At 47.5% G+C, this 72,089-nt stretch overlaps 2 protein-coding genes across 2 annotated transcripts in view; one reads left to right on the top strand and one right to left on the bottom strand.

Moving 5' to 3' along the window:
• The window catches only part of LOC119959358 (UDP-glucuronosyltransferase 1A1-like), a 19,157-nt gene extending 252 nt beyond the window's left edge, over positions 1-18,905 (top strand). The window contains exons 1-5 of the mRNA XM_038787650.1: positions 1-996; positions 2,982-3,113; positions 6,493-6,580; positions 7,664-7,883; positions 18,278-18,905. The exon at positions 1-996 is cut by the window's left edge and continues 252 nt beyond it. Of these exons, the coding sequence (XP_038643578.1) occupies positions 145-996; positions 2,982-3,113; positions 6,493-6,580; positions 7,664-7,883; positions 18,278-18,554 (1,569 nt within the window). The 5' untranslated portion in view covers positions 1-144 and the 3' untranslated portion in view covers positions 18,555-18,905. The remainder of the gene's footprint in view (positions 997-2,981; positions 3,114-6,492; positions 6,581-7,663; positions 7,884-18,277) is intronic.
• Positions 18,906-32,175: 13,270 nt separating this feature from the next.
• LOC119962414 lies at positions 32,176-64,432 on the bottom strand. The gene is made up of 2 exons (XM_038790372.1): positions 64,004-64,432; positions 32,176-33,599 (listed from the first exon to the last, which is right to left on the bottom strand). Exons 1-2 carry the CDS (start codon positions 64,311-64,313, stop codon positions 32,311-32,313), a joined length of 1,599 nt encoding a protein of 532 aa, XP_038646300.1. The 5' UTR covers positions 64,314-64,432; the 3' UTR covers positions 32,176-32,310.
• Positions 64,433-72,089: the final 7,657 nt, after the last annotated feature.

Genomic DNA, 72,089 nt, shown 5'->3' with positions numbered 1-72,089 from the left:
TGGACTAAAAGCGGTCACAGGGATCACGTCAGGTTCTGAATCCACGAGTTCTGTTATTAATGGTCGCATATTTCCTCAGGCGATATTTCAATGCTGAGGGCTGGAGGCAGCTCCTGAAGCCCGGCTTTGGAAGTGCCTCACACGATGGCTCTGACCCCACAGTTGGGCTGCCTGCTGGCGTGTCTCCTGTCTTTTTGGCGCCCTGCTGAGAGTGGCAAGCTGCTGGTCGTTCCCGTTGATGGCAGTCACTGGCTGAGCATGAGGGTCATACTGAAAGAGCTCCACCAGCGAGGACACGACATTGTGGTGGTGTACCCTGAAAATAGTTTGCTGATTAAGGTGCCCCTGCACTACAGCAGCAAGATCTATCCCAACGCCTTCAGCCAAGCTGAGGTGGACCAGCTGTATGAAAGCCTCATCAAGATGGCTTTTTATGACGGGACGCTTTATCAGAGGATCACTCAGACGCTGCAACATGTGAATAAAGTCAGGCAGTTCTTCCTCAGCCTCTGTGAGCACCTCCTGTTTAACGCACAGCTCATGAAGGAGCTGGCTGAAGAAAAGTTCGATGTTTTACTGACCGACCCCTTCAGCCCCTGCGGTGCCATTGTTGCCGAGAATCTATCACTGCCCTCTGTCAACCTGCTGCGAGGACTTCCTTGTGGTTTGGATAACTTGGCCACACAGTGCCCCAGGCCGCTTTCGTACGTGCCGAGAGCAATGTCGGGGAACACCGGTCAAATGAACTTTCTGCAAAGGGCTAAGAACGTGCTGGCCGGTTTAATGGAGCCGCTGTTATGTCACTTCATTTATTCGCCCTTTGAGGAGCTGGCCACCAGGTTCCTCCACAGAGAAGTGACGCTGGTCGACTTGCTGAGCCGGGCTTCCATCTGGTTGATGCGGTACGATTTCGTGTTGGAGTATCCGAGACCTCTGATGCCAAATATGGTGTTAGTTGGAGGCCTCAACTGCAGGAACAGGAAACCTTTACCACAGGTAAGAAAGCACATTGACAGGAATGGAAGGAGAAAATACTTCTCTACTTTATCAAGGCCAGGGAAATTGAACGATAAATACACACTCCACTAGAGTTAGAAATACATGTAATCTGATAGAATTACTAATAATGTGAGGCATTTGAATAAACCATACATGTAATCTCATATAATTACTAATAATTTGAGGCATTTGAATAAACCATACATGTAATCTGATATTACTAATTACTTGAGGCATTGAATAAGCCATCTATTTAATTCAGTGCTACTTTCATTTGCAAACCTGTTCTTCAATAATTAATCAATCTATCTGTTAAAAGACAATGATCAGTTGTACAGGGCACTGGTGAGACCACATCTGCAGCATTGTGTACAATATTGGTCTCCTAGAACATACAGTGCAGAAGGAGACCATTCGGCCCATCAAGTCTACACCGACTCACTTCCACCCTATCCCTGTAACCCAATAACCCCTCCTAACTTTTTTAGACACTTAGGGCAATTTAGTGTGGCCAATCCACCTAGCCTGCACATCTTTGGACTGTGGGAGGAAACCGGAGCACCCGGAGGAAACCCACGCAGACACAGGGAGACCGTGCAGACTCCCACAGACAATGACCCAGCAGGGAATTGAACCTGGGACCCTGGTGCTGTGAAGCCACAGAGCTAACCATTGTGCTACCATGTTGCAGTACAGTACCCAATTCATTTTTTCCAATTAAGGGGCAATTTACCGTGGCAAACCACCTACCCTGCACACCTTTGGGTTGTGGAGGCGAAACCCATGCAAACACAGGGAGAATGTGCAAACTCCATATGGACAGTGACCCAGAGCTGGGATCGAACCTGGGACCTCGGCACCATGAGGCAGCCGTGCTATCCACCGTGCCGCCCCACTGCCCTCCTTATTTAAGAAAGGGTGTGAATGCATTGGGAAGCAGTTCAGAGAAGGTTCACTAAACTAATAACAGGAATGAATGGGTTGTCTCATGAGGAATGATTAGACAAGATAGGCTTGTATCCACTGGAGTTTAGAGTAAAAGATGACTAGATTGAGCATATAAAGTCCTGAGGGTATTGGCCGGGTGGATGTGGAGAGGATGTTTCCGCTTGTTAGAGTACCTAGAACATTGGTCACTGTTTAAAAAAAATAAGGGTCGTCCATTTACAATGGAGATGAGGGTCTCTCAGAGGGCCGTGAGTCTTAGGAACTCTCTTCCTTAAAAGGCGGTGGAAGTAGAATCTTGAATATTTTTAAGGTAGAGCTGGATAGATTATTGATTAACAAGGGGGTGAAAGGTTATGGGGGGGGGTGGTTGACAGGAATGTGGAGTTGAGGTTCTAATCAAATAAGCCATGATCTTATTGAATGACGGAGCAAGCTCGAGGGGCTGAATGGCACACTCCTAAATGTAACTCTAGGTGCTGATATGTATATCATAGCAAAGTAACTTTTGAGTGACCTGGGTCTCCTTTATTTTTTTATTGATTCTTGTTTGAGCGTCACTGGCTAGGCCATCATCCCCAATTGCCCTCAAGAGAGGGCGGTGGTGAGCCCAAGCAGTCCATTATTGTAGTTAATGAGGAACCCTGAGAAGATAAATCAAACGTGGTTTATTTCCTATTCCAAGGAAATACAACAACTAAGCAACTCTCCCAAGTCCCAGCCGGGAACATCCTGAGATGCCGGCTCCCTCCTACTCCGAGAAAATACAATAACTAACCAACGCTCCGAAGTCCCAGCCAGGACCATCCTGAGATGCCGGCTCCCTCTTGGGCTGGCTTTTATATGGGGAATTAACAAGCCTCACTCCTAGGCCTCCAGCCCTCAGCGGGGGAGCTCGTATTCCACGAGCGCCACGGAGAGATCAACCGGGTTGTTCCCCTGGGGGTTAGAACATCCATGCATGTGGTGACCCAATTTCAGTCACCCATATTTAAATATTAATTGTGGCTTCTTGCTTGTTTTCCTTTTCTCCTCAGGATTTAGAAGAATTTATGAACAATTCTGGAGAACATGGAGCCGTGATCTTCTCCTTGGGATCAATGATATCGAGCATGCCAATCGCAATAGCCAATCAGATTGCAGAAGCACTGGGTCAACTTCCTCAGAAGGTGATTCCAGATAGAGGCAGTGACTAACACTGGAATAATAGATCAGTGATGCTAAATGTATGGAGTCCATTCATTGCAGCTTAAGCTTCACCTATTAAAATCCTTCTTTGTGCTGCCTTGCAAATATATGGACCACAAAGATCGAGTAATGGTGGGTGGGTTGGGGGAGGGTTATTTGTCAGGTCTTATTGGGAGGGATCTGGAAGAAGTTGTGGAACCTGGGGAGGGGGGCACTCACCAAGAGAAGCAAAGACCATTCCTCAGCACGTAGTCCTGGGATTTGATCTGTGCCAGTCTGCAAAGACCACAGAATCTTGGGTGGGACATCATAGAAGCAACCCCCAATCGGACCATCGTGCCAGGACACTTTGAAGGAGCTATCCTTTCCCCCAATGACAGCCCCTGTTTCAATATTAAATTATCTCATTTTGCAAAAATATATTTTATCCATAAAATATCTGAAAGAACAAAACACCCATTACAGAAAGTGCAATAATATTCAGCACCTACATAGATCATGTTGCATTCTGATTAGCTTCAATACATGTCGTATTCATTACATACAATGTGAGTTATATAGCCCCAGGGGTTCTGTACAATTCTCAGCCCCTCAGTGCAATATAATGGAAAAGTCTTATACAGCGACCTTCCCTATTGCGCCTTTGCGACGACTCCCACAGGTTTTGGTGCATCCCTCAGCACGTATTCCTGGGATTTGGTCTGTGCTAGTCTGCAACACTTAGTCAAGGATAGCTCTGTACAGGTTTTGGGCAGATCAAAGAGCATTTTGCACCAAGTTGTTGATACTCCAGCAGCAGTTAATGTTTGTTTCAGTGTGGCATTCCTGGGAACAGCCTGTAGAGCTTAGAGTCCTGTGTCACTGAACTCCTCGGAATGAACCTCCACAAAAACCACTGCATCTCTCTCCACTCCTACTTTGCAATGGTGCATTCCAAAAGGAACTGTCTCTTCCCCACTACAACCACTTCGAGGGCAACGTGCAGATGGGGTGAGACTTCAGACGGGGAGGACAGATCTGACGGGGAGGGCTTTTCTTGCCAATGGTGAGACATTTTGCCAAATCACCTTGACGGTCTGCTCAATTTCCCCTAAACAACAAGCCCTGTTTTAAATATGTAATGATCTTCTATCAAAGTCTCACTATATGCATGCGTCCTTCAAGATTAGTTATAGTCAATCTACTGTGTGCTGCTAAGAGTTTAGACAGCCCTCTTCAAACACCTCACATACTCAGCCAACCCATACCAAAGAAATGGTAACAATGTAATATTAGTTTATAAATAATATGATATAATAAATAATATTATGTTGATCGGGGCTATAGTGACTTGCCTCTAACGGGGCTAATTCCTGGTTTGGCTTTGAACTCTGAACCTCTTTCCTTTCAAATGTCCCCTGCTCAATGTTATATTATTTTTACATGCTTCGGCTCGGAGACATGTCTACGCTAGTTTTTGTGAAGCATTAGAGCTGAGTTTAAGCAGAAGCAAAATAACGATGGGTGAGATTCTCCGTCTGTTCACAGCAACGGGATTCTTTGTTCCAGTTGTCGCCGGGCGGACTCACAATGGAGAATCCCATTTTGGGAACAGATAATACTGGAAATACTCAGGCCTGTGGACAGAGGAGCAGTGTTAATGGGTGGAATTTTCCTGTTTTTTCCCCTAACGTGTTGTCACATGCCTGTTGACTGCGCAGCCAGCTTTACCTGGTGAATTTAAAAAACCTTTTGTGGGGGGAGGGGGCGCGGAATTGCTGGAGGTGAGTCTTGCAATGTCACACTGGCAGGGTGGGCTCTGAATGTCCACTGTCGATTGCCAATGGCCTCTAGGGGCTTGGTACCTGAGGCTGGAGGAGTAATGACCAGTTGACACAATGCTTGAGTGAGTTGAATAAGCCCAGGGTGGGACTTTCCAGTCCTTCCCGTAGCAGGTAACCCACTGCAGTGGGTTTCCTGGCATCAGGCCGGAAGAGCCACGAAAAACACTATAGGCATCAGCGGGACTGGAAAACCCTGCCGGTGGTCATTGGCGGTCTGTCTCCACTGTCCGGGGAGCTGGAAAATTCCACCCCGAGTGTGCATTTCTAAGATTGAAAGGGGTTTAAAATGACAGAATTGATCAGGTGAATACAGTGAAACTCTTCAAACTCATTGAGAACGTGCCAGGTAATCCTGAAACTTGGGTATTGCTTTCCACTTATCTTGTTTACTCCCCCCCCCCCCTGCGTTTTTATTATCACATAGGAAAATATGATGTTAAAATCTTGGTAACAATTCTAAACCATTTTACAGTTTAAGTTGCTTTGTCTTGTATTTGAGAGATTACCTATGAAGATTAATTTGACTGAGACTTGTAAGAAGCCTGCCACAAAATGATATAGCTTCAAAGATCACAACTGGAGAATTTGTGTGGATTTACTCAAAATAATGCATTGAATTGGATAGGGATGGATGGAAAGCTAATAAAAGCAGTTACATTTATATAGTGCCTTTCATGACCTCAGGATGTTCCATTACAGCCAATGAAGTATTCTTCAAGTGTAGTCACTGTTATAATGTTGGAAACACAGCAGGCTCCCAAAACAGCCATGTGATAATGACCAGATCATCTGCTTTGGTAATGTTTGTTGCTAGATATCTACTGACCAGGACACCAGGAAGACTTCCCTGTTCTTCAACATAATACCATGGGATCCTTTAAATCCACCTGAGCAGGAAAACTGGGCCTTGGGCTTTAAGGTCTTACCTGAAAGCCAGTGTTTCTAACAGTGGCAGCATATCCTCTGTGTAATGTTATTGTTGGATGGCCTGAGTTATATTACAAGAACACTTTTTTAACTAAATCTATAAATGATTTATTAACATTAACTGTGGGTCAAATATATACAAAACAACAGATGAATAACAGTATGAACATTCACAAGCAACCTCTCTCCCAGCTCCCTAGTCAGTCTGAGGTCACTTAACTCTTAACATTCACTAGTATATTAATGAGACCCTTAGTGGTCAGTCGGTGAATTACAACACAACCATGATATCAGTACACTCAGTACTGTACAGGACTGTCAGCTTTGGTTCTTTTGTGTCCTGGGCCGTGAGCCTAGAATTTTCTGCCTTCGAGGTGAGATCGAGCCCCCACTCGCTGGTGATACCTGTCATTTCCAAAATTATTGGGCGGGATTCTCCGTCCATTCACGGCAGTGGGATTCTCCAGTCCTGCTGCAGTAAATGGAGATTTGGCTGAACGCCAAAATCTCCATCCTCTAGCCACTGTATGCGGAATGGACTTGCAACAGAGAATCTTGGCTGAGGTTGATCTGGTAACTCATTATTGGAATGCTGTCTCTTCTGTGGTAGGTCCTGTGGCGATACACCGGAGAAAGACCTTCAAAACTGGCATCAAATACCAAACTGGTGACCTGGCTGCCACAGAATGACCTACTGGGTAAGAGAACATGTGTTGACATGTTGAACATGCAGGCAGTAACCCTACCAGTGGTGTAGTGTCACCGACCAGGTCTCTGGAGGGGAGGGGTGCAGAGGGTTCCAAATATAGGGCCCGGATGTCGGCCAATCAGATTGGCAAGAAGCTATCTAAGGTGGCACTTCCTCCCAAGTGAGTGGTCTGCAATCACGTAAAGCTCTTTCGAGCATGAAATGGCTGTGGGGCACTCTGAGTCGATGGAAATTTGTTCCCGCTGACTCTTTGAAAAAATTCAGGTCTATATTAAGAGGAAGAACAGCCCAGAATGGCACATCCTATCCCACTTCCCATTCCTCCAGTTCCCACATGTTTAATGAATTATTTGCAGTTACTAACTCTGTCTCATTGTACCCATAGTGATCCAGCCCAGGTGCTGGTGAACAGTGAAGAGACAAGTGACACAATTTCCCTTATTCCACCCCCTCTGTCTCCTCTAATGGGTCAAGCCCTTTAAACCCCTGCTGGAAGCCTATGCTCTTGGGATAGCGCTGTGGAGTTGCCAAAAATGGCAGGCTGCGTATCGGCACTTGCTACACAAGGGCAGCCTGTCCTTCAAACGCTTTGGGAATCTCGCCAGCAACTCTTGTATCGCTCTGAGCCCGCTATCAATCACCCACCCACCCCATGTAGAGTGAGCATAAGAATTGTCCCTCATCATTCCAAGGCCCATCTGAGTCCTGTGTGCCTCTCATGTGGCCCATTCACTAGTCGAGGTTGCGCATCACTGTTCCAAGGTCAATGTATGGGGAAAGGATGAGATTCTCTGCACTAAATAACTCCAGCAGCTGGTTCAATCCTGTTGCTGTTGGCGAATCTGAAATCAAAGCAGAAAATTCTGGAAATGGCCAGCAGTCCTGTTGGCGTTAAGTTGGGGGGGGGGGGGGGGGGGGGGGGGGGCGCATAGAAACTAATGTAAAGACCTTTGTTCAAACCAAAGTCTCTCAAGGGATTTTTTTTTGATAATATTGATATATTACATGTTGCTGAAGATATACCTAATTACAGTGAGTTGAATTTTATTTTTTCTCTTGTCCTATGGACTAGGACATTCCAAGACACGAGCTTTCCTGACACATGCAGGGTCACATGGAATCTACGAGGCTATCTGTAGTGCCGTTCCAATGGTCATGTTGCCATTGTTTTCAGACCAGATTGAGAATGCAGAACGCTTAAAGCACCAAGGAGCTGGCATTGTCCTGAGTTTGAAAGATATCAGCTCTCGGAGGCTATTCGATGCACTGAGCTTGGTTATCAATGATACCAGGTGAGTGAAGTTCACACCGGTTCAGGCCATATGGAGTATTTTTGTCTGTTTAAAACCCAAAAGAGAGCAGTTAATAAAGCATGTGTTATGATAGTTTTATTAATAGGGGCACTAAGTACAAGAATCAGGAGATCATGCTGAACTTTTATAAGACATTAGTTAGGCCTCTTCTGGAGACTGCATCCAGTTCTGGCCATACTTGAGAGGGATAATGTGAAGACATTGGTGAGAGTACGATGAGATTCACGAGAAGGTGATTCCAGGGATGAACAACTGTAGCTACGAGGATAGACCGGAAAGGTGGGTCGGTTTTCCTTGGAGAAAAGATTCAGAGGAGACTTGTAGAGATATTCAGGATTAGAGGTATGGACAGGGTAAATAGTGAGAAATTGTTTCCTGTCAAGAGAGCATGAAGAATTAGAGGGCACAGATTCAAAGTAATGGACAAAAGGAGTAGAAGTGATGTTTGGGGAGGGGGGGGGGGGGGGGGGGGGGGGGGAAGGGGGTGGATTTCATCCAGAGGATGGTCAGCGCCGGCTCTAGGGTTGCTGGCGCCCCGGGCAAGCTGAACTTCGGCGCCCTTGGGGGGGGCGGGGCCGGGGCCGGGGGGGGGGGGCGGGGGCCGGGGCCGAGGGGGGGGGCGGGGCTGGGGCCGAGGGGGGGGGGCGAGCGGGGGGGGCGGGGCGGGGGCAGGGCCGAGGGGGGCGGGGCCGGGGCCGGGGCCGAGGGGGGGGGGGGGGAGGGAGGGGGGCGACGGCCGAGGAGGGGCGGGGGGGCGAGGCCGAGGAGGGGCGGGGGGTGGCGGACCCGAGGGGGGTCATCCAAATAATCTGCTATTGTGGGTGGAGGAAAACAGCAAACTACCCTTCTTTGAACCATCTAGTTCTAACCCTGTTTCACAGGTATGGAAATTCCAGGATTCCAGATGATGGTCCCACTCCCAGACCAGAGAATACATAGACAGGAGTTGACACTGAATGTTTCACTGTCTTTCACGTATAAATTATAACAACCAACTCTTGGACTAAGATCTCACAGGTTGTTCCCCTGGCAATGAAGGAAATTACTGAGAGTAAATAACTGCAAATGGAAATAGTCAACTCCCACCATTCACGGGAATTCCACTCCCACTAGATCTCAAGGTTAAATTGCAAATGGTGAACACAGTTTATAATGGGACGGAATTGAAAAGGCTCAAGGCAAAGTAAGCACAGGGTGGAGAAGCACGCAGTCAAGGGTAAGAGCAAATACCTTCAGATGGGAGGGGGGTGGGAAGAGAGATGTGAAAGAGAGAATAAACAGGACTTCTTTCCTCAGTGAACTGGGTCGTGCACAAATCCAAGAGACAACCAATGTGGTTTGAATTAGCACAAAACCATTGCAGTTAATTGTTCCCTGTTGCATTCTCCATGTCGTCACATTCTCACAATCCTGTTGTTCTACGGTCTATCATTCCTGTTTACGAACCACCATGTGATTCCTCCGCACTCCATCATTCACTGATCTGATCATCGTAGCAGTGAAAAGGAGACAAATATTGACAGGATAAATTAGGTTACTTTCTTTTACTTCATGCCTGCAACTGCCTGACTCCAGGAAATATCCACAGTACACATCAAAATGTTATTATTACTGCATGCTTTCGGCACATTTAATGTGGGTTACACATTATCTGACCTCACTGGCTCCATCCTCCCCGGGTTACACACTGTCTGATCTCACTGGCTCCATCCTCCCCGGGTTACACACTGTCTGATCTCACTGGCTCCATCCTCCCCGGGTTACACACTGTCTGATCTCACTGGCTCCATCCTCCCTGGGTTACACACTGTCTGATCTCACCGGCTCCAACCCCGCGGACCCGAAGGGGGGGCGGACCCGAGGGTGGGGCGGCGGACCCGAGGGCGGGGCGGGGGGCAGACCCGAGGGCGGGGGGGACTGAGGGGGGGGGGTGGACAGAGCCGGGGGGCCGCCCTGGGGGCGGGCGGCCACCGCGCATGCGCTGGTTGGCACCGGCCCAACTGCGCATGCGCGGGACCCGAGTCTCTGACGCCCCCGAGCACACAGCGCCCCGGGCGACAGCCCGAGTTGCCGGTGCCTTGAGCCGGCCCTGAGGATGGTTGGAGTCTAGAATGAACTTCCTGAGATGGTGGTGGAGGCAGGTTCAATCGAGGGATTCAAAAGGGAATTAGATTGCTAGCTGTTATCTATTCGAGTAACACTATTGGCTGGTGAAATATCACATGATCTGCAGTGGAGCATTTTGTGGTCTTTTGGAGAGTTCACTGTAGCAGCAACATCCCTTGATAAACCCTGTATCATGTTTTTACAAAAGTGTGACACCTTTTGTCTCTCTTTCTCTTTATGGCTAACAACAAATAAAAACACTATCCAAAAAGAGAGAATGTGCAAGGTTACAGGGGTACGGCAGGAGAGGGGATTAGGTAGAGAGCTCTTTCAGAGAGCAGATGCAGATTCGATGGGCCAGATGGCCTCCTTCTGCACTATAACGATTCTGAGGACAAAACAAAGCAGAGAGAAGAGCGATGTATCCAGGTGTTTATAAGAAAAAAACACTTTCCAACCCATAGAAAATTTGTGCTCATAGCTTTAGTGATGGCAACATGGCAGCTGGACTATCCTGACAGACGGGCGAGATAAAAGTTGCCATGTTCCAAGACTCCTGACTAACGGGAAACCCACGCTCTGCCCTCCGCGTTAACACGCACCAGGCACATTGGGCAATTGGGTCACATGACCCTCTGGGGACTTGCCCCCTTAAAGGGGCATGCTACTACAGCAGCAAATTTAGAATAATGGGAAGGTTACAGCACAGAAGGAAGCTACTTGACCCATCAGACCTCTGCTCGCCCTCTGAAGGAGCAATTCGCACAGTACTGCTCCTGTTTCTTTTTCCGTAGCCCTGTACGTTGTTCCATTTCAAATAATGAACCGATTCCCTTTCGAAAGCTTCAGTTACTTCTGCCTCCACCACACTCTCATTTTTAAAATTAATATTTTATTGAGGTATTTGAAAATTTTTCTAACAGTAACATATACAATGACATCAACATGGTAAAATAAACATTACCCCACCCCCCAGCCCAATCTTCACGCACCTCAACCATACAACAGCAATCTGCCCCCCACCTCCCCCTTGGAATACTGCATCTGCTGACATTTTAATTTTCCCCAAGAAAGTTGACGAAAGGCTGCCACCTCCGGGAGAACCCTAACATTGACCCTCTTAAGGCAAACTTTATTTTCTCGAGACTGTGAGACCCAGCCACGTCACTAACCCAGGTCTCTACACTCGGGGGCTTCGTGTCCATCCACATTAACAAGATCTGTCTCCGGGCTACCAGGGAGGCCAAGACGTCGGCCTCTTTCGCCCCCTGAACTCCCGGATCTTCCGACACTCCAAAGATCGCTACCTCCGGACTCGGCACCGTGGACATTGCCTTAGCAAAATCCTGCCAAAACTCTCTAAGCTTCGGGCATGCCCAAAACATGTGGACATGATTTGCTGGGCTTCCCGTGCACCTCACACACCTATCCTCTACCCCGAAGAACTTACTCATCCAGACCACTATCATGTGTGCCCGGTGGACTGTCTTAAATTGCATCAGGCTAAGCCTGGCACATGGTGAGGAGGTATTAACCCTGCTTAGGGCCTCCGCCCATTGACCCGCCTCTATCTCTCCTCCTAGCTCGTCCACCCACTTGCCCTTAAGCTCCTCCACTGGGGTTTCCTCCGCCTCCGAAAGCTCCTGGTAAATATCCGATACCTTCCCCTCTCCCACCCAGGTACTGGAAACTGCTCTACCCTGTATCCCCCGTGGCGGCAGCAGCGGAAAGGCCGGCACCTGTTTTCTCAGGAAGTCTCGCACTTGTAAATAGCTAAAACCATTCACTGCTGGCAATTTAAATTTATCCTCCAAAGATTTCAAGCTGGGAAAGCTCCCGTCTATAAATGGATCCACCATCCTTCTAATTCCTGCCCTCTGCCAACTCCGGAACCCGCCATCTAGCCTACCCAGTACAAATCTGTGGTTGTTATAAATCGGGGTCCAAATCGATGCTCCCTCCACTCTCTTATATCTCCTCCATTGCCCCCAGATTCTCAGAGCTGCCAATACCACCGGACTTGTGGAGTATCGGGCTGGCGAGAATGGAAGAGGTGCCGCTAACAATGCTCCCAGACTGGTGTCTTTACATGACGCCGCCTCCATCCGCTCCCATGCCGACCCCTCCCCCACAATCCACTTCCTAATCATGGCTATATTGGATTGGATTGGATTGGATTTGTTTATTGTCACGTGTACCGAGGTACAGTGAAAAGTATTTTTCTGCAAGCAGCTCAACAGATCATTCAGTACATGGAAGAAAAGGGAATTAATCAAAATTCAAGAAAATACATGAGAATACATAATAGGGGAACACAAGATATACAATGTAACTACATAAGCATTGGCATCGGATGAAGCTTACAGGGTGTAGTGTTAATGAAGTCAGTCAATAAGAGGGTCATTTAGGAGTCTGGTGACAGTGGGGAAGAAGCTGTTTTTGAGTCTGTTCGTGCGTGTTCTCAGACTTCTGTATCTCCTGCCCGATGGAAGAAGTTGGAAAAGTGAGTAAGCCGGGTGAGAGGGATCCTTGATTATGCTGCCCCCTTTCCCCAGGCAGTGGGAGATGTAGATGGAGTCCATGGATGGGAGGCAGGTTCGTGTGATGGACTGGGCAGTATTCACGACTCTAAGTTCCTTGCGGTCCTGGGCCGAGCAGTTGCCATACCAGGCTGTGATGCAGCCCGATAGGATGCTTTCTATAGTGCATCTGTAAAAGTTGGTAAGGGTTAATGTGGACATGCTGAATTTCCTTAGTTTCCTGAGGAAGTATAGGCGCTGTTGTGCTTTCTTGGTGATAGTGTCGACGTGAGTGGACCAGGACAGATTTTTGGTGATGTGAGCCCCTAGGAATTTGAAACTGCTAACCATCTCTACCTCGGCCCCGTTGATGCTGACAGGGGTGTGTACAGTACTTTGCTTCCTGAAGTCGATGACCAGCTCTTTAGTTTTGCTGGCATTGAGGGAGAGATTGTTGTCGTTACACCACTCCACTAGGTTCTCTATCTCCCTCCTGTATTCTGACTCGTCGTTATTCGAGATCCGGCCCACTATGGTCGCATCGTCAGCAAACTTGTAGATGGAGTTGGAACCAAGTTTTGCCACGCAGTCGTGTGTGTACAGGGAGTAGAGTAGGGGGCTAAGTACGCAGCCTTGCAGGGCACCGGTATTGAGGACTATTGTGGAGGAGGAGTTGGTGTTCATTCTTACTGATTGTGGTCTGTTGGTCAGAAAGTCAAGGATCCAGTTGCAGAGTGGAGAGCCAAGTCCTAGGTTTTGGAGCTTTGATATGAGGTTGGCTGGGATTATGGTGTTGAAGGCGGAGCTGTAGTCAATAAATAGGAGTCTGATGTAGGAGTCCTTGTTTTCGAGATGCTCTAGGGATGAGTGTAGGGCCAGGGAAATGGCGTCTGATGTGGAGTGGTTGCGACGGTATGCGAATTGAAGTGGGTCAAGGCGTTCCAGGAGTATGGAGGTGATGCGCTTCATGATCAGCCTCTCGAAGCACTTCATTACAACTGACGTCAGGGCCACCGGGCGGTAGTAATTGAGGCATGTTGCCTGGTTCTTCTTTGGTACCGGTATGATGGTGGTCTTCTTGAAGCAGGTGGGGACCTCGGAGTGGAGTAGGGATAGGTTAAAGGTGTCTGTGAATACCTCTGCCAGCTGGTATGCACAGGCTCTGAGTGCACGACCAGGGATCCCGTCCGGGCCCGTCGCCTTCTGCGGGTTCACTTTCAGGAAGGCCGATCTGACATCAGAAACTGTGATGGTGGGTATGGGTGAATTATGGTCTGCTGGGGCACTCGACAGCGGATTGTTGGTTACCTGCTCAAACCGAGCATAGAATGCATTAAATTCATCGGGGAGGGGTGCGCTGCTGCCAGAGATACTGCTCGGCTTTGCTTTGTAGCCCGTTATGTTGTTTAGTCCTTGCCACAACCGCTGAGAGTCTGTCTGTGACTCTAGCTTAGTTTGATATTCTCTCTTGGCATCTCGGATGGCTTTGCGGAGGTCGTACCTGGATTTCTTGTATAGGACAGGGTCGTCTGCCTTGAACGCCTCAGATCTGTCCTTCAGTAGGGAGTCAATCTCGCGGTTGAGCCATGGCGTTGGGGAACGTACGTACTGCTTTCTTTGGCACGCAGTCATCCACACATTTGTTGATGAAGTCTGTGACAGTTGTGGCATACTCATTTAAGTTAGTTGCTGAGTTCTTAAATATGGACCAGTCCACTGTCTCTAAGCAGTCACGTAAGAGCTCTTCTGTCTCCTCGGACCAGCACTGCACAACCTTCTCAGCTGGATTCTCCCGCTTGAGTTTCTGCTTGTACGCCGGGAGAAGGAGCACAGTCTTATGGTCTGATTTCCCAAAATGCGGTCGGGGGATGGAACGGTAGGCGCCCTTGATTTTTGAGTAGCAGTGGTCAAGAGTGTTGTCGCCCCTGGTGGGACAGGAGATGTGCTGGTGGAATTTAGGCAGTACACTCTTGAGGTTGGCTTTGTTGAAGTCTCCGGCCACGATGAACAACGCCTCCGGGTGTTCTGTTTCATAGTTGTTTATGACTGTGTACAGTTCATCCAGCGCCTCCCAGTAGTAGTTGTAGAAGTTCAGCAACGCCAACCCACCCTCCCCCCGACTGCGCTCCAGCAACACTTGCTTCACTCGCGCGGTTTTACCCGCCCACACAAAGCCCGAAATAACCATATTCACCCGCTTGAAAAAGGCCTTTGGGATGAAGGTGGGGAGGCACTGAAAGACAAACCGAAATCTGGGGAGGACCGTCATTTTCACAGTCTGTACCCTCCCCGCCAGTGATAGCGGGATCTTGTCCCATCACTTAAAGTCCTCTTTCATTTGTTCTATGAGCTGGGATGGGTTTAACTTCTGCAGTGCTTCCCATTTCCGGGCCACCTGGATTCCCAGATATCGAAAACTCTTCCCTACCATTCTAAGCGGCAGCTCTCCCAGTCTCTTCTCCTGTTCTTTTGCCTGGATCGCAAACATCTCGCTTTTCCCCATGTTCAATTTATACCCCAAAAAATTGCCTAATTCCCCCAAGATTCACATTACTTCTCCCATCCCCTCCAGCGGGTCCGAAATGTACTAGAGCAGGTCATCTGCGTAAAGCGAGACCCGGTGCTCCACGCCCTCCCCGAACCAGCCCTTCCCAGTTCCTAGAGGCTCTTAACGCCATGGCCAATGGCTCTATGCCAGAGCAAACAGTAATGGGGAGAGGGGGCACCCTTGCCCCGTCCCTCGGTGTAGTTTAAAATACCCCGACCTCAGCCAATTCGTACGCACACTCGCTATTGGTGCCTGATAGAGCAACCGCACCCAGTCAATAAAGCCCTCACCAAACCCAAACCTTCCCAGTGCCTCCCACAGGTAATCCCACTCCACCCGATCAAAAGCCTTCTCCGTATCCATCGCTACCACCACCTCTGCCTCCTCTCCTTCTGAGGGCATCATAATAACATTTAGAAGCCTTCGAACATTGGCCTGGAGTTTCCTGCCCTCAACAAATCCTGTCTGGTCTTCCCCCATCACCCCCGGGACACAGTCCTCTATCCTTGTGGCCAGTATCTTAACCAGCAGTTTGGCATCCACATTCAGTAGAGAAATCGGCCTGTATCACCCGCATTGCTCCGGATCCTTCTCCCGTTTCAGAATCAATGAAATTGAGGCCTGCAACATTGTTGAGGGGGGGGGGGGGGGAGGACTCCCTTCTCTCTTGCTTAGTTAAATGTCCTTACATGCAGTGCCGACTAACCATTACCCTTTTTAGGCCAGCCTCAAGCTCGCGTCCCCGACCTCCTCGAGTCCCCACTCGGACAGTCGCCGTTCCCAACCTCCCATTTGTCCCGTAGTAACAGTTCCTCCCCTGTCAGCAAAGCAGCTCCCCTCCCCCTCCCCCTTCAGCAACAACACTAGAAACCCAATTCCCCGAAGTGAAGCTCCAGCTTAACACCTGCTCACCCCCCACTGCGCTTCAAAGAGTCAGCTGACCCATGCTGACTTCATAGCGCCCGCCCCTGGCACCAAGTAGTCTGTCCCTCTACTGTTCTCTCACCTCTTCCCCCACATGGATAAACATTTTAAAAGCATCACATTCCCCAGTAAACAAACATCAGAAAAAAAACAGTGAAGAAAGTTATTTTAGAAAAATAATCACCCAAAAAGCAGAACCAAATTCAAAGCCCCTCCCCCCCCCAACCAGCTCCCTGCAAGACAAAGCAACCTTTAACTATTCACACAGCCCCTTATTTCACATAGCGCTACTTAAATTTATAGAATCCAGCACAACAATTCGCCGCCATACTTCTCCAAGGCTTCAGTGTCTTTTAATTCGCCTCCAGCTTCATTTCTTTAATAAAGGTCCATACTTCGCCTGCCGTTTCAAAGTAGAAGTCCCGTTCCTCATGTGTGACCCACAGGTGGGCTGGGTACAGCATCCCGAACTTCTCACCCCTTCCTAAAGAGGGTTGTTTTTGCCCGATTGAACCCTGCTCACCTATTGGCCAAATCCGCTCCCAGGTCCTGATAGATGCGCAACTCACAGTTCTCCCACTTGCTGCTTCGTTCTTTCTTGGCCCACCACAAAACGTGTTCCTTGTCCATGAAACGGTGAAAACGTACCACCATGGCCCTCGGCGTCTCGTTCGCTCTGGGCTTCCTCGCGAGGGCTCTGTGCACTCTCTCCAATTCCAGGGGCCAAGGGAACGCCCCAGCCCCCATCAACTTCTCCAACATGTCCGTCACATAATCCCTCGCATCCGATCCCCCACTGCCTTCAGGGAGGCCAACAATTCTGAGATTCTGCCTACTGGACCTATTCTCCAGGTCCTCCAGCTTCTCCTGCATTCTTTTCTGGCGGTCGTTCATCATCCCCACCTTGTTTTCCAGCACGGTTATATACTCCTCGTGCTCGGACAACTTTTGTTCGACCTCGTGGATCGCTCTCCCGTGGGTTTCCTGATTCTGAACCACTTGATCAATCAAAGCCTTTGTCGGGTCCAGCGTATCCTCCTTCAGCTTGGCGAAGCAATCCTCGAAAAACTTCACCAGCTGATCCGTCGACCACTCTGTCGTCTCCCCACGGCCCTTTCCCTCCACCATGCTGTCCCATGTTACCAGCTCGACTTGCATCCCCCTTATAGGACTTTGTTGTCTCACACAGCCACTTCTGGTCCAATTCTCCATACACCGGAGGGGGATTTCTCCTCACTGTCTCACTCTTCACCGATTTATCCCACAAAATCCGGAAAAAACCGGGGCAAAAGGTCCAAAAGTCCGTTACAGGCGGGAGCTATCAAATGTGCGACCTACTCCTCCATGGCAGCCACCAGAAGTCCTCCACCACACTCTCAGCAGTGCATTTCTCAGATCCCTCTGATTAAGGCCAGCATGGAGACAGCTGGATAGGAGGCTGACGCGCATAGGATCCAACCGGTTGGTGTGGTCAGAACCAAGCCACAAAGCTGTTCTTTACTGCAAGAGTATATTTATTTATTTTTTTTTTAAATTTGGAGTGCCCAATTCATTTTTTTCCAATTAAGGGGCAATTTAGCGTGGCCAATCTACCTACCCTGCACAGCTTTGGGTTGTGGGGGAGAAATCCACGCAGACACGGGGAGAATGTGCAAACTCTACACAGACAGTGACCCAGAGGCGGGGTCGAACCTGGGACCTCGGCGCCGTGAGGCAGCAGTGCTAACCACTGTGCCTCTGTGCTGCCCCTCTGCGAGAGTTTATTGACTTTGTTCAGTCTCGCAGCTCCCCTAGTTATATGTGCTCGCTAAAGTGTTTAATTAAACAACACCCCTCACCTGTGTATCTGAACAATGTAATTAGCATCTCATTGACACAATTCTAAGAGGATCATGCCACCCGTCCCACTGTTGGCCGATGTTGGCTCGGAACCCTCATTTAGTTGCCAAATCAGAGTCCCAAAATCTGCGGGGAAAATCCTGCCCGTTGACTCGGTTTTGCTCTCTATAGATATTGCCTGACCTAAGAGGGATCCAGCATATTCTGGTTCTATTTTGTGGCAGAAGAACATTGCTGTAGCGATTCCTATGTACATCTGGGCAGCACTTCCAACTGTGCGTCAGTATAGTGGAGTGAGACATTTGTCTTGTCCTGTATGTACAGCTTTTGAACAAGTAAACGCACAAATAATTTGACTCAACGGCCAACCTGCCGTCCACACCAAGGAAACACGGGTGGGAGAGCGGTCTGAGTGACGATGTGACTCTCTTTTTTAGATACAAGGAAGCCATATCAAAGATTTTCGCCATCCACAAGGACCGCTCAATGGATGCTGTGGAACTCTCTGCCTATTGGGTGGAGTTTGTAATGAGGCATGGTGGGGCTGACCATTTACGATCCGCAGCTCACCACCTCAACTGGATCCAATACCACTGCCTGGATGTCATGGGGGCTCTTGTTGCCGTGGCATTGCTGTTTTTCTGCTTGCTCTTCACGTGCTGCTTGTTCTGTCTGCGCAGAGTGAAGGGACAAGCAAAGAGGAAGCGTGATTGAAGTGCTTTATTTCAAAAGTGAGGCTTCCTCTGAGCACCTCATGGTCCAAGGACAGAGCAGCCCCTTTTGCATACTTGTGTCGGTGGCAATGGATCACCGTGCTGGCTGAACCCACTGGCATTAGTTCAGTCAGGGAGAGATGGGGTTAAGTCATTCTCTCAATTGCCAACAGGACTACTGGGTGATGGAGTCCTTGGAACCCATATCCAGTCTATCTCTTGACCACAGTGTAGCACTGAAAGCCAAGTCCCCAAAACACCTACCAAAAAACACAGTGCCTCACTTGTTAAAATGCTTGGGGGTGAAGGGGAAAACGAATGGATTTTAAATAAAACATAAATTTGAAACAAATGTTCACATGTGTTTTCATTCAGTTATGTTCAGCAAAACACAGGCATTTCAGAGACAAAAGGTTTTCTAATTTCATAGGAATTCTTGGAAGGTAATGGTGGGAATCATCCATTCTGGAGTCTATAATTGATGGTGGTGTGGAAGTGGGAGTGACTTCACTGGGGTGGATGGGTGGAGGTGCTGGATGGCGCACCATGCACGATCCAGCACGCTCCGAGAAACTCGCCCATACGCTGGATGGGACGAGGCATGAAGTCACAGCCCGCAGGGTTTCATCCCACAGCTGAATTTCTGAGCATCGTATTTAAAGGGTACTCGGACTATCCCCCTCCCCGGACCACCCTGCACTATCCCCTCCCCGGACACCCACTTCGTTCAAGAGCACAGAAAGAGTCAAGACTTCAGTAAAAAGTGCAGAGAGAGAGGTGAAACTTCACTAAAGAGCGCAGAGAGAAGTGGGACATCTCCAGAGAGCAGTCTCGGAGGGCGGAGCATCTGAGCGATGAATATCAAGGGTTCCACTGAAGCTGGAAAAAAACTGATGTCACAGGAAAGCTGTGACCTAAGTGGCTGGTGGGGAACCTGTGCTAATTTATTTTTAAAACTGAAAAACTAATTAATGAATTAAGTAGAGATGGCTGACCGGTGATGTGCTGTGGCTGCGTGATGTGGGAGCTGGCAGATCCCATTGCGAACTGCAGTGACCACATCTGCAGCAAGTGTTTGTTGCTTGAGGAATTCCAGCTCAGAATTGATGAGCTGGAGTCTGAGCTTCAGACACTGCGGCATATCCGGGAGGGCGAGAGTTACATGGACGTTTTGTTTCAGGAGGCGGTCACACCCCGTAGATTAAATGCCTCCGATTTGGCCAGTGGTCAGGGACAACAGGGTGTGACTGTGAATTCAGGAATGAAGGAGCCTCAGCTCTTGACCTTGTCCAACAGGTATGAGGTACTTGCTCCCTGTGTGGATAAGGAAAAGGGCAGAGCTCGCCAACCACTGCACCATGATACAGGAGGCCATTCAAGAGGGCGGGGCAAAAAGACAAGTGGTAGTTGTAGGTGATTCTAGAATTAGGGGGATTGATACAATCTTTTGTAAGCAAGATCGAGAGTCCCGCATGGTATGTTGCCTGCTCGGTGCCAGGGTGAGGGATATCTCTGACCGGCTCAAAAGAATATTGGAGGGGGAGGATCCAGTTGTAGTGGTCCACATTGGGCGAAACAACATGCACAAGAATAAGAAAGAGGACCGTGTTTGCGGATTATCAGGAACTAGAGAAAAATTAGAGAACAGGTCCTCAAGAGTTACAATCTCTGGATTATTGCCTGAGCCACTTACAAATTGGTATAGGGATGAGAAAATTAGGGATGTAAACACGTGGCTAAAGGAGTGATGCAGGAAAGAGGGGTTCCTTTTCATGGGCCACTGGCATCAATATTGGGACAGGAGGGCTCTTTACTGTTGGGACAGTCTCTACCTGAACCAACCTGGAACCAGTGTTCCAGCAGAAAAGATTAAATAGGGTGATCACAAGGACTTTAAACTAGCAAATGGGGTGGGAGGATGGGGGAAGGTGAAGGGTAAAGTTAATAATTATACAGATTAATGGTAACCAAAGCAGCAGGTCGGCATGTGAGAAGGTAGAGGTTGATAGGATGAACAGGCAGGACCGGTCTAACGACTACAGGAAGGGAAAGGAAACTTAAAAAATCAAAGTAAAATGACTGGGGGAGTGAAGTTGGGGATGAGGCTGAGTGTTATCTGAGATTAATAAAGAAGGTCAATGTGTGAAAAGCACAGAGCACAAGAAAATCAAGGGAAAGACAAATCTGTCGGATATATTTAAATCCTTATACCTAAATGCAGGCAGTGTTCAGAAGGAGTGATCCTTTTGGAAGGAGTAATCACAGCATGCTAGAATTTAAAATTCAGATTGAGCAAAAGAAGACTGCGTTCCATACTAAAGTTTTAGTGTTGGGCAGAGGTAATGATACAGGCCTGAGGAAAGAGTTGGCCCAATTAGACTGGGGCACAAATAATTGAGGGAAGGACAGTTGAGGAACAAGGCGGATGTTCAGGGAGATATTAAATACCTCTCAATTAAAGTATATTCCTGAGAGGAAGAGGAATTTTAAAACAAAAAAAAATGTTCCATGACTAAATGAGGAAGTCAAGGAAGACATAAAGGCAAAACCTAGGGCATACCATACTGCAAAAGCTAGTGATAAGCTGGAGGACTGGGAGAGCTTTAAAGTTCAACAAAAGGTTACTAAAAAATAAGTCAAAAGAGCTAAGATGAATTATGAAAGGAAACTAGCATAAACACTGATACCAAAAGCTTCTATAATTATTTAAGGAGGAAGAGAATAGCTAAAGTAAATGTTGGTCCTTTTGAGGGCGATACTGGTGAGGCAATAATGGGGAACACAGAGATGGTGGAGGCACTGAACCAATATTTTGCCTGTCTTCAAGGTAGAAGATAATTTTACAAAAACTTACAATACAGGAGAACTTGGTGCAATAAACATCACAAGGGAGATGGTATTGAATAAACTAATGGGATTAGAGGCAGATAAGTCTCTGGGACCTGCACCCTAGGATTTTAAGGGAGGCAACAGCAGAGATAGTGGATGCATTGGTTATGATATTATCATAATCTTTATTATTGTCACAAGTAGGCTTACATTAACACTGCATTAAAGTTACTGTGAAAAGCCCCTAGTTGCTACACTCCGGCACCTGTTTAGAGGGAGAATTCAGAATGTCCAAATTACCTAACAGCACGTCTTTCGGGAGGAAACCGAAGCACCCGGAGGAAACCCACGCAGACATGGGGAAAACGTGCAGACTCCGCACAGTGACCTAAGCCGGGAATCGAACCTGGGACCCTGGCGCTGTGAAGCCATAGTGTTAAGCACTATGCTATTTCAGAATTCCCTGGATTCTGGAAAGGTCCAGTGGATTGGGAACATGCTAATGTGACACCCCTATTCAAAAATGGAGAGAGGCAAAAAGTAGGGAATTATAGACCGGTAAGCTTGACCTCTGTGGTGGGGAAGTTGCAGGAATCAATCATTTAAGGAGGAGGTGACTGAATATTTGGAAAGACAAAGCTCAATCCACCATTGTCAGCATGGTTTTATGAAGGGTAAGTCATGCTTGACAAACTTGCTTGAGTTCCTTTGAGGACGTAACCAGCAAGTGGATAATGGGAAACCTGTGGATTTGGTTTATCTAGACTTCCAGAAGGCATTTGACAAGGTAAAAGACTGATCCAGAAGGTGTGATTGCAGGGGACTGAGGGTAGAGTACTAGATTGGATTGAGGATTGGCTGACTGACACAAAGCAGAGTGTGGGAATAAATGGGGCCTTCTCTGGCAGGTGAACTGTAATTAGTGGGATGCTGCAGGTTTCAGTCCTCGAACCTCCACTGTTCACAATCTATATAAATGATCTGCAAGCAGGGACAGAGAGTAACATAGCAACACTTGTGGATGATACTAAAATAGGTGGGAAAGCAGGCAGGCAGTGAAGAGGAGATAAAGATTTTGCAAACAGATATAGTCTAGGAGATTGGGCCAAAATTTGGCAGATGGAGTTTAATGTAGAGAAGTGTGAGGTTAGCCATTTTGGCCGAATTAACAGAAAAGCAAATTATTATCTAAAATAGAAAATTGATTCAGAAGGATCTGGGTGTCTTTGTTCATGAATTGCAGTCAATATGCAGGTAGAGCATGTAATTAAAAAAGGCAAATGGAATGTTAGCGTTTATTGCAAAAGGACTGGAGTATAAAAGTAGAGAAGTGTTGTTGCAATTGTATAGGGTGTTGGTAGACCACATCTGGAGTATTGTGTCCAGTTTTGGTCTCCTTATTGGAGGAAGGATATGGTGGCATTGGAAGCCGTTCAGAGGAGGTTCACCAGATTGATTCCGGGGATGGTCATAGATTGAATAGTTTGGGCTTATACACGCGAGTTTAAAAGGATGAGAGGGGATCTGATCGAGGTATATAAAAAACTAAAAGGGATTGATAAAGTAAACGTAGACCAAATGTTCCCCTTGTGGAGCAGTCTAGAACGAGAGGTCACAAAAAAAGGTCAATAGGCGGGAGATTTAAAACTATGAGGACAGCTACATCTTGCAGAGGGCTGTGAATTTGTAGAACTCAGTGTTCAATAGCGCAGTGGAAATCTGAGTCATTAAATGGTTTCAAGAGGGAGATTGATATATTTCTGATAGAAAACGGGTTAAAGGGATATGGAGAACAGGTAAGGAAGTGTATTTGAAACCAGGAAGAGATCAGCCATTATCTGATTGAATGGTGGAGTAGAATTGCTTACTTCTGCTCCTAATTCCTATGTTACGATCCCTCCCCAGACATCCTACACCATCCCTCCCCAAGCACCCTGCACCCTCCCTCCCTCTGCGGGAGTCAGAGGAATTGTCCAGAGTATTTTTTACTTTTAATGATCCTGGGCCTTTCCTTGATACTTTAAAAAAAAATGTCTCCCTCTCCCAAGAGATGGTGTAGGCGGTGGAGTATTAAGCCACAATTCTCCTGTCATGAGTGTGGGTCAGGCTTGACGGACATTTCCATCAATATTGGATATGTCTATCCATTCCAGCACTACCTGAAGGTAACATAGCTCAGTACCACCCTCTACTGGTGGGAAGCACACAGACAGTCTAAGAAAGTTGTAAACATCACCTCGCCCTGACCCAGGTACATGGGGCGAAATTCTCCCAAAACGGGAGAAATCGTAAAACTGCCGTAAAACCCGGGTGGGTTTTACGGCAGCGCGCCCCTTCCCGACGGGGGACCGATTCTGGTCCCCCGTCGGGGCTAGCAGCCCGACGTCGGAGGCTCCGACAAGTCGGGCTTAACGAAAATCGTTAAGCCCGCTTGCCGGAGTTAGCGCCGGCTGACGCGTCATATGACGTCAGCCGCGCATGCGCAGGTGGGAAGACTCCACCCGCGCATGCGCGGGTGACGTCATTGCGTTTTTGCGCGAAACCCGCGCATGCGCGGGCCGGGTTGCCCCTCAGCCGCCCCGCGTATTGATACTGCGGGGCGGCGGAAGGACAAATAGTGCGCGGGCATCGGGCCCGCTGCCCGCGATCGGTGCCCACCGATCGCGGACCCATGGCACCCTTGGCACGGCCGTGGTACTGCCGTGCCAATCGGTGCCATGGTTATTTTTTGCGAGTTTGTCACGACGTTTTTACGAACGGCAGGACCAGGTGTGTTTGCCGTTTGTAAAAAGGTCGTAAAGGGCTGGGACTTCGGCCCTTCTAACAGCTGAGAATCGCTGCCGGCCGTAAAAAAACGGCGGCAGCGATTCTTGTCGGGATTTCGGCGGGGGGGGGGAGAGAATAGCGGGAGGGCGTCAAAAAAGTCGGGAAGGCCCTCCCCCTATTCTCCCACCCGTCGTGGGGGGGGGGAGAATTTCGCCCATGGAATTTACAGTGCAGGAGGCCATTTGGCCCATCGAGTCTGCACCGACCCTTGGAAAGACCACCCCACTTAAGCCCACACTTTCACCCTATCCCCGTAACCCAGTAACCCCACCTATCCTTTTTGGACACTAGGGGCAATTTAGCATGGGCAATCCACCTAACCTGCAAATCTTTGAACTGTGGGAGGAAACAGAGCACCTGGAGGAAACCCACGCAGACACGGGGAGAATGTGCAGATTCCGCACAGACAGTGACCCAAGCCGGGAATCGAACCTGAGACCCTGGCACTGTGAAGCCACAGTGCTAACCACTGTACTACCGTGCAGAATCACACAAAGGATACCATTCAGCCTATCAGGCCCGTGCCAGCATTTCTTTGCAAGAGCTATCCAATTAACCTAACACCCCCTGCTCTTTCGCCAGAGCCCAGAAAATGGATTCCCCCATGAAGTATTAATCCAAATCCCTTTCAAAAGTTCAATTGAATCAGGTAGCACATCCCAGATTTGATTTGATTTATTCATTGTCACATGTACTGAGGCACATTGAATAGTATTGTTCTGCTTACAGAGAGATCGTTCGATACATGAAAAAAAACATAGAACATACATAAATACACCATGTAAATATATAAACATTGGCATCGGGTGAAGCATACAGAGTGTAGTACTACTCAGTAGAATACAGAAGGTGTGTCAAGAAATCAGTTCAGTCCATAAGAGGGTCATTCAGGAGTCTGGTAACAGCGAAGAAGAAGCTGTTTTGAACCTGTTAGTGAGTGTTCTCAGACTTTTGTATGTATGTACTGCCCAATGGAAGAGAGAATAACCCGGGTGGGAGGGTCTTTGATTATGTTGCCCACTTTCTCAAGTCTCGGGAGGTGCAGACCGAGTCAATGGATGGGAGGCGATTTTGCGTGATGTACTAGGCTGTGCTCACCAGGCTATGAAGCATCCAGATAGAATGCTCTCTATGGTGTACCTGTAAAGAGTCAATGTGGACATGCCGAATTTCCTTAATTTCCTGAGGAAGTATAGGCGCTGCTGTGCTTTCTTGGTCGTAGCATCAACGTGGGTGGACCAGGACAGATTGTTGGTGGAAGATCATAACAATGCACTGTGTTTATAAAAAACAAATCTTTCCTCATCTCTCCTGGATTTTGTGTGCTCCTGGTTACCGGTCCTCCCTGCTGCTGGAAACACTCATTTATTCTCTCCTAATTTTGATCACCTCTATTAAATCCTCTTTAATCTTCTCTGCTCTAAGGAGAACAATCTAGAATTAATTCAGACGTTAGTAACAAACGTTAATAATATGTTTTTGAACACCAATAGATACATAGAAGATAGGAGCAGGAGGAGGCCTTTTGGCCCTTCGAGCGTGCTCCACCATTCATCACGATCATGGATGATCATCCAGCTCCATAGCCTAATCCTGCTTTCTCCCCATAACCTTTGATCCCATTTGCCCCAATAGATCTAATTTAATTCCAAAATTCATTTTTGCCATTTCTATTAAATCGCTGAATTGCTGTTCAATTTTTAGAAGCCATCAGCATTTCAAGCTTTGGTTGAATCTTAGATATTTGGTGCCATCTTTTGGTCATTTATTGGGAAAACATGTCTGAGCAAAGGGTTCTTTAATAATGTCACATGTAGGCTTACATTAACACTGCAATGAAGTTACTGTGAAAATCCCCTAGCTGCCACACTCCAGCATTTGTTCGGCTGCACTGAGGGAGAATTCAGAATGTCTAATTCACCTAACAAGCACTTGTGGGTGGAAACCGGAGCACCCGGGGGAGAACATGCAGACTCTGCACAAACAGTGACCCAAACCTGGAATCGAACCTGGGTCCCTGGCACTATGAGGCACAGTGCTAACCACTGTGCTACCATGCCACCCATAGATAGTGTTATACCATCAATCAGCCCAACGAGAGAACCTAACCATTGCCCTTTAACATTCAATGGCATTACTATCGCTGAATCCCCCATTATGAACATTGTGGGGGTTATCATTGCAGGAGGGGTTCTATAGGGTGTATCAATTTTGTAAAACGGGAATGGCACAGTGGTTATCACTGCTGCCTGGGACCCAGTTTCCATTCTGGCCTGGGTAACTATGTGTGGAGTTTGAACTTCCTTCCCATGCCTGCATGGGTTTCCTCCGGGTGCTTAATTTGCTCCCACAATCCAAAAATGTGCAGGTTAGGTGGGTTTATGAGGATAGGGCGGGAGAATGGGCCTAGGTCGGGTGCTCTTTCAGAGTGTCGATGCAGACTCGATGGACATGTCATCTCCTTCTGCACTGTTGGAATTCTATGGAAATGGAACTGGACCAGCTGTATCTACAAGAGCAGGTCAGGCTGGGAATCCTGTGGCGAGTAACACACCAGCTGCCTCCCTAAAGCCTGTCCACAATCTACAAAGCTCAAGTCAGGAGTGTGATGGAATACTGTCCACTTGCCTGGATGAATGCAACTCCAATAACACTTGATGTTTGACACCATCAAGGACAAAGCACCCGTTTTGGCACCCCATCCACCAACTTACCTCTGGGTGAACTGGATAAAAGCACAGAAAGGGAAGAATGTTCTTAGTGATTGTGAACGCACACTCGAAATGGCCAGAAGTTACGATGACTGAGCAGACCATTGAAAACTAGAGGAAATATTTGGAAACATGAGAGCAGATTGCCAGTGATAGTTCACTTTGAAGGAAGTTTGAGGACTACTTGAAAGAGAACTTGCTCCCTGTGTACACAACATCAAGCCGTCAGCTCCATATCATCCTGCAACAAATGGATTGGCCAAACGTTTTGTGAAATCTTTAAAGCATTCTATAAAAGCATTGAAGGACCAGGGGACATTGGCAAAAAGAGTAAACAATTTTCTGGGGTGAGATTCTCGATTGGCTGGAGCCAGAATCACAAAACACGATTGGGAGGAGAATAGGTCTTGACGCCAAAATCATGGTGGGCACCAGGTACAAGCCAAATCGCAATTCTCCGGTGCCTCGACAGTGCTGTTAATGCGTGCCACTGCGCAAGTACAGTAAACACTGACTCAGTATTCTCCCGTGGCTGTGCCACCCCCTCCCCAAAGCGCAATTCAGTCCCCACCCCAGGATTTTCTAGGTTCCCACCCCATTGTATGGGTAACTTGCAACCCCCCCCCCCTAAAAAAAGAGATAACCTAAAATAGAGATCCCCCTTCTGGGGGCCTACCTGCCAGGGGTCTCTCTTCTGGGTGGCTCTTGGAGGTTTTCTTAATTTAGGGGGTGTGGCGGGTTTCTTTATTTAGGGGGTCTTGGGCAGCACGGTGGTGCAGTGGTTAGCACTGCTGATTCACAGTGTCGAGGTCCCAGGTTCGACCAGCTCTGGGTCACTGTCCGTGTGGAGTTTGCTTCCCGATTTCTCCCCGAATTTGTATGGGTTTCGCCCCACAAACCAAAAGATGTGCAGGCTAGATGAGGGGCTGGTTTAGCGCAGCGGGCTAAAGAGCTGCCTTTTAAAGCAGACCAAGGCAGGCCAGCAGCACGGTTCAATTCCCGTACCAGCCTCCCCGAACAGGTGCCGGAATGTGGTGACTAGGGGCTTTTCACAGTAACTTCATTGAAGCCTACTCGTGACAATAAGCGATTTTCATTTCATTGCATTAGTCATGCTAAATTGCCCATTAATTGGAAAAAATTAATTGGGTAAGCTAAACTTATAAAAAATTTTTTTAGGGGGTCTCTGGGAGGGTTCTGGTGCGGATAGGGTGCGTAGGTCTTGCATTGTGTGGGTGGGGGGGGGGGGGGGTGGACTCCGATGGACATTAGGGGCAAATCCTTCAAAAGTGTTATCCCCTCGGTCCACCACGAGGTCCATTGTGTCAGGACCACACTTGTTAGGTTCGCACCTAATCTCGCCAACATGATTCCCGGGTTAATAGGATGCAAATGGGTCTTAATGACAAATTTGCTTCCTCCCGCTGGCGCGGGGCTTGAACCTCGATCCCAACGCAGGTGTAGTACTGGAACATTGGAAATGGATCGGTGCCCTCCCTGACTCTGGATTCTCCACCACATCGGGAACTCCGCTACCGGCTGTGGGTGGCACAGAATCTGATAATGAAATGATAATGAAAATGAAGACACAGGACAATTGTTAAATGCACACGTTTCCTCTCGAAGGATCCGGTGTCATGATCCCCTCCAGAAACATGATTTTTGAAACTTTATTTGAAACCAAGTTTTCTGGCACGTTGCAACTTACAATAAGCTCAGACAAACTGTTTTCCTTTTGATTTGGCTCACACATATTGACAACTGCTCTAGTTACCATTTGCAAACAAATAATTTGCCTTTAATTTTTAAAACCATTCCCATTTAATTCCCATGTAGCTCATAGAATGGTTGGAGCACAGACGGAGGTCTTTTAGCCCATCATCCCTGTGCTGGCATTGTGCAAGAGCTAGTTCCCACTCACCACCACCAACACCATCCCCACCCTCTTCCCACAACTTCACAAATAGTTTATTTTCAGGTGCGGTGGGATATTCCGGTCCCCTCAATGGTGACCCTCCCGCAACACAACCCGCCGGCAGAGAGTGCGGGGCAACACAAAGCCCCCGAGGCATCGGAGGGACCGGAAGGTCCTGCCACTAGCCAATGGTGGGCCACCTCGGCCGCAGGAACACATGTTGTGTTTGGTGGAGGGTGTGGTAAACTACTGTTACACCTGTATTAGGTGATGTAAGGTAGGACCTGTACTACAGGTTCGGCGGTAGTCCCTGCCTGCTGGCTCCACCCAGTAGGAGGAGTATAAATGCGTGTCCTCTATTCAGCAGCCATTTCGCCAGCTGCTGTGGGAGGCCACACATCTTACTGCAATAAAGCCACAGTTGTATCCAACCTTAGTCTTCGTACAATTTATCGTGCATCAGAGGGGGAGGCTGCAAAATCCCACCCAATAACTGACTTTCTTCAAAGAAATATAATAGCAATTAGGCAGCACGGTGGCGCAGTGGGTTAGCCCTGCAACCTCATAGCACTGAGGTCCCACATTCGAATCCCGGCCCTGGGTCACCGTGTGGAGTTTGCACATTCTCCCCGTGTTTGCGTGGGTTTCGCCCCCACAACCCAAAGATGTGCAGGATAGGTGGATTGGCCACGCTAAATTGCCCCTTAATTGGAACAAATTAATTGGGTACTCTAAATTTTTTTTTAAATATATATAATAGCAATTAAGTGAATTTAAGCACTTTGGGGTTCTTGATCATAAGATTATTCTAGTCAATAACATATGAATATACGAATTAGGAGTAGGCCATTCAGCCCCTCGAACAGTTTCCACCATTCAATAAGATCATAGTGGATCTCCGGAGGCAAGTTAATAATTGAACACAATCCTCCAAAATGAAACCCTTCCTATAGCTGGCAGAACATGTCCGAAGGATTCTGAAGGCATTCGTTTTGCCTTTGTTTCCCCCCCAAGTTTTGATTTCTTTCATTAAAGCATAGCATTCTGGTCATTTTTAAACACATTCATACTTCACAATTCATAGATTTGTAATCTTAAAGTAAATTAAAACAAGATGACATTTGACTTTTCAACAAACCACCAAGCACAGTTGGGAAATAAAGGCCATTTGATTGACAGCCAAGTCTTGTCCAATGGGGGAAATGAGTCCGTTCCCTTTCCAATTGGTGTTGAAGGCAGGGGCAATGCAGCATTGGACGTGTTGGGCAACCCATGGCTGAAGTATTGGTTGGGGGTGGGGTGGTTGGAGGCAGGAGATTGTGCAATGATGTCTCCAGGAAAATGGCCAACCAGAACAGGCAGCCAAAAATCTTGCTGGCACTCCCATTCGCCAACCAATTACATCCACAATCTGTTCTGTTGACCATCCAATTCAACCTGTTGCAATATTATAGAATCCCTACAGTGCAGGAGGCCATTCATCCTATTGAGTCTGCACACCAACCCTCTGAAAGAGCACCCTACCCAGGTCCACTCCCCTGCCCCATTCCCGTAACACCACCTAATCTTTGGACACTAGGGGGGCAATTTAGCATGGCTAATCCATCTAATCTGCACATTTTTGCACATTCTCTTCCACCTCAGCCCCCCACCCCAGTGTAGCTGCTGCTTGGCTTTTACCCTCATTCAAACTGGTACTTTCTTCTTCCCTCTCCAGGCCCTAGAATGTTCTGTATGAAGGCCACCAGGCAAATAGTATAATGGGAGCCAGAAGAGGATAATGGGCTCTACAACATATTTACCATCATTTGCACCAAAGCGCTGTTGATGGGAAAGAATATTTAGGGATCCTTGTTGTGGAGTACTTTTTTTTAAAAGCCTTGGGGAATTTGTGGAGGAAACTTAAATTTCAAAAGGCTGGCATCCACCAGATATGACAGTAAACCAGCCCATGGGACACTTCAAAAAAAGATTTTCAGTGCCACAGGCCCACAGTAACAAAGTGATTTTTTTAGCTCCTTAACACCCCTCACCTGAGGCTTATGTCTCAGCCATGTTGCAACTGAGGCCAGGGGCAGCCAAAATATTGAAATGCTCCTGAGGCATGGGCCATGGTCCGAGAGCTGCATAGATGGGTTCCAACAATAAGCTATGCCCCTCCCAGGAGCATTGTGTGTGGAATTAACCATACAGTAAAGCTTTTTTAAAGCTATCCGGGCTATTGCTTTATGAATCTGAGTAGGCATTAATTTGGAAGCATTTTGAGTTAGAAGGTTTGGGGAGCACCTTCAACTCTGCTTCCAGCTCATGACTATGACATCTCAATGCGGTCCCTGGGGGAGTGCTGCATTGACAGGGGTGTACTCTACTGTCTGAGATGGAGGTCTTGCCTCCCTGCTCAAGAGAACATTAAAACCCCGTGACACTTTTCAAAGAGTAGGTTCCATTTTCCCAACCAACATCCATCCCTCCGCCCCAAAACAACAGCGCCCAGACATTGGTCACCTATCTCCTTGTTGGCAAATCCAGTTGGGTGAAATTCGACTGCTCAATTTGCCTTCAAAGCATTCTTCAAAAAATTGTGCGACACATCAAGAGGACTCTTAGAGGCGTGCAGTATAATTATATTAATGTCTTCTTCATCTTGTGGAGTGTGTTACACAAGGGGAACAATAGGAATTGAATATTGCACGACAAGGAAGCCATGTTTTCCAGAGACACTGATCACCACACAGTTCTTCTGTGGAACACACAGCTCAGCCTATGCAATGTTCTTCTGACCAATGTCCCTTTCAGTTTATGCAGGTCCCCTGTCTATTCGAGCATTTGCTCCATACCGCTCTTCTATGCAATGACCTTTTCCGGCCTTTACAGCTTCCTCGTGCCATATACAATCGAGTCAATGAAATTTCCCCATGGAATTCACTGCTTCGTTCGTACACCAGCCCCTGGGTAATACTCTACACTGTTCATGCAAATACGGCTGCAGTTGCCAACACGTATGGATTGCCCTGGAGGCTCCCAGATACTGTCACAAGCAACCCGGGCGAAAAATCCTAAAACCGTCCCTCTCTGTGCTTGACCTCATTTCCTTCCGTTTGTAAAGTAGTTTTAAGGTGTGGAGGTGAAAGAAAAGGCTATTTGGTGGGGTGGGATATGGTTGGCAATCTGAGGTCGGGTGATGAAACCTCCAGGAATATATCCCACAAGAGTTGGCGAGTCGAGTGCAGAGCGTATTCCCCACAAAACTGTCAGGGGTGTAGAAGTAAAGCAGTCCTCGGCCCATCACACAAGCTGCAGACATTAACATGAATTGAAATAAAATTAAACACATATAAGACTGATGTTTAGAACATATTGTACTACAATTCAGCATCCAATAATATACAAGTTCTAAAATTCATGTCTTGAACGTTCAAGGGATTTCAGCTCTAGGGCGTGGTCTACAAATCCTGCTCCCACACTGTCTCAGTTACTTAAGATTCAAGATCCAGAAACTGTCGTTTCCTTTTCCTGTTGGTTAGAACCTCGGCTTTTGGCGGGGTTTCTATACTGCGGGAGCCGTGCTTTACTGCTATTCTACTCTTGAGATTCAATGACTCCCAGCAGCTTTCATCATCTGATATGTCCTCGAGTTCTAACAGCATCTGCAAGTTGACTTGCTCGGGTTTCAGGTTGTAAAAGGAGTGATCATTGGGGAATCCACGCGGAACACTGGGAGTTTCAACGCGGGCCAAGGGCATCGGCCTCTTGGCCAACGTCAGTTTAACAGTGGCACAATGTTGCGTCTCCAATGCAGAGAAGCCAGATTTCCCCTCCTTTGGTAGGGCCTCCTCATCCACGTTCCCGTTTGCCCTTTTCTGCCTCTCCTTGTTCCTTCCTTTGTTTTGCTCGTGAAAAGTTGGAGCTTGCTCCTGTTCTGGAAGGTGGCCACTCAACGCCGGATGGTCAAAGAGTTCAAAGTCAAACATCATCACTGCATCTTCAAACGTGAGCATCATCAACTTCTTCTCACAATCCTCATTTATCAACTTCTTCTCACAATCCTCATTTTCGTCCGTTGAGCCAACGCCATCCCCTTTTCCACAGCCCCTCTCAACTTCTTGGTCAGAGCTTTGGGCTTGGTGATGCCCAATGGGATGTCGTCTCCTGTTCTCTTGTGACAGGTCATCATCGCAGACTGTAAGGTTGAGAATTTGGCCTGTGGCAGGTTCAGATTCAAGTGTCTCAGATTCGGGGACAACATCAAGGTCGTACTGTGTTGGCGCATGGTGGTACTGCTGCTGCTTGCTGAGGGAGTGAGCTACTTCGGCCTGCACTCCTTGAAGGACCTGAATTTCCTGAGATTGATAGTGTTGGCTCTGCTTCCAGTCCAGCTGCCGGAATTGCTGCAATGGCAGGCAGTGTGCATTGGCGTTGCCCAGGGATGGCAAGGGTCCCTGGGGTTGACTGGCTTGGCTGCCTGATGACCTGGGAGCGTAAACCGCATTCCGCACCTGGATGGGCAGCGTGGTATAGAATGTCTGACTCCCTTCATAGACGGTAACGGGCGGCTGCTGGAATCGAATGCTGTGCTCGGGAGGTGGAAGCAGGACATAAAGAGAGAAGTGAAAATCGGACGCCTGAGGAACCGCCGTTGTCAGATTCTGAAGCGTGAAAGGCACCGGGTTCGAATATCGGGGTAAATCCATTCGGGTACTAGGCTGCTCTAAGCTGTTCATTTGTCCCAGATCATAGAAATAATCGACTGGATGTATAGGAGGCCCTGCAAAAGGTAAAGAAATAAGAATCTGATTGTTATCGCAGTGTATGTATAAATGATCTTACCCATAGCTGGAATAGAGAGTGTGAAACTCTGCTTTTTACTTCCATTTGACTCCATTATTGAGCCTGCAAGGCTTTGAGGGTTTGGCCACTCTACCAAGTTATGTCAAGCTTTTGAAATTATCGGCCAGTTCCCAACTGAAGGATTGTGTGTGGCTCTGGAAGGCCTTGGGAACGGCACAGAATGGATATCAAAATAGAAGATGGGAGTTTTCTCCTCAAAGGAGAGGAGGTTAACAACAGCAACAACTTGTGTTTATATAGCACCCTTAATATAATAAAATTGCCCAAGTCACTTCACAGGAGCATTATAAAGCAAAAGGTGACACCAAACCTCATAAGGCGATAGATAGTAGGGGAGATGGCCCAAAGCGTGGTCAAAGAGGTAGGTTTTTAAGGACCCAAAGAAGGACAGAGAGGTCGAGAGGCAGAAAGGATCAGGACCTGAGTAGCTGGAAGTACAGCCACCAGTAGGAGCTTTATCAAAGGCACCAAGAGTATGAGGGGTTTTGATAGAGTAGATAAAGTTACAAATATGGATAGGCTTCTGGTTTTGACCGGGGTTAAATTTGCAGGAAGGCACACCCTGCTAGAACCAATGTCAGGGGCTCGAAACACTTCTTGGGCAAGTATTCCTTCCTGGCAGCACTCATAACACAAATGGGCCCATCAGCAATAAGACAGACTATGTTAAGGGGATGGTGAGGTAGTCGAGAATTGGGCCACCTGCTGCGAAAGAAGATTTATAACTAAAAATAATGAGGACAGAAACACCTTTAACATTTAACATTTAGGGCAGGAGGAATTGAGACATTTCAATCCCAGAAATGCCCAGGGTGTGGTCAATCGGTGTTTTAGGTGTGATTCAAAATTCCATTGTGAACGTCTGGTGGCGGCATGTAGGTGGAGCTCGCACATTAGGTGACTCCTACTAGAATTTTTGGACTTTTATGCCCGGTCTCAGTGGTAGTTTTGGATGAGCTGGTGTGGGAAGTCATAAGGAGGTTGGGGAATGTTGAAATCCCAGAAGAAAGATACTGGAAAGAAGGGGGCGAGCAAAATGGGTCGCTGGTGAGTGCTGCTGAGAGTCCTGCAAGAAGAAAGATGATGGGGGCTGGGTCGTCGGGTGGGGCCATCCCCTTCACGGTGGAAACTCTGACCGAGGTGATGTCGGTGCAGTTCGAGAGGCTGTTTGCCAAGTATTTGGAGATGCTTTGGAAGGAGATGATGACCTCACTAAAAGAATGGGTGGAGGAGGCGATTGCCCCAGTAAACGTGGCAGCGATGAAGACACGACGGCGGTGCGGGAGCAAGGAGAGAAGTTGAAGGGGGTGGAGGAGGTTCTGTCGCAGCACAGCGACCAGTTCACCTCAATGGGTGAGGAGCTGTGGAGGGTGGCGGAGGCCATCAAAGGCCTCAGAGCCAAGGTGGAGGACCTGGAGAACAGGTCGAGGCGGCAGAATTTGAGAATCTTGCGTCTGCCCTAGGGGGTGGAGGGCCCGAGGCTGACCGAGTACTTTGCAAAGTTGTTTGCTGAGTTGATGGGGGAGGGGGAATAACCCTCCTGCTACAAGTTGGACAGGGCACATCGGTTGCTCAGGCCGAAGCCTAAACTAAATGAGCCACCTGTTAGACGTTTAGCTGCTGTTGTATAAAGAGTCAAACGTACTGCTCCTTTTACAAACACCTTTATTTCACTTGAACAGACTCTGCACAAAACTCTATCCTCACATCACCTGACACAAAGGCCACCTGACGCCCCATTACATATCAGTGTCAATTATTGGATACTTAACATAGATGAGACAAGTAATTGGAATGTCTCTTAACCCATTACTTAACAGTCTCCCCTTCCTTGGAGAAAAATAATTAGGTGAAAACAAAATTACAAGGAACTCAAAAACACACACGCAATTTCCCCCCTTCTTTTTTTCTTTTTTTTTTGGAAGAAAAATAAAAGTCACAGAAACAGGCGCCCTTCATTAACAATATCCAAAAGTTTCTGTGAACTAGCCTCACTTTTTGTAAAACAGTCTGACAATTGATAGCTACTGTCGACCTATTTAATTTTTGCTATTTCCCCTCTGTCCAACATCTGCTTCAAACTTGCGATGTCTATCCTTAACCTTTTTTCATTTGACACTTTTTGTAGAGTGCACATTTTCCCACAGGATTTATTGTCAATGTGACAGTCAATAGGTATATTACCATTCTTTGTGTTATTTTTCATTTTTGACAATTTGTGAAAACTTGAATAAAAATTATTTAATAAAAAAATAGGTATATTACCCAAATCCTCTAATCCCAAAACTTCTGTCATATGTGAGATATATAAAAGGCCATATCCACCGCCTCTACAAGGCTTAACATCTCAGCAGCCAAAGTGTTTTTGACCACTCTCCTTATTTTCTTTGTTTCCCACATAAGAGGGCAACATTTACCATTGTCCCCAAAAGGAAAATTATAAAACCTCCTGCGCATAAAACCCCATCACATAAATTTGCATAGGATGCATCACTATAAACTATGAGTTTCAAGTGCCTAAGGTCACCTAAAACCGGGAACCTGAAAACACACTCCTGCATTTGTAGTTTGGCCAACGCTTTATTTGCTCTTATTATGTCTTCACTTTGGGATCATTCATTTTTGTACTCAACTCTAAAACATCACGTCCAGTCTGGTCTGTCTACCTAACCAATTCAGTTGCCCAATTAAACTTCGCAGTTGCTCTTTTTCCAGCTTCGAAACCATTGCGTCTTTTTGTGAAACCCGGCCACGACTAATTGCTATTGGGCTGATGCTTTCCAAATAAGATTGCAGACGTAAAGTTGCCCCTAACTTAGTCTGTCTGATTTCCAGTCCAATATATTTAAATGCACCGGAAGCCTGACTTCCAACCCTGAATTCTTTCCTCAAACCAGAGATTACAATAGCTTCAAAATCACTAGTCCCACCCCACAAAAAATCATCGAGATGCATCATAAAGATGCCAGAAATATTACTTTTGTAGTGCCAGTAGAACATTGCCAGATCTCCTTTCAACTGACAACAGCCTAACTTTAACAAAACTGACCTTACCGAAAAATACCAGACTCAGGTGCATCATTTAATCCATATACACATTTGTTCAACTTCCAGAGTACACCTTCTATGTTGGCTGCCTCTTTAGGAGGACGGAGAAAAATGTCTCTCTGGAGCTGATGGCCCTGCAAAAAGGCAGCTTTTATATCTATAGATTTGCATTCCCATGCCTTTGTGGCTAATAAAGCCAAGAAGATCTTTAAAATAACCTTTCCTGCCGTAGGTGAATCTACCCTTAAATCCTGATCTTCTAAGTTTTCTTCAAATCCCCTTGCCACAAGCCTGGCCTTTGCCTTATAAGTTCCATCCGAAAGAACCTTTTCGTGTAAATCCATCTGTGGGATAGAGCTCTTTGTCCCCTATCCGGTATGTCCGTGTATACCCGAAATTCACTCCAACTATGCAGTTCTTGCTGTTTGGCATCTTTGATAACTTTTTCATCTAATTTACTGGAAGCCACCAAAATCTCACGTGCATGTGGGCTTCTACTCCTAATAGTATTCGTAGTCTTACTCATATTCCGAGATCTTGATAAACTATGTCCCCTCTCTCACCTGATATCTTGTTCTGCACTGCTACTGCTTGATCTTTCCCTTCTGCTGTGGGATGTCCTTTCAATAGTTCTCGACATTTTCCTGTGGACCTGTTCATTATCCGATGTACTCTTTGAACTGGCACTGCGTTTCTGTGCCCTCCATTTTTGAACTTCGTGTTCCCAATCCATTGTCTTGACACCCTCCCCTGAATGCTGTACATTCAACCAATGTTTATACTTTCCAGTGGCCTTCCCTGCTCTACTAATAACAGTTGCATCCATCCATTTACTAGACCCTTCAGGCAAGTATGTCACTTTTGTACCAACTTTTGGCAGTTGTCCTTTCAGAAAAATGGCCTGTTCTAATTCATCAGAAGTGTTCTGATCCTCGACAGAAACCCTGTCTATATCAGGTAACTGGTCCTCATAGTTCTGTAACACGTGCGTACCAGATGACTCTGGTTCCTCGTCATGTCTATCTGATCTGTCTAAATTTGAAAATTTGTAATCTGTATCTATTATGCTTGATGAATGTACCCTAACAGTTTGATTGCCAATTTGCAAAATAATTGTTTTGCCATCTATGCCTATGATCTTCCCTGGGCCTTTCCATTCATTAAAATTGTCTCTCTTATAGTATACTATGTCCCGTTGCTGAAAAACGGTATCTGATGGCCGTACATTTTGTCTTAAAGCTCTGTGAATTCTTTCAGAGACTTCTGCTTCCAAAAAAGTTTTTCTACTGCTATGTAATGCATTTAAATGCTCAACAAAGGCAGAGCTAATTGTAGTCCCTTCCCAAGCTGGAGGTTGGTCATCTAAAATGGACGGAATTTTAGGATTTCTACCAAACACTAATTGATAGGGACTATAGCCCCCAACCATCTGCAAAGAATTATTTGCATGTACCTCCCATGCTAAAGCTGAATTTAGCTTGCAGTTTGGTCTATCTGCCAACATGTTTCCGGAGCATGTCATCTATTACCGCATGGTTTCTTTCATACACACCATTACTAAATGGGCTTTCCGCAGCCGTATTCATAACTGTGATATTCACATTTTCACACATATCCCTAAACTCATCATTAGAAAATTCTCCCCCATTGACCGTAAGGAATTTTGCCGGTGGGCCCATTCCTTTCCTATCCATTTTTCCACGATTTGATCCACAATTACTCTTTTCTTTACTTCGTACAATCATTGATTGACTAAATCTGGTTGCTAAATCTACAAAATGCAAAATAAATATATTATTCGCTTTATCCCAGATCTTAAGGTCCAAGGCCATAATATCGTTAAAATCCCTGGCCAAAGGTAGGGTTACTATCGGTCGTGCTGGTGTCCTTCTGTACTTCCGACAAACTTCACAACGATCACTAACCTGTTCTATCAGTTTAGTATAGTCGTCATCCCTTACCCCTGCATCTTTTAATAAATTTTTCAGCCTCCGAGGAGACAGATGCGCAAATTGCTTATGCAGTTTTAATACAACAAGCTTTTTATCAGCTAAAGTCCCATTTTCAACTGCCATTAACACATCCTTAACAACTCTACTTGAAATATTATTTGTCAGTAATGGAATACAATAGTGTCCTGACTGTGTAAATTGTAAGTCCACCGTCCTTCCAAAAACTGTTGCCTTATCCTGTTCCATATCCAGTTTCATGTGTGCTTTCTTCATCGACGGTCTGCTCAGAAGCAAGGGTTATTGATACAACATTCGTGCTAGTGAAATGATTCACTCCGATAATATTGCAAGAGATCACCACTCTTTTCAGCGACTTTAGAGTATTATCATCCCCAAACCTGAAACTTGTGGAACTTTCAAATTCCTTAACCTTGTTACGATTTTCAGCATTCAATGAGTCCAGGTAACATTTTAACCAGTCAATCCCACACAGTAGATGTGCAGCCACTGTCCAATACAGCACAGTTGAAGGATTCTACAAACAACACCCTCATTACCGGCGTCACCCTGCTTGTTAATAGGACAATGCCTTCTTTCTGGTCACTATCTTTTTCCTCTTCTGACTCTTCTGTGTCATGTGTCGCTTCAAACACTATTATAACGTGTTGGACAGTTGAAAGCATAATAGGAGTCACATCGAAAACATCATTTTTATCATATCCCGGGCATTTCTGGGGTTCATCTTCCTATTGTCGGTTCTAACTGGGTTTCTGACTTCATAATTTCCTTGTCTTGGTCTCCTTTTATAGTCTTGGAACCTGTTTGTAGCCGTGTGATTTCGCCATCATGTTAGTAGTGCATATTCTGCTTTATTGCAGACTGACCTATTTGGGTCATCAGAGCCATCGGAATCAAATTTTTCCCCAGAAACCTTTTTTAAAGCTTCTGTCATCTGATCGAATAAGGTATCTTTATCCGCAAACTGAACTCCTGTCAAAACCAGGAGTCTATCCATGTTGCTCACTCTCGCACAGTCAAGTAATTTAGAGGCCAACACAGACTGTGGAAGGTCCAAGTTGTGTTTCTGCAGCCTTTTATAGAGTCTGCCAAATTCCATTATATAGTCTTTCATGGAGAAATCCTCTATTTTCCGGAACCTATCAAAATCCGACCATGCTTCATACGTACTTAACAAGTCACCCTTTTTATAAATCTTATCCATATAACGTAATAGAGTCTGCAGGCCTTCTTCTGAGTCTAACTCTTTCAATTTCAGCTCAGAAAACACTTTGTTCGGATTTTACAGTCATAAGGTAGAGAAAGAGCCAATGCCATACCTCGTTTTCTCTTTCCCAAGGCAGTTACCTTAGTCCACATAACTACTGCACTTCTCCATTGGCCGTATGATCCCCTTTCAGAAAATAAGGGGGGGGGGGGGGTAGTCATATCCGGTCATCTTTATCCTAGGTTCAGCCATATATATTCTTTTTTGTTTTCTTCTCACTCACTCCTTGGTTTGGTCTGGAAAAGTTGAATCTTTCAACCCTTCACATTTGCACAGCAACCGTCCTCTGCTACCATTTGTTGGACGTTTAGCTGCTGTTGTATAAAGAGTCAAACGTACTGCTCCTTTTCCACAAACATCTTTATTTCACTTTAACAGGCTCTGTACAAAACTCTATCTTCACATCAACTGACATAAAGGCCATCTGAAGCCCCTTTACAAATCAGTGTCAATTATTGGATACTTAACATAAATGAAACAACTAATTGGAATGTCTCTTAACCCATTACTTAACACCACCAAGGCGGTCATAGTCTGCTTTCACAGATACCACGTGAAGGAGAAGGTTTTGAACTGGGCAAGGCAGAGACGAGATGTGAAGTGAGAAGGCGTTGAAATACACATATACCAAGATCTGACAGCGGAGTTGACCTTTGGATGGATGAAGGCGGCATTGTATGGCAGCGGAGTGAGATTCGGAGTAGTCTACAATTCGAAAGACTTTGATTTTGAGGCGGTGGAGGCGGCGAAGACGTTAATTAAGGCTGGGACTGAGATGAGAGTTGGGATTTGGACTTGGTTTGTAGAGGTGGGAAATATCTTTCGCACTGAGGGTTTTCTATTTGGATCAGGGTTTTGTTTCTATCTCTTAAATGGGGGGTCAGTTTATTTACATATGGTTTTTTTCGTGCAGTTCTTTTTTTGTTTCTTGATTTGACAAAGGTGGGTTTTGGATGTTTAGGGCCGATTACTGAGGAGGGATTGAGGAGGAGTGGGGGGCACTGGCAGCGGTCACCACACTAGCAAACAAAGGTTGGCTAGCGATTGGGAGTGGGGGGGGGGGGGGAAGAGGGGTTGCGGTAATTGGAATCTGGACTAGTAGGTTTCGATGGACCTGGTAGGTGTGAATGATGGGGAGAGGGGATTGACACTGGGGGAGGTATTTGCAAGAGGAAGTGGATGGGGGGATTTTGGGAGGGGGTCAACGGTCACAAAAGGATGGGGTGGGTCCGACCAGATGGGACGGGGCCTGGAGTAATGGTCATGGTGGATAGGAGGGAAGCGATGAGACACCCCCAGTCAGAATGGCGATGTCGAATATGAGGAGGACTGGTGAAGAGAGCAAGAGTTTTTTGCGCATTTGAAGAGTTTAAAAGCTGATGTGGTGATGCTGTAAGAGGCCCATCTGAGGGTAAAGATTCAGCTAAGGCTTAGGAAGGAGTGGGTGAGTCAGGTGATTCATGGGGGTATGATAGCAGGGCTTGTGGGTGATGTTCTTGGTGAGCAAGCAGGTGAGGTTTCAGATGGAGAAGGTGGTGGCGGATCAGGGGGGCAGGTACGTGATTGTAATGGGTGCGTAGGAGGGGAGGCTAGTGGCGCTCCCAATTGGAATGATGGGGGTTTGTGAATCTGCAGTGACGAAGAAGGCCATTCGGACCATCGAGTCTGCACCAGCCCTGGAAAGATTACCCTACTTAAGCTCACGCATCCACCCTATCCCCGTAACCCAGTAACCCCACATGACCTTTTGGACATGAAGGGTCAATTTATCATGGCCAATCCACCTAACCTGCACATCTTTGAACCGTGGGAGGAAACCCACGGAGACACAAGGAGAAAGTGTAAACTCCACACAGACAGTTACCTGAGGCCCGAATTGAACCCGGGCCCCTGGTGCTGTGAAGCAGCAGTGCTAACTACTGTGCTACCGTACTGCCCTGAAAGCTCCTACATAGCTTTCACACCACAAATCCATTCTTGCTATTCCATACTTACCTTTTCAAACTGGGTTTTCTCACTTGCGAGCATTAACTGGTAAGTTAAAAGACCATTGGCTGATTTCTCCTTTGAGGGGGAGAGCCGACTGGAGGGGATTTAACCTGAGGATCACCACACCTCAGCCATGGGGAAGGGTGAGAAGGCGGGGCCTTGATAAATAACCTCAGCCGGTACAGGAATTGAACCCACGCTGTTGGCCTCGCTCCATATCACAAACCAACTGCCCAGCCAACTGAGGTAAACCAGCCCTGGTTGAGCCATTCTCTGGATACCCATCAGTTTTTAGAGTACCCAATTATTTTTTTTTCCAATTAAGGGGCAATTTAGCGTGACTCAAAGGTACGACTGTGATACCAAAGGACAATTCAATGACAGATGGCACTTGAATGACAAGAAAGTGTTGAAACCTGTAGTCATGCTTGACAAGCCATACCAATTGGGAAGCAATCCAGATAACGACCGGACAACAGACTGCAGCACAGTGTGTGCAACTCAACTATCATTCAAGGTTAGGGCTGTTGCATGGTCCTCCTGGAGGATGTGGGAGGTAAGGGACACCACTAGTGTCCCCATTGACTACACCTGTGGGAAGTGCACTCAACTCCAGCTCCTTGGAAACCACGTTAGGGAACTGGAGCTGGATGAACTTCGAATCATCCGGGAGGCAGAGAGGATGATAGAGGGGAGTTTCCAAGGTTCAGGACAAGAGTAGCTGGGTTACAGTCAGGTGAAGGAAAGGGAACAGGCAGACAGTGCAGTGAGCCCCTGTGGGCATTCCCCTTCAAAACAAGTATACCGTTTTGGATGGGGGGAGGGGGGGGGGGCTCTACCAGGGGAAGGCCATAGCGGCCAGGTTTCTGTCACTGAGCTTGGATCTGTGGCTCAGAAGGGAAGGGGGGAGAATAGAAAAGCGATAGTGATAGGAGACTCAATGGTTAGGGGAACGGATAGGAGATTCTGTGGTCGCGAACGAGACTCCCGGAAGGCATGTTGCCTCCCGGGTGCCAGGGTCAGGGATGTCTTGGATCGAGTCTACAGGATTCTTAAGGGGGAGGGGGAGCAACTATAAGTCGTGGTGCATATTGGCACCAACGATATAGCTAAGAAAAAGGATAAGGATTTAAAAAGTGATTTTAGGGAGTTAGGTTGGAAGCGAAATAGCAGGACGAGCAGAGTAGTAATCTCAGGATTGCTACCGGTGCCACGCGCTAGTGAGGCAAGGAACATAGAGTGAGTGCAGTTGGTGCAGGAGGGAAGGTTTCAGATATGTAGATCATTGGGATACCTTCTGGGGAAGGTGAGACCTGCACGTGAAGTATGGGTTGCACCTAAACTGGAGGGGCACCAATATACTGGGCGGGAGGTTTGCTAGAGCTCTTCGGGAGGGTTTAAACTAGTTTGGCAGAGGGATGGGAACCAGAGCTATGGATCAGAGGATAGTGGGCAACACGGTAGAATAGTGTTGCGGCATGGGTTGGTACCTGCGACTTCGATGTTGTGGTCATTTTGGAGACATGGATAGAGCAGGGAGAGGAATGCTTGTTGCAGGTGTGGGGGTTTAGATATTTCAGTAAGCTCAGGGAAGGTGGTAAGAGAGGGGGAGGGGTGGCATTGTTAGTCAAGGACAGTATTACGGTGGCTGAGAGGACATTTGATGAGGACACAACTACTGAGGTAGTATGGGCTGAGTTTAGAAACAGGAAAGGAGAGGTCACCCTGTTATGGGTTTTCTATAGGCCTCCGAAAAGTTCCAGAGATGTAGAGGAAAGGATTGCAAAGATGATTCTGGATTGGAGCGAAAGTAACAGGGTAGTTGTTATGGGGGACTTTAACTTTCCAAATATTGATTGGAAACACTATAGTTCGAGTACTTTAGATGGGTCCGTTTTTGTCCAATATGTGCAGGAGGGTTTCCTGACGCAGTATGTAGATAGGCCAACGAGAGGCGAGGCCGTATTGGATTTGGTACTGGGTAATGAACCAGGACAGGTGTTAGATTTGGAGGTAGGTGAGCACTTTGGTGATAGTGACCACATTTCGATTACGTTTACTTTAGTGATGGAAAGGGATAGGTATATACCTCAAGGCAAGAGTCGTATCTGGGGGAAAGGCAATTATGATGCGATGAGGCAAGACTTAGGATGCATCGGCTGGAGAGGAAAACTGCAGGGGATGGGCACAATGGAAATGTGGAGCATGTTCAAGGAACAGCTACTGCGTGTCCTTGATAAGTATGTACCTGTCAGGCAGGGAGGAAGTGGTCGAGCGAGGGAACCATGGTTTACTAAAGCAGTTGAAACACTTGTCAAGAGGAAGAAGGAGGCTTATGTAATGATGAGACGTAATGGTTCAGTTAGGGCGCTTGAGAGTTACAAGTTAGCTAGGAAGGATCTAAAGAGAGAGCTAAGAAGAACCAGGAGGGAACATGAGAAGTCTTTGGCAGGTAGGATCAAGGATAACCCTAAAGCTTTCTATAGATATGTCAGGAATAAAAGAATGACTAGGGTAAGAGTAGGGCCAGTCAAGGACAGTATGGGAAGTTGTGCGTGGAGTCCGAGGAGGTAGGAGAGGTGCTAAATGAGTATTTATCGCCCGTATTCACACAGGAAAAAGACAATGTTGTCGAGGAGAATACTGAGATACAGGCTACTAGACTAGAAGGGCTTGAGGTACATAAGGAGGATGTGTTAGCGATTCTGGAAAGTGTTAAAATAGATAAGCCCCCTGGGCTGTATGGGATTTATCCTAGGATTCTTTGGGAAGCTAGGGAGGAGATTGCTGAGCCTTTGGCTCTGATCTTTAAGTCATCTTTGTCTACAGGCATAGTGCCAGAAGACTGGAGGATAACAAATGTTGTCCCCTTGTTCAAGAAGGGGAGTAGAGACAACCCCGGTAACTATAGACCAGTGAGCTTTACTTCTGTTGTGGGCAAAGTTTTGGAAAGGTTTATAAGAGATAGGATGTATAATCATCTGGAAAGGAAGAATTTGATTAGAGATAGTCAACATGGTTTTGTGAAGAGTAGGTTGTGCCTCACAAACCTTATTGAGTTCTTTGAGAAGGTGACCAAACAGGTGGATGAGGGTAAAGCAGTTATGGATTTCAGTAAAGCGTTTGATAAGGTTCCCCACGGTAGGCTATTGCAGAAAATACAGAGGCATGGGATTCAGGGTGATTTAGCAGTTTGGATCAGAAATTGGCTAGCTGGAAGAAGACAAAGGGTGGTGGTTGATGGGAAATGTTCAGACTGATGTCCAGTTACTAGTGGTGTACCACAAGGATCTGTTTTGGGGCCTCTGCTGTTTGTCATTTTTATAAATGACCTGGAGGAGGGCGTAGAAAGATGGGTGAGTAAATTTGCAGATGACTCTAAAGTCGGTGGAGTTGTGGACAGTGCAGAAGGATGTTACAAGTTACAGAGGGACATAGATAAGCTGCAGAGCTGGGCTGACGGGTGGCAAATGGAGTTTAATGCAGAAAAGTGTGAGGTGATTCATTTTGGAAGGAATAACAGGAAGACATGGTACTGGGCTAATGGTAAGATTCTTGGTGGTGTGGATGAGCAGAGAGATCTTGGTGTCCATGCCCATATATCCCTGAAAGTTGCCACCCAGGCTGAGAGGGTTGTTAAGAAGGCGTAAGGTGTATTAGCTTTTATTGGTAGAGGAATTGAGTTTCGGAGCCATGAGGTCATGTTGCAGTTGTACAAAACTCTGGTGCGGCCACATTTGGAGTATTGCGTGCAGTTCTGGTTGCCGCATTATAGGAAGGATGTGGAAGCATTGGAAAGGGTACAGAGGAGATTTACCAGGATGTTGCCTGGTATGGAGGGAAGATCTTACGAGGAAAGGCTGAGGGACTTGAGGCTGTTTTCATTAGAGAGAAGAAGGGTAAGAGGTGACTTAATTGAGGCATACAAGATGATCAGAGGATTAGATAGGGTGGACATTGAGAGCCTTTTTCCTTGGCTGGTGATGTCTAGCACGAGGGGACATAGCTTTAAATTGAGGGGAGATAGAAATAGGACAGATGTCAGAGGTAGGTTCTTTACTCAGAGAGTAGTAAGGGTGTGGAATGCCCTGCCTGCAACAGTAGTGGACTCTCCAACACTAAACGCATTCAAATGGTCATTGGATAGATGGGCGATAAGGGAATAGTGTAGATGGGCGTTAGAGGGGTTTCACAGGTCGGCGCAACATCGAGGGCCGAAGGGCCTGTACTGCGCTGTCATGTTCTATGTTCTATGTTCATAGTGGCTTGCACAGTTGCTTCACAGCTCTAGGGTTGCAGGTTTTATTCCCGGCTTGGGTCACTATGCGGAGTCTGCACATTCTCCCTGTGTCTGCGTGGGTTTCCTCCGGATGCTCCAGTTTCCTACCACAATCCAAAGATGTGTGGGTTAGGACACTAATTTACCCGTAGTGTCCAAAAAAGGTTAATTGGGGGTTACTGGGTTACGGGGATAGGGTGGATACGTGGGCTTGAGTGAGGTGCTCTTTGTAAGGGCCGGTGCAGACTCAATGGGCCGAATGGCCTTCTTCTGCACTGTAAATTCTATGATGATAGTGTAGCTGTTGAATGGGCAGAAATAGCATGCAGCAAATCTGTGAAGAAGGATAGACAGTTAATAGGGCAAGGTTGCACTCAGTGCGATGGGTTAAAGTGTGTCTGTTTCAAAGAAAAGAGTGTCAGGAATAAGGGAGATGAACTTAGAGCACGGATCAGTACTTGGAACTACAATGTTGTGGCCATTACAGAGACATGGGTTTCACAGGTGCCGGAATGGTTGTTAGATGTTCCGGGGTTTAGATGTTTTAAGAAGAATAGGGAGGGAGGTAAAAGAGGAGGGGGAGTGGCACTGTTAATTAGAGAGTGTATCACAGCTGCAGAAAAGGAGGTAGTCGAGGAGGGTTTGTCTACTGAGTCAGTATGGGTAGAAGTCAGAAACAAGAAAGGAGCAGTCACTTTATTGGGAGTTTTCTATAGACCCCCCCCCCCCCCCCCCCCCCCAATAGCAGCAGAGAGATGGAAGAATAGGGGAACAACAGATTGGGCGGCAGATCTTGGCAAGGTGCTGAAGTAACAGAGTTGTCATGGGTGACTTCAACTTCCCTAATATTGACTAGAACCTCCTTAGTGCAAATGGTTTGGGTGGAGCAGATTTTGTCAGGTGTGTCCAGGAAGGATTCCTGACTCAAAGTGTAGATCGGCCAACTAGGGGAGAGGCCATATTGGATTTGGTACTTGGCAACGAATCAGACCAGGTGTCAGATGTCTCGGTGGGAGAGCATTTTGGTGACAGTGACCACAACTCCTTGACCTTTACCATAGTCATGGAGAGGGATAGAAACAGACAGTATGGGAAGATATCTAATTGGGGGGGGGAGAAATTATACTGCTTTAGACTGGAGCCGAGGAGCATAAATTGGGAACAGATGTTCTCAGGGAAATGCACAACAGTAATGTGGGGGTTGATTAAGGAACACTTGCTGTGAGTGCTGGATAGTTTTGTCCCACTGAGACAAGGAAGGAATGGAAAGGTGAAGGAGCCTTGTATGACAAGAGAAGTGGAGCTTCTAGTCAAGGGGAAGAAGGAAGCTTACTTAAGGTTGAGGAAGCAAGGATCTGGCACGAAATCTAGAGCGATATAAGGTAGCCAGGAAGGAACTAAAAAATGGACTTAGGAGAGCTAGAAGAAAGGAATGAAAAAGCCCTGGCGGGAAGGATTAGGGAAAACCCCAAAGCGTTCTATATTTATATGAGAAATATGACGATGATCAGAGTGAAAGTAGGGCCGATCAGGGATAGTAGAGGGAACTTGTGCCTAGAGTCTGAGGAGGTAGGAGAGGCCCTAAATGAATATTTTGCTTCAGTATTCACTAGAGAGGTGGACCTTGTTGCTCGTGAGAACAGCATGAAAGAGGTTAATAGGCTGGAACAGGTTGATATTAAGGAGGATATGCTGGAAATTTTGAAAAGCAGCATGATAGATAAGTCCCCTGGGCAAGACGGGATATACCCTAGGTTACTATGGGAAGTGAGGGAGGAGATTGCTGCGCTGTTGACGATGATCATTGCGTTCTCTTTTTTTTAAAATAATTTTTATTGGAATTTTTTACAGAAAATATAAAAATATAACAAGTATAGCAACAAACAGTAATATGCAACTAACAGCCCCATAACACCCACAATTCCCCCCAAACCGTAACATCACATGTATCACACTCCCCCCACCCCACCCCCCACCCCAACAAGGGAACTTAACCATAAATTAAGATTAAATAAATCAAATTTAAATAAAATAAGCAAACATAATCAACGTCCCCCCCCCCCCCCCCGGGTTGCTGCTGCTACTGTCCCAGTACCCTATCGTTGAGCCAGAAAGTCGAGGGAAGGTTGCCACCGTTTAAAGAACCCTTGCACCGATCCTCTCAGGGCGAATTTGACCTTCTCAAGCTTAATGAAGCCCGCCATGTCGTTGATCCAGGTCTCCACGCTTGGGGGCCTCGTGTCCTTCCACTGTAGCAAAATCCTTCGCCGGGCTACTAGGGACGCAAAGGCCAGCACAACGGCCTCTTTCGCCTCCTGCACTCCCGGCTCTACCCCAACCCCAAAGATCGCGAGTCCCCATCCTGGCTTGACCCTGGATCCCACCACCCTTGACACCGTCCTCGCCACCCCCTTCCAGAACTCCTCCAATGCCGGGCATGCCCAGAACATATGGGCATGGTTCGCTGGACTCCCCGAGTCACCCCCAAACAACCTACTCATCCTCGTCCCAGTCATGTGGGCCCTATGCAGCACCTTGAATTGAATGAGGCTAAGCCGCGCACACGAGGAGGAAGAATTTACCCTCTCCAGGGCATCAGCCCATGTCCCGTCTTCGATCTGTTCCCCCAGTTCCCCGTCCCACTTCGTTTTCAGCTCCTCTACTGACGCCTCTTCCACCTCCTGCATAAACTTGTAGAAATCGGATATCTTCCCCTCCCCGACCCAGACCCCCGAGAGCACGCTGTCACTCACCCCCCTTGCGGGGAGCGCAGGGAATCCCTCCACCTGCCGTCTAGCAAATGCCTTTACCTGCAGATATCTAAACATGTTTCCCGGCGGGAGCCCAAATTTCTCCTCCAACTCCCCCAGGCTCGCAAACCTTCCGTCGATAAACAGGTCCCTCAGCTGTCTAATGCCCGCTCTATACCATCCCCGAAATCCCCCATCCATGTTCCCCGGGACGAACCTATGGTTCCCCCTTAACGGAGCCTCCATCGAGCCCCCCACTTCTCCCCTATGTCACCTCCACTGCCCCCAAATCTTGAGGGTAGCCGCCACCACCGGACTCGTGGTATACCTCGTGGGAGGGAGCGGCCACGGTGCCGTTACCAGGGCCCCCAGGCTTGTATCCCCACAGGACGCTCTCTCCATCCGTTTCAATGCTGCCCCTTCCCCCTCCATCACCCACTTACGCACCATCGACACGTTGGCCGCCCAGTAATACCCCGGGAGGTTGGGCAACGCCAGCCCCCCCCATCTCTACTCCGCTCCAAGAAGACCCTCTTCACCCTCGGGGTGCCATGCGCCCAAACAAATCCCATGATGCTGCTGGTCACCCTTTTAAAAATGCCCTAGGGATAAAGATGGGCAAGCACTGGAAGAGGATAGCGGCACCATGTCCCACCTTTTAAATTCATCCTCCATCTGTTCCACTAGTCCGGTGAAGTTAAGTTTATGAAGAGCCCCCCAACTCCTGGCCACCTGCACCCCCAGGTACCTGAAACTCTTCACTGCCCTCTTGAAGGGGAGCCTCCCAATTCCCTCCTCCTGATCTCCCGGGTGCATTACAAATACCTCGCTCTTTCCTAAGTTTAGCTTATAGCCCGAGAAGCCCCCAGATTCCGCTAACAGCTCCATCACCCCCGGCATTCCCCCCTCTGGGTCCGCCACATATAACAGCAGGTTTTCCTCATACAGCGATACACGATGTTCCTCCCCACCCCGCACCAGACCCCTCCATCTCCCTGACTCCCTCAACGCCATGGCCAGCGGTTCAATCGCCAGTGCAAAGAGCAAAGGGGACAGGGGGCACTCCTGCCTGGTCCCACGATAGAGCCTAAAATACTCCGATCTCCTTCCATTTGTGACTACACTTGCCATCGGCGCCGCGTAAAGCAGCCTCACCCATTTGATGAATCCCTCCCCAAATCCAAACCTCTCCAGCACCTCCCACAGGTACCCCCACTCAACTCTATCAAACGCTTTCTCTGCGTCCAGCGCCACCACTATCTCCGCCTCCCCCTCCACTGCCGGCATCATGATAACATTGAGCAGTCTCCGCACATTCGTGTTGACCTGCCGCCCCTTGACAAATCCTGTCTGATCTTCAAGAATTACCTCTGGCACACAATCCTCTATCCTGGTAGCCAGGATCTTCGCCAGCAACTTAGCATCTACGTTAAGGAGCGAGATCGGCCTATATGATCCGCACTGCAAGGAGTCCTTATCTCGTTTTAGGATCAAAGAGATCAGTGCCCGCGACATCATCGGGGGCAAAGCCCCCCCCCCCCCCCCCCCCACACCTCATTGAAAGTTCGCACCAGCGGGGCACCCACCAGGTCCGCATAATTTTTGTAAAATTCTGCCGGGAACCCGTCCGGCCCCGGGGCCTTACCTGACTGAAATTGCCCGATCCCCCTGACTAGCTCCTCCAACTCTATCGGCGCCCCCAGCCCCTCTACCAGCCTCTCTTGAACCCTTGGGAAACATAGCCTGTTCATGAAGCTCTCCATCCCCTCCCTCCCCCTCGGAGGTTCCGACCGGTACAATCCCTCGTAAAAGCCCCTAAAGACCCCGTTTACTTCTGTCCCCTTCTGCACTACATTTCCACCCCCATCCTTCACTCCCCCAATTTCCCTAGCCGCATCTCGCCTATGGAGCTGATGCGCCAACATCCTGCTCGCCTTCTCTCCATACTCATATACCGCGCCCTGCGCCCTCCTCCACTGTGTCTCCGCCTTTCTGGTGGTCAACGAGTCAAAATTGGCCTGCAACCTGCGCCGTTCTCCCAGCAACCCTTCCTCCGGTGCCTCCGCATATCTCCTGTCCACCTCCAGAAGCTCTCCCACCAGTCTCTCCCTCTCCTACCTCTCCCTCCTTTCCCTGTGGGCCCGGATGGAGATCAGCTCCCCCCGGATCACTGCTTTCAGAGCCTCCCAGACCATCCCCATCTGGACCTCCCCCGTATCATTGGTATCCAGATACCCCTCAATGCTTCTCCGAACCCTCTTACACACCTCCTCCTCCGCCAGTATCCCCACATCCAGGCGCCAAAGCGGGCGTTGGTCCCGCGCCTCTCCCATCTCCAGATCAACCCAGTGCGGGGCATGGTCCGAAATCGCTATGGCCGAGTACTCGCCATCCTGCACCCTCGGAATCAATCCCCTGCTCAGGACAAAAAAGTCTATCTGGGAATAAACCCTATGGACGTGAGAGAAAAAGGAATACTCCCACGCTCTCGGTCTCCCAAACCTCCAGGGACCCACCCCTCCCATCTGGTCCATGTATCTCCTCAGCACTTTGGCCGCCGCCGGTCTCCTACCCGTCCTTGAACTGGACCAGCCCAGTGTGGGATCCAGCACTGTGTTAAAATCTCCCCCCATGATCAGGCCCCCTGCCTCCAGGTCCGGGATGCGGCCCAACAATCGCCTCATGAAGCCAGCATCATCCCAATTTGGGGCATATACGTTCACCAGCACCACCTTCTCTCCCTGCAGCCTACCCCTCACCATGATATATCTGCCCTCCTTGTCCGACACCACCTCAGCCGCCTCAAACGCCACCCTCTTCCCCACTAGAATCACCACCCCACGGTTCTTCGCGTCCAATCCTGAATGATAAACCTGCCCCACCCACCCCTTCCTCAGACGGACCTGGTCCGCCACCTTCAGGTGGGTCTCCTGGAGCATAGCCACGTCCGCCTTCAACCCCCTTAGGTGGGAGAACACCCTGGTTCTCTTAACCGGCCCGTTCAGCCCCCTCACGTTTCAGGTAATCAGCCGGATCAGAGGGCAACCCGCCCCCCTCCCCCGCCGACTAGCCATAGCTTGGCAGATGTTCGCCCCAGGCCAGCACACCCCGCTCGACCCGTTCCCCATGGCGATAGCGCCTCTCCTCTTCCCCCCGGCCCCCATCGGCTCCTTCCTAGTCGTTCCAGCAGCAATCCGGTATCCCCCCCCCCCCCCCAGGCTAGGACCCCTCCTAGTCGAGACGCACTCTCCATGGTACTTCCGTGAGTCAGCTGACTTCTGCTGACCCCGGTGCTATGTCTTTTCATCCGACGTCATTTCGTCCAACGACACTTCGTCCACGTCTTTTGGTTCAACGTATTTTTGTCCGCACGTCTTTTGGTCCAACGTCTTTTTGTCCGATGATTTTTTTCGTCAAAGACTTTTTGTGACTTGTTACGTTTTTTTGTCAGATGATTTTTTTTGTCAAAGACTTTTTGTAACTTGACTTTTTGTAACTTGCTTATTAGCACTCCACTCCACCCCCCACATTAACTTTTTGTAAATAGAAATCTTCTCTAATGCACATAGCAAGGTATAATATGCAATAAAGGATTTTTATTACCGGTCTCTTTCCTTTAACGAGCCTCGTTAAAGGATAGTTATTATCGTTCTCTTTCCTTTAACGAGCCTCGTTAAAGGATAGATATTATCGTTCTCTTTCTTAATTCGCCCATCCCGAAATGGCAACGTTCATTGTGTCAACGAAGAGCAAAAGGAAGGTAGCTGATGGAAATAACTACATCTACGATTTTCATTCGAGCAGTCCAAACCTAGGAAAAGAATACTGGAGATGTGAGAAAAGAAGGCTGTGTTCAGTGCGGATTCACACGGTAACGGAAAACAATGAGCCGAAAATTATTTATTTCTCTAATGAGCACCTTCATCCAGCTGATGTTGATTCGTTAAATACTAGAAAAGCAGCTGCAGAAATAAAGCATGAAGCAGTGGAAAACATAGCAGCAAGTTCGCGTAGCATACTAGCGGCCAAGTTTACGCAGCTATCAGAAAATACCTGCTCTCAACTCCCTAGGTTGCCCGTCGTCTCAAGGACTATTCAAAGGTGCCGACAAAAAAATTCTGGATTTCCCGCTAATCCAGCGGCTAGACACGGTTTTGAAATACCTGACAAATATTGTAAACTTGACAATGGCGAACAGTTTCTGAGATACGATTCGGGCGCCGAGGATCAACAGCGCTTACTAGTATTCGCATCAGAAAGTGCTCTTCAGGATTTAGCATCATATCGTCATTGGGCATGCGATGGGACATTCAAGATTGTGCCACAACAGTGGTTTCAACTGTTCTGCATTCATGTACAAGTTAAAGGAAGCAGTTTTCCACGGGTCTTTGCATTACTGCCGAATAAAAGAAAGCAGACATACAAATTATTTTTTGACCAATTGAAAATTATGCAACCTAATGCAGATCCGATTGATATCATGGCAGATTTCGAAGTTGCAGTTCACAAGGCAATTAATTCATCATTCCTTAATTCATCTGTCGTGGCATGTTTGTTTCATTTGAGCCAATCTGTGTTTCGAAAAATTACCGATTTAGGCCTCAAAGAAAAAGACAATACAGACTCTGAATTCTGTCTAAAAATGCGATGTTTTTCAGCATTAGCTTTCCTCCCCGTTGAAGATGTCGAAGAGGCTTATGAAGATTTGATAGACGATGAAGAAATACCTGCTGAATTCATCGTTTACTTCTACTTGACTTACATAGGCATTCTGAGAGGACGTGGTGCCAGATGAAGGAGAGAAACACCTACATTCCCGACAGCTGTATGGAATGTTAATCAGCGTGTTCTACAAGATCTACCGAGAACAAATAATGCTGCTGAGGGGTTTCATTCTGCGATAAAGCGTTCGGCGGGTGGAGCTCATTTGAATATCTGGAGGTTAATCAAAACTCTGAAGGAAGAGGAAGTGTTCATAATAGGCAAAAAGACTCAAATTCTTCGGGGAGATCAGTCGACTTCAGGTACGCGATATAAGAAAATAACTGAACGCCTCAAAAGATTGGTCGTTGAATATGATTCTACAACAAAAATTGATTTCTTGAGGAATGTTGCTTACAATTTACATCAATTTTAAGTAACTTCGGGAATTTTAAGTAATTAGTAAACTTTTAGATTTTTTAACTGCATTTTTAGATTTTTTAACTGCATTTTTCAACTTGCATTTTACTTGCATTTTATCAATTACTTGCATTTTAGCAATTAAATTCACTTGCTGTATTGTACTTGCATTTTATCAATTAAATGGTTTTATACTGAGTTAATTTGTAATTGGATATTTGGACAAAAAGACGTTGGACCAAAAGACGTGGACGAAGTGTCGTTGGACGAAGTGACGTCGGACGAAAAGACGCGACACGGCTGACCCCGGCGGCTCCCGCCAAAACCTATCCCCTCCCGGCATGGGGTCATCCCCCTCTTGCCACACCTCCTTGGCATTGCTGCAGCGCGTGAAAGAAGACCCGTAGAGGCCCCGCCCCCACCGCAAGCTCCACCCCCCCTGCCCCGCAGCGCGGGAAACCAGAGGAAAGCCCGCGCTTTCACACTGCCACACCCCACCCTTCTGACGCAGTTCCCCAAAATCCAGTTTCCCCTCAATCCCCAGCCCCGTACAGAAGAGAACATATAGAACACAAACCCCCTACACTCCCCACCTAACCCACAACCATGCCCAACAAACAAACCCACCCGTAAACAGAGCAAACAGAAAAGCAGCATACATAACACACATGTCGAAGTTTAAAAAGTTGAAACAGTTGGAACAAAACAGCCACAGTGGAAACAACGCCGGCCAAGGTATGTCCCCAGGCCCTAGTTCGAGTCCAGCTTCTCCGCCTGTACAAAGGCCCACGCCTCCTCCGGGGACTCGAAGTAATGGTGCCGGTCCTTGTATGTCACCCACAGGCGCGCAGGCTGCAGCATTCCAAACCTGACCTGCTTGGCATGAAGCATCGCCTTTGTCAGGTTGAACCCGGCCCGCCGCTTAGCCACCTCCGCACTCCAGTCCTTGTAGATCCTCACTACCGAATTCTCCCATTTACTGCTCCTCTCTTTCTTGGCCCAGCGCAGCACACACTCCCGGTCACTGAATCGATGGAACCGCACCAGCACCGCCCTCGGGGGCTCACCTGCCTTGGGCCTCCTGGCCATCACTCTGTGCGCTCCCTCAAGCTCCAGGGGCAAATGGAAGGACCCTGCTCCCATCAACGAGCTCAACATTGTGGTCACATACGCCTGGAGATCCGACCCCTCCAGCCCCTCCGCCAGGCCCAGGATCCTCAGATTCTTTCGCCTCGTGCGAACGTCCAGCTCCTCCAAGCGGTCCTGCCACTTTTTATGAAGTGCCTCGTGCAACTCCACTTTCCCCACGAAGACCACGGCCTCCTCCTCTCTTTCAACGGCCTGCCGCTTCAACTCCCGAATAGACTCCTCCTGGGCCGCCTGGGTTCCAAGCAGCTTGGTCGTAGTTGCATTCATGGAGTCCAGCAGCTCAGCCTTCAGCTCAGCAAAACAACGTAGGAGCGAGGCCTGTAGCTCCTGCGCCCACTTCCACCAGTCCTCGGGTGTTGCGCCGGCCGCCATTTTGTTTTTCTTCCCCCTTTTTTGGGGGGACTTACTGCAGCCTTTTTCACCATATAGTGTGGGGCAAGTTCTTCCAGGCACCTTCCCCCACCGGGATGCGTAGAAACAGCGCCGTTTGGGGCCCTCGAAATGGCCCAAAAGTCCCTAAATAGCGGGAGCGCCGGCCGCCATTTTGTTTTTCTTCCCCTGTTTTTTTGGGGAGTTACTGCAGCCTTTTTCTTCTTCCCACTCCGGGTGAGCACCATATAGTGTGGGGCAAGTTCTTCCAGGCACCTTCCCCCACCGGGATGCGTAGAAGCAGCGCCGTTTGGGGCCCTCGAAACGGCCCAAAAGTCCCTAAATAGCGGGAGCTGCCGAATGTGCGGCTTAGCTCCGCATAGCCGCAACCGGAAGTCGATCATTGCATTCTCAATCTCCACTGGATTAGTACCGGATGATTGAGGGGAGGTGAATGTTGTTCCCCAGTTCAAGAAAGGGAATAGCGACATCTCTGGGAATTACAGACCAGTCAGTCTTATGTCTGTGGTGAGCAAAATACTGGAAAGGATTCTGAGAGATAGGATTTTTGATTATTTAGAAAAACATAGTTTGATTAAAGATAGTCAGCATGGCTTTGTGAGGGGGTAGGTCATGCCTCACAAGCCTCATTGAATTCTTTGAGGATGTGACGAGACACATTGATGAAAGTTGGGCAGTGGATGTGGTGTATATGGATTTCAGTAAGGCATTTGGTAAGGTTCCCCATGGTAGGCTCATTCAGAAATCTGGCTGTCTGTATACAGAATTGGCTGGCCGAAAGAAGACAGCGAGTGGTAGTGGATGGAAAGCATTCCGCCTGGAGGTTGCTGACCAGTGGTGTCCACAGGGATATGTTCTGGGACCTCTGCTCTTTGTGGTTTTTATAAATAACTTGGATGAGGAAGTGGAAGGATGGGTTAATAAGCTTGCTGATGACACAAAGGTTGGTGGAGTTGTAGATAGTGTCGAGGGCTGTTGCAGGTTACAACAGGCCATTGGCAGGATGCAGAGCTGGGCTGAGAAGTGGCAGATGGAGTTCAACCTGGATAAATGTGCAGTTATTCATTTTGGAAGGTCAAATTTGAATGCTGAATACAGGGTTAAAGGCAGGATTCTTGGAAGTCTGGAGGAACAGAGAGATCTTGGGGTATACGTATACAGATCCCTCAAAGTTGCCACCCAGGTTGATAGGGTTGTTAAGAATGCGTATGGTGTGTTGGCTTTCATTAACGGGGGATTGAGTTTAAGAGCCACAAGGTTTTGCTGCAGCTTTATAAAACCCTGGTTAGACCACACTTTGGAATATCATGTCCAGTTCTGGTCACCTCATTATAGGAAGGATGTGGATGCTTTGGAGAGGGTGCAGAGGAGATTTACCAGGATGCTGCCTGGACTGGAGGGCATGTCTTATGAAGAAAGGTTGAGGGAGCTAGGGCTGGTTTAGCTCACAACGCTAATCGCTGGCTTTTAAAGCAGACCAAGCAGGCCAGCAGCACGGTTCGATTCCCATACCAGCCTCCCCGGACAGGCGCCGGAATGTGGCGACTAGGGGCTTTTCACAGTAACTTCATTGAAGCCTACTCGTGACAATAAGCGATTTTCATTTTTCATTTCTCACTGGAGTGAAGAAGGAAGAGAGGTGACTTGATAGAGGTGTATATGGTGATGAGAGGCATGAATAGAGTGGATGGCCAGAGATTTTTCCCTGGGGTGGAAATGGCTGTCACGAGGGGACATAATTTTAAGGTGATTGGAGGAAGGTATAGGGGAGATGTCAGAGGTAGGTTCTTTACACAGAGAGTGTTGGGTGTGTGGAATGCACTGCCAGCTGGGGTGATGGAGTCAGAGTCATTAGGGACATTTAAGCGACTCTTGGACAGGCACATGGACAGCAGTAAATTGAAGGGGTGTAGATTAGGTTGATCTTAGATTAATTTAAATGGTCGGCACAACATCGTGGGCCGAAGGCTGTACTGTGCAGTACTGTTCTATTTTCTATGTTCAAACAGGTTTTTAGGGCAAAGGACACACAAAATCGATACCACAAGCACAGAAAAAAGACCAACTCAGATAATGAACATGGTTCAACCATTCGAACATTTGATGGCTTAGACTGATGACTTGTTGGCACTGTAACACACTACCACAGTGAAGACTGAGTACAGACTCAATTTGTGGACTGTAAAAAGTTTAAAACATTGTTGTACAATATCAGTACTCAATTACATATACAATGCTCTTACTATACACAAGTTTGGAAAAATCTCTAAACATCTTTAGAGATCTTTAGAGGGGGCAGCAGGGTAGCATGGTGGTTAGCATAAATGCTTCACAGCTCCAGGGTCCCAGGTTCGATTCCCGGCTGGGTCACTGTCTGTGTGGAGTCTGCACGTCCTCCCCCTGTGTGCGTGGGTTTCCTTCGGGTGCTCCGGTTTCCTCCCACAGTCCAAAGATGTGCGGGTTAGGTGGATTGGCCATGCTAAATTGCCCGTAGTGTCCTAATAAAAGTAAGGTTAAGGGGGGGGTTGTTGGGTTACGGGTATAGGGTGGATACGTGGGTTTGAGTAGGGTGATCATGGCTCGGCACAACATTGAGGGCCGAAGGGCCTGTTCTGTGCTGTACTGTTCTATGTTCTATGTTCTATCTTTGAAAAAAAAGGGGGATGTAATAATATATATATTGACTGGGATTTAAAGAGTTAACAAGTAAATGATAATGCTTCTTACCACTAGAGGGTACCAAGAAACAGTCATATATATACCATGTGACTTTGAGGATTCTGGGAGTTAAGAGTTGGGAGTTAGAAGAGTGTCAAGCACAGAGGGCAGATATGTACTTGAGAGTTCTGTTTGTTAGAGATAGCATAGTTTAATATAGAAACCTTCTACGTTAGGAATGTGAACAAATGTGAACAAATGTTAGTAGTGTAATAAATCTATAGTTTTGTTTGTTAACAGAGCATTGTGTTCTTTATTGAACACTACGCATCCAAGCCATCCAGGTAAAGCAGAATAGAGAACTCAGCAACCACGTCGGCTTTTAAGCTCCTCAAATATGTAAAAACACGCCATCTTTTCACCTTTTCACCAGTCCCCCTAACCCCCTCAGTTCCATGTCACTATTCTGACCGGGGGTCTCTCACCTCCCCCCCCCCCCCCCCCCCCCCCCCCCCCGCCCCTCCTATCCACCATCATCATAACCCCGGGCCTTGCCCCTCAGGCCTCACCTACCTATCTTGTTTTACCATCGAACCCTCCCCCTTCCTCCCAGAATCCCCCACTTTCTCTTACAAACAACTCACCCAGTATCGATCCCGTTCCCCCACCTTTCACACCTCCCAGGCCCATCAAAGCCCATTCAACCAGGTTCCAATCACCACTGCCCCTCTCCCCACCACACTCCTGTTCACTAGCCAACCTTCACTTGCAAGTGCCGAAGCCTCTGGCCTGGCCCTCCTCCTCCCAATTCCCTCCCCCGTAACCCAGTCCCAGAAAAACAAACGACGGCAGTGAAAAAATACTTTTCACTGTACCTCGGCACACGTGACAATAAACAATCCAATCCAACCCCAGTAAAGAGGCTGGATTAGCACAGGGCTAAATAGCTGGCTTTTAAAGCCGACCAAGGCAGGCCAGCAGCACGGGTTCAATTCCCGTACCAGCCTCCCCGAACGGCGCCGGAATGTGACGACTAGGGGCTTTTCACAGTAACTTCATTTGAAGCCTACTTGTGACAATAAGCGATTTTCATTTCATTTCATTTTCAACCGCCACAATCTCCAAGCCCAATATACTTGTCACCAACTCCAAGGGTAAACTACCGACCCCTGCTCAACCAACCCAAAACTCAGTCGTTTCCCACAACAAATACTAAACAAGGAACAATGAAAAAGAGAGATTAAGGCAGAACACAGTCCCCATCCCCTCATTCCAAGTCCTAATCCCAGTCCCATCCCTCATTTCAGTCCCAGTCCTTTGGTCTTCACGAACATCTCCTCCACCTCCACCATCTTGACGTAGAAATCCCTCGAGTTGTACATCACCCCCAGCTTTGCCAGGTAGACTACACCAAATCTCACGCCATTACTGTAGCGCACGCCACCTTCACCTGTCTGAAGGCCGCCTGCATTCTCACCAGTTCCACAGTCAAATCTTGGTATATTCAAATACCAACGCCTTCCCACTTCACCGCAGGCCTTTGCTTCACCTAACTCAGGACCTCTCCTTGATGTGAAACGTATGGAAACAAATTATAACTGCCCTTGGCGGCTCGTTTGCTTTCGGCTGAGGCCTGAGCGACTGATGCGGTCAGTTCAGCTTGTATTGGGAGGGTTCTTCGCCCTCCCCCAACAGATCTGGCAACATCTTCGCAAAGTACTTGGCCTGCCTCGGGCCCTCCACCCACTCAGGCAGGCCCATGATCCATATGTTTTGCCGCCTGGCCCTTTTCTCCAGATCCTCCACCTTGGCTCTGAGCCCTTTGTTAACCTCCGCCACCCTCAGCAGCTCCTCACCCATTGAGGTGAACTGGTCACTGTGCTGCGACAGACTGAGCTTCCTCTACCCCCTTCAACTTCTCTCCTTGCTCCCGCACCTCGACCGATGTCTTCGACACTTGGGCCATGGCCTCCTCCACCTACTCTTTCATCGCAGCCATCATTTCCATATGCGTCACCTCCATGTGCTTGGCGAACTGCCTCACAAACTCCCCGGCCATCACCTCGGTCAGAGTTTCCACTGTCAGCGGCGTGGCGATCCAGCCTCCGTCATCTTTCTTCCTGCCAGACTCAACTGCTCACTCGAAGTCGGACTTTCGCTCACCCCCTTACCAGTGCCCTTCCTCTGGGCCTTCGGCACCCCCACCTTCCTTATACCTTCCCACACCAGCTCATTCAAAAACTGCCGCTGAAACCAGGCATTAAAGTCCAAAAACCAAAGCTTCGAGCAGGAGCCTCCCAACATGTGACCTCCACGTACATGTCATCACCAGAAGTGCCAAGTTCGAAGACTACTTAAAGATGTGTGGAGTTCAACATATAAAGTCAGCACCTTACCACCCATCCACGAATGGTTTAGCCGAAAGTTTTGTCCAGTCCTTGAAAGATAACTGTAAGCCTCCAAGGATCAAGGTTCACTTCATCACTGCGGGAACAACATTTTAGCAACATATTGAAATACGATACATGCGACCACACAAAGTTCCCCAGCTTTGCTTTGATGAAAAGGAAACCAAGGACTAACTTTCATTTACTCTGACCAGAGGAGGCATCTAATATAGTAGAGTGAAACCAACAGTCACAGATATTGAGACAGAAAAGTAACTCAAGCAAACACTCATTTCAACAAGGAGAACACATGTTAGCACGTAGGTACACCACTAGTAAGAAGTGGGGGTCCCTGTGACAGTATTAACTCAGACAGGTCCAATCTACATGGTACATACGGCAGATGAACCCGTGTGGAGACACCATGCGGATTAATTTTCAGCATACATTAGTGTGCCAATGTCAGAACTACTTCAGGAGGTAACGGTTTCCATTCCATCTGACTGTGTGACTTTGAGTCCATCTATAGAGATGGAAATTGCATCAGAAATATCTATTACTGGTCTTCCCTCCGAAAAAGAGACTGTAATGCCTTCCAGAATAGAAACATCTATTGGAGAACCTGAAAATCCATCTAAGGTCAAGAATAACAAAGTCCTGGAAGTGTGCATGCAACCAGCGAGAAATAGACGCCCACCTAATTGTCCATCTTATTGACTGTGTTATTACAATGTAATAATTTGATGCCTATACTTGTGTTAAACATATAAATGCCTAGGTTAAAATACTAGTTATTAGTTGTCTTGGACCTTAGAGATAAAGGGCAAGGAATGTTATGTATGTGGGTTATTGTAGTTGTGTGCAAAGTCTCTTTAAGAACAGAATCACATGAGATACGTGACATCATCGGCTACTTTGTGGGATTTTGCCCTTAGTCTAGTACCAGCATTTGTACAGTCAAGATCTATTTAATAAACCTCAGTTAATGCTGCATTCAACCCATGTGCATCTGCAATTTATTTCTTTTGTACCGTTAGTCTAAAAATACAACAGAACCAATCTTAGAACGAGAACTGGGAGGATGCAAAGCAATTCAAGTTTATTAACATTCCAATTAAAGTACTTTTAGGGAAGTGGACCCTTGTAGGCATTGCCAGCACAGACCTATGTGCAGTCAGTTTTATGCCAAGATTGTATAAACCTTGCAAACACCCTGCACATCTCAATGATATTAGCATCGGCATGTACAGACGAGGACTGAAAATTGAATCCCTTTTCAGATTCGCAGTTTGGGAAAAGGACAAATTGTAGCATCACCAAAGAATACAGGACTGGTTGATATTCTACAAATTGTGTTGGCTTCAGTGATTGAGACCCAAATCGCATAGCGAACAAGAGGAGGCCATTGAGTCCCTTGAGCCTTTTCTACTATTCAGCTAGATGATCTGCGCTCACCATATCCATTAATATCTCATAAAAACAAAATTGTCTCTGTTTGAAATTTTCAATTGACCTCTAGCCTCAAGAGTGCTTTGCAGCAGAGGGAACTAAATTCCCACTACATTTGGGTGGGAAGAAGAGCTTCGTGATTTCACTCCCAGGTTTGCTGGCTTTAATTTTCAGATGGTGACCTCAATCGGCATTTCCTAATTTCTCTGCATCCACCCTATTGGATCCCTTAATCACTGGATTAGATCATCCCTCAATTTCTATAAACTCACGTCAAGTCTAAAAAGAAGAAGCATTGATATAGCACCTTTCCCAGGTAGCAGATGCCCCCAACGTGCTTTACAGTCAATGAACCATATTTGAAGTGTAATCTTTGTGATAATGTAGGGAAAAGGGCAGCCAATTTATGCACAGCAACCTTCCACAAACAGCAAAGTGACAATGACCAGGTAGTCTTACATACGAACATTTGAATTAGGAGCAGTAGTAGGCCACTCGGCCCCTCGAGCCTGCTGCACCATTCAATAAGATCATGGCTAATCTGATTGTAACCTCAACCCCACATTCCTACCAACCCCGATAACCTTTCACCCTCTTGTCAACTAAGAATCTATCCAGCTCTGCCTTAAAAATATTCAAAGGCTCTGCTTCCAGTGCATATTGAGGAGAGAGTTCCATAAACTCCCAGACCTCAGAGAAAAAAATGTCTTTTATGTTTTTATGATGTTGACTGAGGGATAAATAGTGGCCAGGACACCAGGGAGAAACTGGAGTCTTTTCTACCTACCTGAGAGTAGACAACACTTCGGTTTAAATCAAAAAGCAGCGAACAGCGCAACGCTATCTCATTGCTCTTCTGGAGCATTAAGCCACTCCAGGCTCAAACTTCTGACTCGGGAGGGGGATGGACGAAGGGTGCAACCAGAGAACACAGTTTAACAAAGTCATTATTATAATTAATGCCTGATATCAGTCTGCTGGATCCACGCTGTGCCACTGCCAATCTTTCCTTCCAAGTAGCGGTGTCCAACTCAAAACACAGTTAACCAAATGCTCTCTGCCCAAGATTCTGCACAACGGACGCATCACTTCCAACATATTTGAGATGAAGGGTCAACATTCTCCTTGTCACTTTCATGAATTTTGTGCTCCTGTTAAAGGCTTGTATCCATTTCTTGTATCAATTGACTGGCCTCATCAGCAGGGGGAGGCAGTGACCGGTGCTGTGATAATGTTGCTGGACTAGTAATCCTGAAACCCAGGCTAATGTCCTGGGGACACAGGTTCGAATCTCACCATGGCAATTGGTGGAATTTGAATTCAATTAATAAGTCTGCAATTGGGAAAAAAAAGCTTATCTTGGTAATAGTGATTGTTATAAATACCCATCTGGTTCACTAATGCCCTTCAGGGAAGAAATCTGCCGTCCTTACCCTGCTGGCCCTTGATCAAAGTGGTCGAGGGAGTTATTCGATTCTATCAAATTAGTGCCACCACCTTCTCAAGGGCACTAGGCTAACTCCGGAATGTAGCGTCTAGGGGCTTTCCACAGTAACTTCATTTCATTTCATTCAATTAATACCACTAGGCTAATGGGGGGGGGGGGGGGGGGGGGCGCAAATAAATGCCAGTCTTGCCAATCCTGTGAACGAGATCAATTTTAAAAAACTCTGCTCTCTGGCCCCCTTCCCATTGTGCATGAATGGCACCAACTCTGGAGGGAGTTCCCCCTCTTCTTTAACACACCCTGAAGCAGCAAGACCATTCATCCCAACTCTTCCACTTGGAGATTTCATAAAGGAAAATGGGCGCGGGGGCGTGGGGGGGAGTGGAGGAAAGGAAGTGTTAAAATTAAACAGCTCACCTTGAGCACTGTGGTGGAGAGGGCGTTGCTGCAGAATGGAGGTGGCCATTGACCTATTTAACTGCTGCTGTGGGGTGGATCTCCTGGCTGACAGGCTGGCGTCTTGTTGGAGAAGGCTTGTCCTCAATCCCGCCTCGGGGTGCTGATGCAGGCGGGACAGCCCAGCAACTTGGGGCTGTTGCTGCTGGTGTGCGATGGCCCTACCTGGCGCCTGGCTCACCTGCCCGCCAGGTAGCTGGGGCAACCCATTCCGATTGACAATGATGATGTTGTGGGGCTGCCCTGGCCCCAAATGCGGCAGCCGCTGCATTTTACACCGGGCCGAGAGGAGGGAGGGGATGGGCCGAATGGCCTTCCTGTTGTCAATGGGAATGGAAGTGGCTGGCTTGAGGGTTGAAATGTGGCGGGGAAGTTAGAGTTGGGTCGGGGGCTCTGAGCGGTGTCTGATGGTTTGGACATTGTCCCTTTGTGACGCTGACGGATAAGCTTCAGGTGTCATTGCCGCACCTGCAAAGTGACCAGAGAAAATCAACCAGACAATCGGGACAGTTGGAAATGGGTTTGTCTCTCAACTCAGCGGAAAGTGCCAACCTGACCCAGGGGTGGGGGTGGGGCGTTGTTTGGGGGCCGGGAAGTATAAAAGGCTCCTTACATTCAAAAGGTAAGACGGCAAACATTACTGCCAGCCCTCTGTTTAGAAGCTAAGGGCCAGAACCAACACCCTCCCCACACACACCTCATTTCGCAAGACACCATCCAAACCAACCAGCTGGTGTGCTCCATTGTGTAGAAGCATATCTAATCTAGATAAAGCTAATCCAGGTCAATCTGATCTAGATAAAATTAATCAAGGTCAATCTAATCTAGATCAAACTAATCCAGGTCAATCTAATCTAGATCAAACTAATCCAGGTCAATCTAATCTAGATCAAACTAATCCAGGTCAATCTAATCTAGATCAAACTAATCCAGGTCAATCTACTCTAGGTAAAACTAATCCAGGTCAATCTAATCTAGATGAAACTAATCCAGGTCAATCTGATCTAGATAAAATTAATCCAGGTCAATCTAATCTAGATCAAACTAATCCAGGTCAATCTAATCTAGATCAAACTAATCCAGGTCAATCGGATCTAGATAAAACTAATCCAGGTCAATCTAATCTAGATAAAACTAATCCAGGTCACTCTGATCTAGATAAAACTAATCCAGGTCAATCTCATCTAGATAAAACTAATCTAGGTCAATCTAATCTAGATAAAACTAATCCAGGTCAATCTGATCTAGATAAAACTAATCCACGTCAATCTAATCTAGATAAAACTAATCCAGGTCAATCTAATCTAGATAAAACTAATATCCAGGTCAATCTGATCTAGATAAAACTAATCCAGGTCAATCTAATCTAGATCAAACTAATCCAGGTCAATCTGATCTAGATAAAAACGAATCCAGGTCAATCTGATCTAGATAAAACTAATCCAGGTCAATCTAATCTAGATCAAACTAATCCAGGTCAATCTAATCTAGATCAAACTAATCCAGGTCAATCTAATCTAGATAAAATTAATCCAGGTCAATCTAATCTAGATAAAACTAATCCAGGTCAATCTGATCTAGATAAAACTAATCCAGGTCAATCTAATCTAGATAAAACTAATCCAGGTCAATCTGATCTAGATAAAACTAATCCAGGTCAATCTAATCTAGATCAAACTAATCCAGGTCAATCTAATCTAGATCAAACTAATCCAGGTCAATCTGATCTAGATAAAACAAATCCAGGTCAATCTAATCTAGATCAAACTAATCCAGGTCGATCTGATCTAGATCAAACTAATCCAGGTCAATCTAATCTAGATCAAACTAATCCAGGTCAATCTAATCTAGATCAAACTAATCCAGGTCAATCTAATCTAGATCAAACTAATCCAGGTCAATCTAATCTAGATCAAACACATCCAGGTCAATCTAATCTAGATACAACTAATCCAGGTCAATCTAATCTAGGTAAAACTAATCCAGGTCAATCTAATCTAGATCAAACTAATCCAGGTCAATCTAATCTAGATCAACCTAATCCAGGTCAATCTGATCTAGATCAAACTAATCCAGGTCAATCTAATCTAGATCAAACTAATCCAGGTCAATCTAATCTAGATCAAACTAATCCAGGTCAATCTAATCTAGATCAAACTAATCCAGGTCAATCTAATCTAGATAAAACTAATCCAGGTCAATCTAATCTAGGTAAAACTAATCCAGGTCAATCTAATCTAGATCAAACTAATCCAGGTCAATCTAATCTAGATCAAACTAATCCAGGTCAATCTGATCTAGATCAAACTAATCCAGGTCAATCTGATCTAGGTAAAACTAATCCAGGTCAATCTGATCTAGATAAAACTAATCCAGGTCAATCTAATCTAGATAAAACTAATCCAGGTCAATCTGATCTAGATAAAACTAATCCAGGTCAATCTGATCTAGATAAAACTAACCCACGTCAATCTAATCTAGATAAAACTAATCCAGGTAAATCTGATCTAGATAAAACTAATCCACGTCAATCTAATCTAGATAAAACTAATCCAGGTCAATCTAATCTAGATAAAACGAATCCAGGTCAATCTGATCTAGATAAAACTAATCCAGGTCAATCTAATCTAGATAACTATAACCTAGATCAATCTAAGATAGGTAACTCTAATCTAGATCAATCTAATCTGGGTAATTTTAACCTAGCTAAAACTAATCCAGGCCAATCTAATCCAAATAAATATAATCTAGGTAATTCTAAACTAGATAAAACTAATCCAGGGCAAGCTAATCTAGGTAACACTAATCTAGATAAAACTATTCCAGGTCAATTTAATCTAGGTAATGATAATCTACATAACTATACACCAGGTCAATCCAATCTAGGTAATGATAATCTACATAACTGTACACCAGGTCAATCTAATCTAGGTAATGATAATCTAGATAACTATACACCAGGTCAATCTAGTTTAGGGTCCTCTAATCTAGATAAACCTAATCCACATTAATCTAATATAGGTAACTGTAATCTAGATAAATCTAATACAGGTCAATCTAATCTAGGTAATGATAATCTACATAACTATACACCAGGCCAATCTAATTTAGGTAATGATAATCTACATAACTATACACCAGGTCAATCCAATCTAGGTAATTATAATCTAGACAACTATACACCAGGTCAATCTAGTCTAGGGTCCTCTAATCTAGATAAACCTAATCCACATTAATCTCCAGTCCAAAGATGTGCAGGTTAGGTGGATTGGCCATGATAAATTGCCCTTAGTGTCCAAAATTGCCCTTAGTGTTGGGTGGGGTGACTGGGTTATGGGGATAGGGTGGAGGTGTTAACCTTGGGTAGGGTGCTCTTTCCAGGAGCCGGTGCAGACTCGATGGGCCGAATGGCCTCCTTTGCACTGTCAATTCTATGAATCTAATATAGGTAACTGTAATCAAGATAAATCTAATACAAGTCAATCTAATCTAGGAAACTGTAATCTAGATAAATCTAATCCAGGTCCATCTAATCTATGTAACTAATCTAGATAAATCTAATTCCGGTCAATCTAATCCCTGTCAATCTAATATAGAAACTCTAATCTCGATAAATATAATACAGGTCAATCTAATCTCGGTAACTGTAATCTAGATAAATAATCCAGGTCAATCTAATCTAAGTAACACTAATCTAGATAAAACTAATCCAGTTTGATCTAATATAGATCAAGCTAATGCAGGTCAGTCTAATCTAGGGTATTCTAATCTAGATAAATCTAATCCAGGTCAATCTAATACAGATAAATCTAATTCAGATAAATCTAATCCAGGTCAATCTAATCTAGGTAACTCTAATGTAGATAAAATTAATCCAGGTCTAAATAATCCAGGTAACGCTAATCTAGATCAAACTAATCCATGTCAATCTAATCTAGCGAACTCTAATGTAAAGTTAATCCAGGTCTATCTAATCCAGGTAACGCTAATCTAGATAAATCTAATCCAGGTCAATCTAATCTAGATAAAACTAATCCAGGTCAATCTAATCTAGCGAACTCTAATCTAGACAAATCTATTGCTGGTCAATCTAATGGAGATCAACCTAATTTAGGCAACTCTAATCTAGATAAATCTAATTCAGATCAATCTAATATATGTAACTAAGCTAGTTAAATCTAACTCAGGCCAATCCAATCCAGGTCAACCTAATATATGGAGAACTCGAGGGCGTGATTCTCCCCCAAAATTTCAAAGTTCATTGGTGCCGGGTTTTTCAGGGAGTTTCCCGCTGGCTCTGTTGGCGAGTTCCCCACCGCTATTGAATGGCACTTAGTCACTTTTTTGGGCCCTAGCGATTTAGCCCACACCTAGGGCGCGATTCTCCAGCCTCATTGTGCTCTTGCTCGCGATAAATGAGGACAATGAATAGTGGGAGAGGCCAAAAACCAGATTCACACCAGGCGCCAAACAGTTTGCGGTGCAACCGTCCGGCTCACACAGGGGAAATTAGAATCTCACCAATTATCATCACTTAAGACCAATTTCTATCCAATTAACGGGAGCGATCCCATGCCCAACGGCCTCCTGTCATTCAGCAGCTTCCCCAGCAAGTGCTCAGGCTGGCATCGATTAGTAATCCTTTTGAAAAATGTGAACCTGGCGAAAGTTCTTCTGTGGGGAGCCGAGGAGGTGAGTAACCACCTTTGCTCATAGGCAAAGAGCCCAGGAGCGCTGGACCTGCCACCCCAGTGCTCGGTGGGGGGTGAGGGACCCTCGGCGGGGGATGGGGGACGCTCCGCATGGGTGGGCCGCCATGGGAGGGTGGGGGAAGCGCTGGGAGGGGCAACCAGTGGGTAACCGCGAGCGGCACCACCATGCCAACCCATGGCTCACGTGTACCCATTCTACGGGCAACCCTTGTTCCTGCCCGCCTGTCCCAACAACCACACATAGCCCCCACTTACTGCTGAGGCATCTGGCCATATGGCTGAAGGCTGTTGCTAATGGGGAATTGGCAATCGTGGTTAAGTGAGCATTTCACACATCCCAAGTGGATTCCCGTGGGTGGGTGGGCCATGTAGCATGTGGGAGTTATTGCCTAGCATCCCAATCACACCTTGATGCCTGGACGCTGCTTAAACGATGTGGGAGACAACACTGCATACGCAACTCCGAACACCCAGGGAATGGGACACAGCTCCGGTGACATGCCCACGGCCGGAGGGTGGGTGAGTGCCATGGTGAGGAGGGGGGTGGGGGGGGGGGGGGGGGATGATGCCTGAAGAGGTGGGCAAAGGGTTTTGAGGATAGGCCGCACTGTGGAAGGAAGTGACAGAGGTATCATAATGGTTGTGCAAAAAATTGTTTATTGTGCTGTACAATACCCTACTCCTGATGGTGCCGTCCCCATCCCATGGCCTTCAAAGTCCCTGGCAGGCATCCTCTGGGAGCTCTGGGGCCGGAGAACCCCAGCTCACTTGTCGATGGTGCAAGCACAGCCATGCCGCCCTGTTCCATGTGCTGACCTCGAGACACAGCCTCATCAGAAGGGCGGAATTGGGGGGAGCTGGTGTCCACCATCCCCACTCCATGGGATGGGTCCGGGTTGGAACTCAATGCCCCCTCTTCCTGGTCAGTGCCCAGAAGAGCCTGGGGTTCACCTTGGGAAGGAGGGGCAGCTGGTTCAAGCCCCGGCTGCCCCTCCATCATCTGGCTCTGCCAGCCCCGGCAGTTCCCCAGTGTTTGGACCATGGTGTCAATGCTCTCGGCTATGCTCCTCAGTGACTGGGACATGCTCTGCAGTGCCTCAGCCATGCCCGCCTGCGACTGGAACCAGCTCCGCGGCACCTCGGCCTTTCCCATCTGAGGGCGGGACATGCCCCACAGAACCTCATCAAGAGCAGCCTGGTACTGGGTGGCATCCCCCAGCGACTCAGACATTCTGCCAAGACCCTCAGCCATGGCCAACACCGACTGCACGATGCCTTTGACACCTTCACTAATGGTGCTGACGTCCTCCACCAGACTCTCCACTGCGGTCGCCACTTTAGCAGTGTTGGCATCGGTGCCACGCATTGCTGCTGCCATCTCCTGCGCCCATAGCCTCTGGGACTCCTCCAAGCGGCTAGGGACCTGTTGGTGTGTCATTGACATCTCCCTCTGAATGTCCCGACCGCTCCCTATCGTCTCCATCAGATCCGAGTATTCCTGTTCCACAGGCTGAGCAACAGGCTGGGACCCAGCTGGATCCTGGGATCCAGCAGACCTCTAACTGTTGTCTCACCTGGGGGTTCCTACCTCCATCTGATGTGCATCAACAGCTGTGTGGTGCTCATCAGATTATGCCTCACAGCCCTGTCCACTAACATGTCCCAGCGAGGATGTGTATCTGCACTGGTAAAGGGTGAGGTTGACAGCTGTGACTCGACAATAACAGTTGCATCCTCGGAGATCTTCTCCGAGGTGGTCTCCCGGGAGGCTGTAGAGGGGGCACCTGGGATGGGCCGGCGCTGTCAGCTGGGGAACCCGGAGAATGGACATGTAGTCAGTGGGAGGGATGGGTCAGTCATTAAGGCAATAACCACTTACGTTTGACAGGTCCTCCGGGTGGAGCCTGGTGGTTCCTCATCTCTGCAGCGTCCGCCAGCCTCCACTTGGGTGACCGCCCTGTTCTCGGTCAACCCAGCCACCTCCTCCAGAGTCCATTCCTCGAAGGAGGTGACGATTCTTATGTCCGGCACCCCACCGCCAGTCTGGGCCCTCTCCTGACGATTATGGGAGAGCTTTTCCTGCGGAGACACAGAGAAGGCATTGTTAGCCACATGTATGGTTCACAGTGGTGGTGCGGGTGGGGGCGGGAGAGGAGTGCGAAGGGAGGATGGATGGGTTGAAGGGGAGGGGGTTGGAGGGAGGGTTGGGGGTCGCATGGGGAGTTGGCGGTGGATGCTCTCATGGGGGGAGGGGACGGGAGGTGCATGGGGGGCTTTGGTGTCTACTCACTCATGCTGCCCGCTGTAGGCCATTGACCTTCTTATGGCACTGAAGGCCAGTCCTCCTGGTCACACTTCCCAAGCTGGCAGCTGCCGCCACCACATATCAGGCAGCACTGGCTGCCCTATGGCTCACCCTCCGGTACCCTCAGGGGAACAGGACATCCTTCCTGGCGTCCACCACATCTATGAGCCTCCTCAGGTCAGCATCCCCAAATCTTGGGGCCAATCCCCTGGGTGCCATTATTGCGAGCAGGCACGGGTTGGCTGAGCAAGTGCAGTTTAAGTGCTACTCGGCTTTGTTAGCGGGTGCTGGCTAGCTCGGTCGTGGGTTGGCATGGTGGTGGCGCAAGTAGTTGCCTCCCGGTTGGCCTCCCTGGTGTCTTCCCCCCCATCCTCCCATATCAGTCCAACCATGCAGAGGGTCCCCCAGCCCTGCCGAGGTACCCTCACCCGCCCACCGAGCACTGGGGCAGCAAGCCCAGTGCCACTGGGCTCTTTGCCTGTGAGCAAAGATGGCTACTCACTGCTGCCTCACGGTCCTGAGGTTCCATGTTCGATCCCGGCCCAGGGTCACTGTCCGTGTGGAGGTTGCACATTCTCCCCAAGTCTGAGTGGGTCTCACCCCCACAACCCAAAAATGTGCAGGGTAGGTGAGCTGGCCACACTAAAATTGCCCCTCAATCGTTATTTTATTAAGAATTGAGATGAATTATAGGACTGAGTAATCATTATTAACCATTAAACATGTATTTTTAGGACATAGCAGTAATAAGTAATCAAATGGAATTTAGGATAGCTAACTTGACCAAAAGGACACTACTTCTGACATCTTGGGCTGGATCCTCCGACCCCCCGCCGGGTCGGAGAATCGCCGGGGGGCGGTGTGAATCCTGCCCCCACCGTCTCCTGAAGTGTCTGGCACCAGAGATTCGGCGGGGGCGGGAATCGCACCGCGCCTGTCAGCACCCCCCCCCCAGGCGATTCTCCAGCCCGCGATGGGCCAAAGCCCGCTGCTGTAATGCCTCTACCGCTGGCGTGAATCAAAACACCTC

Source organism: Scyliorhinus canicula, chromosome 2, assembly GCF_902713615.1.
Source record: "Scyliorhinus canicula chromosome 2, sScyCan1.1, whole genome shotgun sequence".
Taxonomy (NCBI): domain Eukaryota; kingdom Metazoa; phylum Chordata; class Chondrichthyes; order Carcharhiniformes; family Scyliorhinidae; genus Scyliorhinus; species Scyliorhinus canicula.
Note: the sequence above shows the minus strand (reverse complement) of the source record. Positions and strands in the feature narration are given on the sequence as shown.

Excerpts from the sequence above, each read along its gene's own strand:
- LOC119962414 (XM_038790372.1), bottom strand. The coding sequence starts at position 64,313 with ATGCAGCGGCTGCCGCATTTGGGGCCAGGGCAGCCCCACAACATCATC. Across the intron at positions 33,600-64,003 it reads TCTCCACCACAGTGCTCAAG|GGCCTCCTATACATCCAGTC; the intron begins GTGAGCTGTTTA and ends TACCTTTTGCAG.